The sequence below is a fragment of the Microchirus variegatus genome (genome assembly GCF_963457635.1).
Source record: "Microchirus variegatus genome assembly, chromosome: 5".
In the NCBI taxonomy this organism is placed as follows: domain Eukaryota; kingdom Metazoa; phylum Chordata; class Actinopteri; order Pleuronectiformes; family Soleidae; genus Microchirus; species Microchirus variegatus.
In genome coordinates this window covers 34,724,511-34,796,599 of record NC_139806.1, presented here as the reverse complement: position 1 = coordinate 34,796,599, position 72,089 = coordinate 34,724,511, and the positions used below count along the sequence as shown (strand labels likewise).

The window sequence follows — 72,089 nt, the reverse complement described above, 5'->3', positions numbered from 1 at the left end:
TGGCCGTTTCTCACTTTTCTGTGTGACGGAACGCAGTTTTTAAGATAATTTGAGGCGAGAAATTGGCCATTTAGAGTCTAAACGTGTGCTGTGTGTGTTAAGATATGACGTATTTATAGTTTGGCAGCGACGAAGACGGCGGTGTTCAGCTCCGCCCTCTGTGGACGCTCGGTGCTCACTGTGAGCCGGCACAGAGCAGCTTCGCTCGGCCTGTCCTGAGGACCAATCGCAGCTGTTGCCGTCTCCGTTGTCCCTTGACGGAGTGACGGACACTTAAATAATATTCCGTGCAGCCGAAGACGACGCAGAGGCTCTACGACAGGTTCTGCGTCGACGCAGAGGACTCTGCGTAGCCTACGCAGAGCACTTTACGCAGGAGTATAAATTGGGCTTAAGTGTTTCTCCTCTTTGCATCTTCTCTGAAGAGTGGCAACATGGGAGCTTCAAAGCAACTCTCAAATGACCTGAAGACAATGATTGTTCAACATCATGGTTTAAGGGAAGGACACAGAAAGCTATCTCAGAGATTCAAGCTCTCAGTTTCAACTGTGAGGAACTGGAAGATCACAGACACAGTTCTAGTTAAGGCCCGAAGTGGCAGAGGCAGACCAAGAAAAATCTCAGATAAGCAGAGGAGAAGGATGGTGAGAACAGTTTTAAGCTTGGCTTAAAAGCGACCAGACTTTTTTTCTTCTTCTTCTAAATTTTCCCCAGCTTCTATTGTTTGGGATCTCTTTCGCTCTGTGGATTTGTGTGAATGAGAACGGAGTGCTTTTGTCATTAAAGGGGATTGAAAACATTGCAAACAACCGCAAAACACTGGCTCTCGTGAGTCTCCCTGGTAGTGAAAACAGATTCTCCTGCACCGTGAACGCTGCCTTGAGCGACTTGTTTGCTTCCTTGGCTCAGTGTCGTTCCTCCTCTGGAGTTACTTCACTTGCAGCTTCTGAGGACATGGAGTGGTTTTACTTCAGATGATGAGCAGCAGTATCTGCTCTGATTGGATCCACCACACTCTGACCTCTGCCTGTATCTAGTGTGTTCTGTGTTAGAGGGAGATTATAAACACATCTAAGACACATATAAGATATTATTTTGACTGTGTCAGACTCACTGTTAAAAAAGCTCTGCGATCACTAAACTCACCATGTCCAACCTGTATGTCATCACAAGACTGCTTGTGTTTAACTTTGCTGCCATGTCTGACTTTTCATGTTTTCATAGTACAGGCGCTCTTCAAAAAGTCTTAAACAAGAAGAAAAATATACAATGTTACGTAAAAAAAAAAAGCTGAATACATTAAAATATTAGCTATCGAGAGTGAGATTCTGCTGTGATTTGGTCGATCATGTTATAGCCCAATTTATACTCCTGCGTAAAGTGCTCTGCGCAGGGTACGCAGAGTCCTCTGCGTCGACTTAGAGCCTGTCGAAGAGCCTCTGCGTCGTCTCCGACTGCACAAAATATTTTTTAAGTGTCCGTCACTCCGTCAAGGGACAACGGAGACGGCAAGAGCTGCGATTGGTCCTCAGGACAGGCCGAGCTAAGCTGCTCTGTGCCGGCTCACAGTGAGCACCGAGCGTCCACAGAGGCGGAGCTGATCCCCGCCGATAACGCCGCTGCCAAACTATAAATACGTCATATCTTAACACACACGGCACATGTTTAGACTCTAAATGGCCAATTTCTAGCCTCAAATTATCTTAAAACTGCGTTCCGTCACACAGAAAAGTGAGAAACGGCCACTGTTTCAACAACAACAGTCTTTCTCTCTCTTTCTCCCTCGGACGCCATTGCTCACTGTAGCCAGAAGCACAGCGTGTGTCCGTCACCACGACGCAGAAGTATAAAGGCTCGAGGCGTCTCCGTGGTGACGCAGACGGATAACGCATTACGCAGTCGGAGAAGTATAATGTGGCCTTACGTACAGCTGTCTTTTACTGTAATGTTACAGACTCTATCCGGGAAACTTGGAGCTGCGTGGTGCAGGAACAGCAGCAGCTGTGGTTGAACATGCGGGTATTTTGTCAGTTATTACTTTAGGGAGCACTTGTTTTGCGTTGGGTTGTTGTGATCGTGTTTATATGATCATGAAGTCCTGCTAAATCCAGGTTTTTTATTTCAGAAGTGAATCCTCTTCTGAAACGTTTCATGGGTGCTTCTTGCCATCTTCAGCCAAAGCCAAACGTTTGAATTAGTTGTTGAAAACATTATGATAATGTGTTAAGATATATTTAATTTTGAGTGTTATTTTCTGTTAACCTGCTTCATCAGTTATAGGGAAGTGCGTTGAGCTTTGATTTAAAAAATAATGCTTATAAAAATAATCGAGTGGCTGATTAAAACAACCAATTTGAAGACCAGTGCACATTGTGCAAGATGATGCAAATACTGTATCAGGGATGTCGATAAATGAAGTCACTTTAAAAGGAAGGATATTCCCTCTTCGACTCATTTCTTTGTATCTGTCATACTTGACAAAGGTCCTCAACGAAATTTATTTTATGTGTCGAACTTAACTTGCTGAAACAATTAACTGGTGCGGCATGTGTCAAATGTTATTATTACCAGTTTAAAGCTACATAAATAACACCCAAGCTGGAATAAATCTGTATTTCCAGTCCCAAACGCTCATTTTTCTTCTTCAACTCATTACAGTTTTCAAAAGTCTACACATGATCAGGTTCCAATTCAAAAAAAAGTCCTTTCAACAAGGACATTTTGAATCAACTCTCTGTCTTGTTGAGACGGGGAGACTCTGGGAGTTTTCTTAGGCCAAGTTTGAGGAGGAATTTTCATATTCACTTCACTTCTCGCAATTTAACCTAAAAAGAAAAAATGTGCTTCTTACATCTTCAATTTCACGCCGAACTCATTTATCTCTCACCACTGTTGTTTCTGGCTTTGATGGTCTTATTCTTCTGCCACCCTCTTCTTTCACTCCGTCAACCTGTCATTCGGTGAATATGGTGCCAGCGCGCGATGCAGGAACCAGCGTTGCTGCTGTTCCGCCAACCTTCCACCGTTTGACACGAAGACAAATCGATGAAGCCGCGCACCTGTTGAGCGTTATTTGCATCTCCTGTGAGGTCAAACGAGGACTGCTGTGTGCCCATATGTGCCGTACACTCCATCTCTCACATGTGAATTAACTCTGGTTCATATCCAGATCCAGAGTCTTCTAATGTACAATCCATACTTTTTTTTTGACAGATAAATGTAGGCGTTGCAAAAATAAATTCCCTTAAACTGTGGCTCTTGTATAGTGTGAAGATTTGTGCTGATGTGATTTAGAGGTGGGTCATTATTTTTCAAGTGCACTGGCATCCAGTTTACCTTGACCTACTTGTTTGAGCCTCACTAAATAGGGCCTTCCAGGGCCTGTCTTAGTTTAATTATTTGCTTTAAAGCTCACATAGAGTGGTCCTGTTGCACATAATATGGTAGACCTATATGGTAGATGTTAGTTATGGAGGTCTACTTACATACATTATCTTGTTTTTATGGTCAAAAACCTCCTAGTTGCTGTAAACGAGCCGATAGAAATCCTCTTTTCCTGACGCTGTTTCCCAGCCGCGAGATTTGAGACTCAACTCTCACACCCAGAAGACAGAGTGTCTTGTGATTGGCCAGTACCCGGAAGTGACATATTCAGCACGCCCCCGCTCTCAGAAGCGCAGCTCCCCCCTCTGGAACAGTGGATGCACTGCTCCTCATTATCAAAACATTGTTTTAACAGTGTTTAAAAATAGCTTCTTCACAACTCTCCGCCGCAGTCCCTTTGACGACCTTTGACCCGGAGTCAGACCCAGAGTCAGAAGACACTGTCGCTCGTGAAACACCTCCACAACGAACGTTATTCTTCTTCTGCGGTTCAATGTACGCAACCGGATGTGCCCGGACTAGTGCCCGGAGCAGGACGATCGGCTGTTCAGGAGAACTGTTGTTTATGTAACCGGACCGGGTTACCCGCAGAAACATTTCTGGCGGCCCCGCAATGAATTACAGTTGATGGTTTTAATCCAGGAGCTACTAAGCTTGTTAAATGTTTATTGGACATTACTGGATACAGACCAATAAGTGTAAACTGTACAACTGTATTTACTATGTCATCAAATTTTGGATGACATAGTGACACAGTATAGTATGACGTTTTTGTCAAATTTTGGTGTTGAAATTTTCCCCCAAAAAATTGTCACATTTTGGACGACATAGTATAGTATGACGTTTTTGTCAAATTTTGGACCAAATTATTATTATTATTTTTTTTTTTAATTGTCAAATTTTGGACAACATAGTTATTACGTTATACGGAACTTCCGATCTAGGTCCGCTTTAATCACCCAACGACGGCTTTAGTACAAAATTGGTGTTTGTGGCTTCTCCTCCTCTGTTCTTTCAGCCTTTGTGCCAGTTGCTCAAACTCTTTCTAAGGCCCTGTTCAATCCGCACTGATCCAATTGCATGTGGCTATAACGCTGTCACACCTGACATTAAAATGCATCCCGATGCATCTCCTGTGAGCAAAATGATTGTTTTTCATGCGTAACATATGTACAAATGTATCAGCGTGTTTGCGTGTGAGTCCAAAGAGAGAAAGAGAACAAACAAAAAAATAAAACAAAGAAGACAGGAGCTGGAGTAAATCAGAACTACTCACACTGCTGTGACATGAAATACATTTTATCCACTAGAAAAATAAGTCACATGATGATCAGTCTTGATATTGTGTGTCAGTGGCTGCACGCATGAATGCTGATTAGTGTAAAAAAAAAAACGTTCAGGATTGTGCATCATCAAAACATACTCCAAATGTGGTTTTTACAATTGCTGATGCATTCAGATATGTAGTTGATCATTCAGGATGGATGTGAATACTAGGTGTGAATGGGAATAGTGTGAACGTACACTAGCTTAGCATGGGGTGACATTTCACAGATTAAAAGAAGACATTTGCCACTACAAGAATTTCAGCAGTCTTTCAAAGATTTTTTTTCAGATACTGTAGGTGTTTACCGATGTCATCTCACAGTATTTGTCTTTTACGTTTTTGAGACAAAACCCAGAGTTAACTCTGACAATAACAGAAAATGATGAAGCGCAAGTAGGAAGGAATGAAGCTCGCAGATGTGTACGGTGTACAAACACTTCAAAACAATTTATCCGCTGGCCTCGAAAAGCTCTCCTGTGCTTTCTCCACTGTGCACACTGACCCGTTCTGATGGCTTGCCAGAGTTCCACCTTTCAAACACAAGTTCCGTCTTAACTTAACAACTAAATATAATGCCAGTTGTTTATTTTTCCTTTTTTACCGGCAAACGGCAGCACCGAGTGGTTTTCAGTGTCAGGGCCTGAAAATAACTTTAGCAAGATGTGATAATAGACACAATTGTGTCCCCTCCTCCATATTTGGTTAGTCTGTGTTTCGCAGTTGGATTGTCAGTCGCATGGTGTGTGGGGAGGCGGGACTCCTGGCGTAGCCTACCACAGCAGAGTGCAGCTAACCCATTTTATTTATTGCTTTTGCAATAATTTAAAGGGGAAGTAAGTAGTTTATAGTGCCATCTAGAGGAGAGGCTGAAATTTACAACAAAGAACTGCTCCTCTGCTCACCCCCTCCCTTCCCTGAGCGCTACGGTATCCTCAGCCGGTCAAATGTCGTCCTCGTCGTCTTTCTCCGTGTCAGCAGATGAGGTTCGTGAGGCGAGGGAGAGGGCGGAGCTACCAGAGAGAGTGGAGGCGGGACTTCCTGCTACAAGTAAAGCGACGCTTGATTTGTTCTCTCGCGTTTGTCCTTACAGGCTCCGGTAGAAACATGGCGTCTCTCTGCTAACAGTGGCTATGCAACCGCGGCCCGCGACCATGTTATTTTACATGACTTTTTGAAACACTACGAAAATGAAACAAAAACTATTATACAGCGACTAGACAATGCAGGAGCACATAATATGTATAAAAAAGTGGATTTTGGGTCATATAAACCCATAAATACTACACATTGTACCTTTAATTTATTGTGTTCTAGTGTTAAATATTCTTTAAAAATAAAAGTTTATTTCTCTTTGAAAAGGTGTACCTGCATTATTATACCATTATCATTGTATTAGATGAAAATTATCTCAGAACAACAATATTATCGATTATCGCAATCATTTCTGAGACAATTTGTCGTCCAGCAAAATGTGTTATCGTGACAGGCCTAGATGTGTGATATCATTACGACGGGAACGCAGTAGATAAATGCAGACTATTTCCCATTCCCCCTTGTCCACTTGTATTCAGTGCAAACAAACCAACAATACAATGCTGACATGATGTCATAGACTTCAAAGAGCATCTTCACAGCATTTGCACTGTGGGAGTTAAAACTGTGTGAGGCAGCACAGCAGCAGCACAGCAGTAGCAGAGAAGAAAGTGAGTAAAAACGTGCACCTTATATGATGCTGACATCTGTATGTTTTCTTCTTTTTTTTTTTTGTTGCCGTAAAAGAGCCAGATTTTGATCTCCTGTCAGCTCTAAGCTACAGACCTAATCCTCCCATGTAATATGGTTATTTATCTTTCAGGCGGAGGATTCATCCTGACAGCCTCACTCACACATGCTTGCACAGACACAGGCAGTGTGTGCACACAACACACACCAAGTCACACGAAATGAGAACCACATTGAGCATTTGGTCGCTATCTTCTGCCTGATGAGACACATTTAGAAAAGTGGATGAATTATATTTGTTTCTTCCGCTCTTCAAGGTCCCCGTCGCTGTTGTGCCCCATCGCTTTCCAGAAAAAGATTATTGATTGCCTTATGGCATTGGTTCTCAAAGTGCGGCCCGGGGGCCAATGGCGGCCCGCAGAAACATTTCTGGCGGCCCCGCAATGAATTACAGTTGATAGTTTTAATCCAGGAGCTACTAAGCTTGTTAAATGTTTATTGGACATTACTGGATACAGACCAATAAGTGTAAACAAAAATACTGGGTATTTACCTGGTTTCTATATGGTGAATTTTAGTGTATTATTGTGTTATAAGCTGGTAATAAGCAGGTAGCTACAGCCCCCAATTACTAGCTATTTACCCAGTAAATATATGGTAACAGAAATGTGTTACTTGGTATTAACCTGTAATTAGAAGGTAAGAACAATGGCCAAAATACTGGGTAATTACCCAGTAAATTATAAAGTGTTATTATATTAATGCTTAAATTACATTATATTAACGCTTATATTACTTAAAGGTGGAGTAAGTAGTTTATAGTGCCATCTAGAGGAGAGGCTGAAATTTACAACAAAGAACTACTCCTCTGCTCACCCCCTCCCTTCCCTGAGCGCTACGGTAGCTGGTCAAATGTCATCCGCGGCCCGCGACCATGTTATTTTACATGACTTTTTGAAACACTACGAAAATGAAACAAAAACTTTTACAGCGACTAGACAATGCAGGAGCACATAATATGTATAAAAAAATGGATTTTGGGTTATATAAACCCATAAATACTACACATTGTCCCTTTAACGCTAAACTGTAGAACTTTTTTTTCTTTTTTTTTCCTTTGGCGGCCCTCAGTCCAATGTTGGGTTCCTAAATTGGCCCTCAGGTATCAAAACTTTGAGAACCCCTGCTTTATGGCAATTGGCAATAACACTAACTTGTCCATCAAGCATCATCATAATATTGTGATAGTGGTCTAATCTTCACAAAGGACCCTGGCCTGTTGTTTAGTGAGCAGTTTGAGCGTGCCAAATAAAATTGCCCGTTATTTATTAAAAAGTCAAAAATCAACAGCCGTCACAGGGACAGGACATGCTGTTCACCTGTTTCTATGTGTGTGGGAGTACGTTTTAACATCGAGTACCTGATGAGCAGAAACCACGACTGTTACTGTAATCAACAATAACGTCATACTCAGGGAAGATCCAGATACTGCTGTGGCTCTGAAATTTATGACTTAATATTATTATCAGCAATATGATGGGAATCTGATCTACTCTACCTGTACAAACACGAGTGTGTGTGTGTGTGTGTGTGTGTGTGTGTGTGTGTGTTCTAGTGCAGGGGTTCTCAAAGTTTTGATACCTGAGGGCCAATTTAGGAACCCAACATTGGACTGAGGGCCGCCAAAGGAAAAAAAACAGAAATAAATCCCATTTGTTATAATTTTAATGACCAGATTGCAGTTCTACAGTTAAGCGTTAAGTAATATAAACGTTATTATAATGTAATTTAAGCATTAATATAATAACGCTTTATAATTTACTGGGTAATTACCCAGTATTTTGGCCATTTTTCTTACCTTCTAATTACAGGTTAATACCAAGTAACACATTTCTGTTACCATATATTTACTGGGTAAATAGCTAGTAATTGGGGGCTGTAGCTACCTGCTTATTACCAGCTTATAAGACAATAATACACTAAAATACACCATATAGAAACCAGGTAAATACCCAGTATTTTTGTTTACACTTATTGGTCTGTATCCAGTAATGTCCAATAAACATTTAAAGGTGAAGTAAGTAGTTTATAGTGCCATCTAGAGGAGAGGCTGAAATTTACAACAAAGAACTGCTCCTCTGCTCAGCCCCTCCCTTCCCTGAGCGCTACCGTATCCTCAGAGGGTCAAATGTCGTCCTTGTCGTCTTTCTCCGTGTCAGCAGATGAGGTTCGTGAGGCGAGGGAGAGGGCAGAGCTACCGCGGCCGTAGCAGACGAAGCGGAGAGAGTGGAGGCGGGACTTCCTGCTACAAGTAAAGAGACGCTTGATTTGTTCTCTCGCGTTTGTCCTTACAGGCTCCGGTAGAAACATGGCGTCTCTCTGCTAACAGTGGCTATGCAACCGCGGCCCGCGACCATGTTATTTTACATGACTTTTTGAAACACTACGAAAATGAAACAAAAACTATTATACAGCGACTAGACAATGCAGGAGCACATAATATGTATAAAAAAGTGGATTTGGGGTTATATAAACCCATAAATACTACACAGTGTCCCTTTAACAAGCTTAGTAGCTCCTGGATTAAAACTATCAACTGTAATTCATTGCGGGGCCGCCGGTAATGTTTCTGCGGGCCGCCATTGGCCCCCGGGCCGCACTTTGAGAACCAATGTTCTAGTGGAACTGAATGAGGGCTTGGACCTCTGAGAAATGGTTATGAATATTTGTACGAATCTTTCCATACATCACATTTTCCACTTTTTTCAAGACAGAATGCCGAGCAGAGCCCATTCACCTGGCAGGAAAAGCAGACTTACCGCACTTACCACACCACACACCCCGACAGGCACCAAGATGGAGAAAGAGGCATTCTTTCAATAAACATGCCGTTATATAGAAACACGATGAAACAGAAAGTCACGACTGTTTCTGTGTGATTTTCAGAAATTTGCAGAGGAGTGAAGTGGAATATACGAGGTATGAACTTTTGTCTGCAACATTTTCTGCACTGACCTGGTATATGGAACACTGTAACTCAATAAGGCACTTCATTCATGGCATGAGCAGATTGGAAAAAGTGGGTGAAAAAAAAAAAAAATCTAAATTATTGTCTTTTTCCATTCTCGAAATCACAACCAGTCCAAGTGAGGAAACTTGCACACTTGACTGAGCTGTGAAAGACCTTCTGCTCTTGGCCGCGGCTGCAAGTGTTTTCCAATCGCTTTGCTGCACCTCCTGGAACCAAGAAATGTTTTTTTCTTTTTTTAAAGACTCACGATCTTTTTAAGAGTTTTAACATGTCGGTTTCGTATCGGGAGGATTTCTGTGAGGCCTTTTGCTGAGTGATTTTCCACCTGAGTAAAGGTGATTCCTCCTCGGGGGAAGATAGCGGTGAATAGCTTGTGTGAAAAGGAGCACATTCTATCAGAATCTTAACCCTCGTGGAAACTGATGCACACTCGACGACTAATGTGTGTGGTTGTGTTTTCGGTAACGGTTTTCTAGCTTGGTGCGTGTTGGACGGATGCAGCCGGTGGTGTGCTGAAAAGCTATAAAAACGAAGAAAAGGGAATGACAAACCTCTGATGACAAAAGCAGAGTAAGGACGATGTGCCCAGCCTGTTCTCCTCCGACCTCTGCATCCTTCAACTAACCCCGAGGGAGGAAAATAAAGCCCGGAAAAATGGATCTAGCGACAAAAACAGAATAAACGAAAGCAGAGTACGAACAGAAAGATGACACTTTGATTAACGGCAAAGTGAAAGAGACTTTGATTTAAGGATTTCCAAAAAGACTTTGAATCTTGTGGGGAGAGTAAATCATTTTTTTTAAAGTGTTCACATGGACTGAAGAGTGTTCTGAAGAGTGTTGAAGCATTTAGTTGCTAAATTGTCAAATTATAAAAAAAATTGGATTGGGTTTAAAGACATAATAGCATCCACTCACAGGAAGCTGCAAAACAAGGCTGCAATTTGGTCAACAAGTATATGCAGTTCATTAAAGGGACACTGTGTAGTATTTATGGGTTTATATAACCCAAAATCCACTTTTTTATACATATTATGTGCTCCTGCATTGTCTAGTCGCTGTATAATAGTCTGTCTTTCATTTTCGTAGTGTTTCAAAAAGTCATGTTAAATAACATGGTCGCGGGCCGCGGTTGCATAGCCACTGTTAGCAGAGAGACGCCATGTTTCTACCGGAGCCTGTAAGGACAAACGCGAGAGAACAAATCAAGCGTCTCTTTACTTGTAGCGGAAGTCCCGCCTCCACTCTCTCCGCGAGGACGACATTTGACCGGCTGAGGATACCGTAGCGCTCAGGGAAGGGAGGGGGTGAGCAGAGGAGCAGTTCTTTGTTGTAAATTTCAGCCTCTCCTCTAGATGGTACTATAAACTACTTACTTCACCTTTAAGATAAAAGCATTCAGGAGCAATGTTTAGCTCAGATGGTATAGAGCACCTGACGTGCCCCATATGCCGAGGCTATAGTCCTCACTGCAGGTTCTGGTTCGAATCCCGCATCAAGCAGTCTTTCCTGCATGTCATTCCCCACTTCTCTGCCTCCTGTCTCTCTCCACTATGCTATCCATTAAAGGCAAAAAAGCCCAAAAAAATATATTTGAAAGAAAAAAAAGATAACACGAATCAGGGAAGTAATAACTTACCGTAAAATATCACTGCTTTATCTTCACACTGCGATCAAAACCTCGGAAAGGAGATACCTGGCAACTGTTAAAGGTGAAGTAAGTAGTTTATAGTGCCATCTAGAGGAGAGGCGGAAATTTACAACAAAGAACTGCTCCTCTGCTCACCCCCTCCCTTCCCTGAGCGCTACGGTATCCTCAGCCGGTCAAATGTCGTCCTCGTCGTCTTTCTCCGTGTCAGCAGATGAGGTTCGTGAGGCGAGGGAGAGGGCGGAGCTACCGCGGCCGTAGCAGACGAAGCGGAGAGAGTGGAGGCGGGACTTCCTGCTACAAGTAAAGAGACGCTTGATTTGTTCTCTCGCGTTTGTCCTTACAGGCTCCTGTAGAAACATGGCGTCTCTCTGCTAACAGTGGCTATGCAACCGCGGCCCGCGACCATGTTATTTTACATGACTTTTTGAAACACTACGAAAATGAAACAAAAACTATTATACAGCGACTAGACAATGCAGGAGCACATAATATGTATAAAAAAGTGGATTTTGGGTTATATAAACCCATAAATACTACATATTGTCCCTTTAAAGGAATTTAAATTCATTAAATCTAGTCAGTTTTGCGATCACTAAGACCGACAAACGCCGGCCCACTCACCTCGCCAGGATTCCCGCCCGTTACCCGTGGCCGGATATAAAAAAAAATCCATTGGCAGCAAACGTGCGAGCCACTACTTCCTGGTTTTATTAAGCCTAATCACAAGATTCAGTGCAGCTGTATGCTGCCGGCGCGTGCGTCTCCGGTATAGCTGCCATAGCAACATGTAAACAACGCAAACGCGGAAGTGCAATCCCAGACATGGCTCCCTGGTTAAAATGTCACAGATTTTTTTTTTTTTTTTTTTTTTTTATATTTTTTGGGCCTTTTTGCCTTTAATGATAGTATAGTATAGAGAGACAGGAAATGGGAGGCAGAGAGATGGGGAATGACACGCAGGAAAGACCGCTTGGTGCGGGATTCGAACCAGGGTCGCCTGCAGCGAGGACTACAGCCTCAGCATATGGGGCAGGTGCTCTACCAACTGAGCCACCACTGCCCCGTCACAGATTTTTTTATTGGGGACACAGCGTTTCAGTTATTACTTCTCTGCCAGTGCCCAGGGATTCAAGGTTTTTTCTTTTACAAACTGAAACGGTCAGAATGTTCAGACAGAGTGATGGATCAACGAAGAGAGCCAAAAGGCACGAGGCAGGAGAGACTGAAATACAGTTTCCATAAATCACTCAAGCTACACAAGAGTCAAAGAACATTCCTTATAAATATGTTTTTAATTATAGTTTGATTCTGAAACTGAAACACTGCAATAAAGACTCGTTCATTTAAGAGGGAATCAAAGTGGACTTTTGAGAGTTAAAATGTTAATGTTATAGCAGGGATGTGCCTCAAAAGAAAGTCATTCAAGACTGGGAGAGACAGAAATAGAAAGGCTTTCAGGGTTTCACACTGTCACACATTAACTCAGAGTTGAAGGTTTATTATGTTTATGTGTAGATTCTACTATTGATACAAGCCAGACTGCATTTTATTAGAAAAGGATGGAAGAGAAAAGAGGAGGGAAAGGACATGAGAAAACAAGTGAGGGAAAATTACATTAGAGGTTAGATCAGGGGTCTGCAACATTTAGAATGAAAAAGAGTAATTTTTGTCCCCTCTCCACCCAAATTAAATTATTCTGGAGCTGCAAAAAACCTGGTTTGATCCTTATAATGAAGATAAAATCACATGTAAAGTTGTTGTTTTTACACATGTACTATATTTTTAAGAACTACAGTTTGTCCCACGTTGATACCAAACCTCTAAAGTGTAGAAAAATGACTTTGAGATGAAATTTTATGTACAATTTTATGTAGTTTATGTATGAGAAAATATGCCTGGCCTAAGTATATGGACCTAAGCATGGACAGGACTCCAAATGTGAATTTCTTCATGTACGCATTACTTTAATGGCTTTCAGGGGAGGTTTTCCAATTGGATGTGATGGACAAAATATCCAAAACACTATTATTTACGCCTTTAACTTGACAAAAAAGTGTGAAAAACATGAAAAGTCTTTTTCTTCAAAGCGAGAAGGAGCCACTACAGAGGGGCTGAAGAGCCACATGAGGCTCTAGAGCAGGGGTCACCAACCTTTTTGAGATGAGAGCTACCTTAAGGGTAAAAAATAATATGGAGGGCTACCATATAATATTTTTTTGTTTGTTTACCATTTAAATGATTAATATTATGCATTCAACTGCATACACATTCCTTCCAGTGCTTACTCCTAACGATTACCAGTTTTTATAAACAATATCAAAGATATTTTACTGACAGATCATACGGATACATGCAAGTGAGGTGAAGTGAAGTGAGCCCGCGGGCACCGTATTGGCTGCCCGCGGGCTACCAGGTGCCCGCGGGCACCACGTTGGTGACCCCTGCTCTAGAGCCTCAGGTTGCAGACCCCTGGGTTAGATAAATAGCCAGTAATCAGTTCTTTAAAGGGGAAGTAAGTAGTTTATAGTGACATCTAGGGGAGAGGCTGAAATTTACAACAAAGACCTGCTGCTCTGCTCACCCCCTCCCTTCCCTGAGCGCTACGGTGTCCTCAGCCGGTCAAATGTCGTCCTCGTCGTCTTTCTCCGTGTCAGCAGATGAGGTTCGTGAGGCGAGGGAGAGGGCGGAGCTACCGCGGCTGTAGCAGACGAAGCGGAGAGAGTGGAGGCGGGACTTCAGCTACAAGTAAAGAGACGCTTGATTTGTTCTCTCGCGTTTGTCCTTACAGGCTCCGGTAGAAACATGGCGTCTCTCTGCTAACAGTGGCTATGCAACCGCGGCCCGCGACCATGTTATTTTACATGACTTTTTGAAACACTACGAAAATGAAACAAAAACTATTATTCAGCGACTAGACAATGCAGGAGCACATAATATGTATAAAAAAGTGGATTTTGGGTTATATAAACCCATAAATACTACATATTGTACCTTTAAGTACTGACTAAATATAAAATTAAATGTGGCTTGAAATGTTAGCTGATTTCTACATAGAGCATCTGGATGCATCATCATGAATGTCATATATGGGGAATACTTTAATGTATTCACGTCTCAACTAAGTAGCAAAAGGTAGTGGATGGTATGAGGTTGTCTTCATCTGCCATGTTTTGCCTTATTCTACACAAATCCCGTCAACGAAACAGTGAAAGTAAAAGCAGTTAATTCCCCGATGCTCTTTTATCATTTCCCCACGTGTGCAGTCAACCATTCATCTGTTTTTGATATGTTCTCGTGTGATGAAAGCTGGGTTTCCACCGCAGCGATCTGCCGAGGGACTTCCTCTGGAGACACTCCACCTTTTGCACACGTCACTTCCTGTCTCGTTTGATGACACGTGGGACATCGACAACTGCACCGGAGGCCGGAGGAGTTGCTGTGTGCTCCCACCAACACACACACACACATGCACATTCGAGCAGACGTGTGTGAGTCTTTGCACAAACACACACTCTTCTTCTCGTCTCCAGGCTCAAATCGGGTGGAGAGTCCTGGCTGACGGGGACTAAATCTGGCTCGGCGGAACGTACAAATGAACAGATGCAGATGAAGTGAGCTCACTTGCTCTAAACAATGATGCATTGTGAATTTGACTCCAAAGAATCCTGTTGGTGCCACACTGTCATTATGTGACAGTGTTGCAAATTGTGTGTTTTTGTCATCTGCTCTGTGGCACTAAGCGATGTTAAATGTATTTTCTGCACATGGCAGAAAACATATTTATAGATAGGATGATGGGAGTCATTGTTTCCATGGAATGTAATGCCTAATTCTCGGATAAACATGGCTTATGTGACTATACTCCAATTATCTTTCAAATGATCTGTACTGAAGCAGCCAGGACCAAAATGTTCTTAAAGCGGAACTAGACCGGAAGTTCCTATTTACGCTGTTTTTTTGGTGTGTATCTGCGTCATTACCTTGTTTATGAAGCCCTGACGGTTCTAAACAAACAGTTCAACCACTGCTGAGAACGTTGTGTTTCATAGTAATCTCGGGGCTCAACGAGATCACTGAAAATCCCGTAATAGTTACGTAAACAGCGGTTCTCCTGAACAACCGATCGTCCTGCTCCGGGCACTAGTCCGGGCACATCCGGTTGCGTACATTGAACCGCAGAAGAAGAATAACGTCCGTTGTGGAGGTGTTTCACGAGCAACAGTGTCTTCTGACTCTGGGTCTGACTCCGGGTCAAAGGTCGTCAAAGGGACTGCGGCGGGGAGTCGTGAAGAAGCTATTTTTAAACACTGTTAAAACAATGTTTTGATAATGAGGAGCAGTGCATCCACCGTTCCAGAGGGGGGCGCTGCGCTTCTGAGAACGGATGTGCTGGATAGTACTGGCCAATCACAAGACTCTGTCTTCTGGGGGTGAAAGTTCACTCTGAAATCTCGCAGCAGAAAAACACTGTCAGAAAAGAGGATTTCCATCGGCTCGTTTACAGCAACTAGGAGGTTTTTGACCATAAAAACAAGTTAATATATGTAAGTAGACCTCCATAACTAACATTTATGTGCAACAGGACCACTCTATGTCACCTTTAACTGTTGAGACAACCCATTTCAGAAAAGATGAGCTGAGAATAAGACACACCTGTACAGTAACCTGGGACTAATTGTCTGCAGTACATGCACAGTGTCAACGACAGGAAGTATGAACACACTGAAAAGATTGGGGGTAGTTTTAAAGTTTATCCACAAAAATGGGGTAGCATGTTAAGCAAATATTGTTGTTGACAACTTTGACTAAACCTCATTGTTGTAATGAGGAGACTAGTGGGAACTGGTGGTAACGTAACCCATAAGAATCCGAACTCCCGTTTTTGAAGCTACCAAAATCATGATTCGGGCCAGGGCCATGTTGATGTATTGCAACCAGTAGTTCAGAGGCTTTCCACTCACACTGGTGTCCACTCATATGTGCCACACTTGTTTGTGCCATTTAGTTTTTTCAATGGATCAGCATCTTTCAACCAGAATATTATGGGTTTGATCCCTGGCTCTGATATGTCTACATGCCGATGTCCCTGACACTTAGTCTTGATGGCTCTTTCGGCTTCATATGTCATTCTAAATGGGGCCATAATTTACAAAACTGGCATCATATAACATTTAAGAAGACTTAAAACTAGCGATTGAAAGCATTACATCCTTAAGAAAATGTTAACTGAGGTTAGAAATCAAGCCAGAATTAGGCTCATTTACACACAGGCTTCCATTCTAAGCTAGTTCTTTTTGCAACCAACTGCCCCCTAGTGGCTATTCGTCAGCTCTCGTTTCCTGGTTGGCTTCAGGCGGCAACTGGATGACTACATCAATGTTTTACAGTCTCTGTGTTGAAATAATGTAGAACAGTATTTCCCAAACTTTTTATATGGTACATCCTTTTTAAAGATTACAAACTATTGTGACCAAATTCACAATAGTGATACACAAATAGTGACACGTGTGCACACTATAATGTTTCTGACTATTGTTTATGCCATTTCTGTGATGCTAATTTTACTTTGAATAGGTAAACCAGTCATTTTAAAGAGATTGCTTTATGCAACTTTATGCATTTGTTGTTTAATACATAAACACAATGGTTGACAAAGGAAAGAAAGAAAATCTGCATATTAACATGGCCACCCAAAACAAAACTGTTCTGTAACCCTTCGCTGTGGGGTTCAGACTCATCAGTCTCTGGCAATGACTGGTGCAGTACATGAGAATTGTCAGTGTTGGCACTGTGGACGTAAACATTGGCAATGTTGCAGACTTGTAAGCATATAATTGTGAGGAAAACTAAGAAAGGGAAGGAGCAAAAAATGAACGTATAAATGCATCAAAAGACCTCTGCAGATGGAAAGCATGATTGGTGGAAGACAAACGAGAATGAGCAAGAAAACAAGAACAGTACAGAAAAAAAAAAAGTTCAGGCAAAGCTTTGACTCCTTTTCCAGCGAAAGAGCGAGTGTGAAATGGAGAGTGAAAAGAAAAGGACAGATGAGGGAGGGAAAGTAGAGTGGGTGTGTCTGATTCCCTTTTGTCTCCTCCTTCCATTACATCGGTATAGATGCTGCAGCAGGAGCAGCTCGCTGCATCCAGACCTTCAGTCCAGTGAGCTGCACTAGTCCTGAGAGCCGTCTCAGAGAAGTAGTCCGGCCACTCCACTAACATCCAGAGTCCTGCAGCTGCAGCGCACACTTCACTCTCAACTAAAGCCTGCCAGGGTTATACACTCATCTGTTCTGTAAGAAGACAACGATGATGACGAGGATGCAGCAGAACTCGAGGAGCTTTCTGGTCCTTCTACTCATGGTCTTCATCACTGGGATTGCTCTGTCCGGTCCCTCAACTCCACGCAGAAGCAGAGGTAGGTCATAACCTGCTTTCCTTTTGTTTGCCTTGCACCGGAATATCCACATTTGGACACATTACTGGTCACATGTGAGGTGATGCATCTGTTGCATGGACCGATGCTCGGTCGTCGCGCAACATCAGTGTTGTTCTGTGTTCGGTGCTCTGAAGCTCTTCCTTTTTTCTCCCATTATACTTTCTATGCCTTCTGCAAAAGGAACACAATGTGTTTGGTGCTAAAGAATATTCAGTGATGGGTGTGTGTGTGAATGTTTTAAGTACCTTGCTTGCAAAAATGAAAAAAATATTTTTGAGCAGTTACTGATTTGACGAAAAATGTATGTTATTATGCAGACTACAGATTTTGAGCAGAGGAGTTTCTTTCTTTCATATATGGCAACAGGTAGCAACCCTGTTACGGTGATGTTTTTCACTGTACAACTCAATAGACCTTTCAGACCCTCACAGCTCTGGAAAGTTTCTGCTCTCCAGAACCAAATAGTACCAAACTTACGTTATTGGTGCTGTCGACGCAAGTTGTAGACGAAAGCTAGAAGGATGGACAACATACTGGTAGGAAAATGGTAAAGAAATCTACGAACGCTCAGTGGAATCCGGAGGAGACGACACATTTCGTGAAGATTTTTGGTGTCCCCACCGAAATTGCAGCTCAGAAGCTCGTTGCGATCTGCCATTTTCTGCCACTGACTTGTTTACTTCTGGTCACGTTAAGCGACGCCCACAATGATGAGGTAGGGTGGTGGGACTTCAGTTGTGCTTAAAGCTCACATAGAGTGGTCCTGTTGCACATAAATGTTAGTTATGGAGGTCTACTTACATATATTAACTTGTTTTTATGCTCAAAAACCTCCTAGTTGCTGTAAACGAGCCGATAGAAATCCTCTTTCCTGACGGTGTTTTTCTGCTGCGAGATTTCAGAGTGAACTTTCACCCCCAGAAGACAGAGTCTTGTGATTGGCCAGTACTATCCAGCACATCCGTTCTCAGAAGCGCAGCGCCCCCCTCTGGAACGGTGGATGCACTGCTCCTCATTAATCAAAACATTGTTTTAACAGTGTTTAAAAATAGCTTCTTCACGACTCCCCGCCGCAGTCCCTTTATGACTTTAAACCGGAGTCAGACCCAGAGTCAGAAGACACTGTTGCTCGTGAAACACCTCCACAACGGACGTTATTCTTCTTCTGCGGTTCAATGTACGCAACCGGATGTGCCCGGACTAGTGCCCGGAGCAGGACGATCTGCTGTTCAGGAGAACCGCTGCTTACGTAACTATTACGGGATTTTCAGTGATCTCGTTGAGCCCCGAGATTACAATAAAACACAACGTTCTCAGCAGTGGCTGAACTGTTTGTTTAGAACCGTCAGGGCTTCATAAACAAGGTAATGACGCAGATTCACACCAAAAAAAACAGCGTTAATAGGAACTTCCGGTCTAGTTCCACTTTAAGATCTGTCATTTTAAGTCTTTGAATGCCTGAATTTGAATTCTAGTTTTTTAAATATTGTTCTTATGCTCAGATTCATACTTTCTTGATGAGAAACTAGTGCTTTACAATCCCCATGGTTTTGTTCCTTCGTTCTCTGAAATGAGCAGAGCAGGTGAACCCGGTCAGTTACCGCTCACATGTTTTAATACGCAGAGTGTTTCTCGGGTCACGACCTCTAAACAACTTAAAGGCCTGGTGTTCCTGGAACTGAGCCCGTTAAGCGGACAGCTTGATGAGTTTAGACTTTAAACTCACAGCTTCAGGCAAACGTGTTTTTTATTGTTTCTAACATATTTCAGCTCTTATTATTGGATGTTCATCAAGGCCTCCGAAGAGTCTTAAAAATATCCGCAGGCGGTTTAGTGGACCTGTGATTTTTGGCTACCGCAAAGGACATATGTCCTTTATATCAACACCAACGGAGGCTATCACATTATCTCCACATCATATAAAAAATTTAATAGACCATATCATTTTTTAAATTGAAAAAATGTCATCCCCCAAAGCACCTTACCTCCTGATGCTGTATTTTATTTTAATTTTCTTTTAAACAGGTCATAAAAAAGCCATAAAACAGGTTAATTTCACAGTCGCCTTTTAAAGCCTTTTGCACACCTATGTATACGGTGATGCAAGTACAGAAAAAATAGAATGCCCAGGTTCATCGTGGCCTACAAAGATGCAATGAGGTTGCCAGATGACATAGGGTCAGCTCTCCAAAGACGTCTGATGTACAACTTTATGTGTCGCTTAGATAATAGTTTAATTCTATGAACCTCCTGTGAGTCCTAAATATTTAATTGAATATGTTTTTGAAGATAGATTTGATTCAGTGTTTGTTTGATTAGGCTTTTAACAACATTCTGGGATTACGGGAAACATTCCACAAATGTTTGCACGTGCACAGCACAGCTATTCTAACCTCTTAATTTAATTTTTAACATTTAAAGATGCGATATCCCCACAAAACAGAACAAAAACGCGTGCACACGCAATCACACAGTATTATAGCATATTGTACTTAATGAGTTGACAGGTCTGTACAATGTTAGATAATACCCATAATTGCAGGAATTTGAATGTGTTAGCTGTATATATGTCAGCATTCAAAGGCATTTACATATTTGTACATGCACATCTGAATCTGAAGTGAACTAAATTAATACGAGAATGTATCTGCCACATGCAATTCAGGAAAATACACAAGAGCTCGACAGAACACGCTCCCATGTCAGGTACACCTTAAGGAGAAGGAAATATGTAAGGCATTGGTTCTCAAAGTGCGGCCCGGGGGCCAATGGCGGCCCGCAGAAACATTTCTGGCGGCCCCGCAGTGAATTACAGTTGATAGTTTTAATCCAGGAGCTACTAAGCTTGTTAAATGTTTATTGGACATTACTGGATACAGACCAATAAGTGTAAACAAAAATACTGGCTATTTACCTGGTTTCTATATGGTGAATTTTAGTGTATTATTGGGTTATAAGCTGGTAATAAGCAGGTAGCTACAGCCCCCAATTACTAGCTATTTACCCAGTAAATATCAGGTAACAGAAATGTGTTACTTGGTATTAACCTGTAATTAGAAGGTAAGAACAATGGCCAAAATACTGGGTAATTACCCAGTAAATTATAAAGTGTTATTAAATTAATGCTTAAATTACATTATATTAACTCTTATATTACTTAACGCTAAACTGTAGAACTGCAATATGGTCATTAAAATTATTAAAATGGGATTTTTTTCAGTTTTTTCTTCTTTTTTTTCCTTTGGTGGCCCTCAGTCCAATGTTGGGTTCCTAAATTGGCCCTCAGGTATCAAAACTTTGAGAACCCCTGCCTTAAAGGGACAATGTGTAGTATTTATGGGTTTATATAACCCAAAATCCACTTTTTTATACATATTATGTGCTCCTGCATTGTCTAGTCGCTGTATAATAGTTTTTGTTTCATTTTCGTAGTGTTTCAAAAAGTCATGTAAAATAACATGGTCGCGGGCCGCGGTTGCATAGCCACTGTTAGCAGCGAGACGCCATGTTTCTACCGGAGCCTGTAAGGACAAACGCGAGAGAACAAAACAAGCGTCTCTTTACTTGTAGCTGAAGTCCCGCCTCCACTCTCTAAAGAGGACATTTGACCGGCTGAGGATAACGTAGCGCTCAGGGAAGGGAGGGGGTGAGCAAAGTAGCAGTTCTTTGTTGTAAATTTCAGCCTCTCCTCTAGATGGCACTATAAACTACTTACTTCACCTTTAAGAAGAAGGAAATATGTAATGAAAAAAACATAGGAGATAGAGACAGAATAAATATATTCAAAGCACTTTAGGTAGCTGAACGAGGTCGATGGGAAGATGGCTGCTGACACATAGGACAGTGAGTGAAGTGAGAAAAGAATGGATGGAGCAGGGCCATAGTGGAAGAGAAGGCAGCTGTTGCTCTGACCTGTCAGGGAGGATATATGGTGTGAGACCTGCATGGAAGTAACTGAGGCATGGGGGTAAAACGAGGCAGTCGAGTCCCAGGCATGACTCTTTTTTTTTGATGGTCTGGGAGTTTTGTTGTCAGTCGATTGTTCCACAGAAGGAATCAAAGAGGCTCCTGGTGGTTTCACAGTTGATGTTTAGAGGGATGAGTTACTGCCGTCCCCAGATTCCTGCTGGAGCTAATAATACTGTTGTCTGGTCACTAGGTACATTTATAAACAATTGTTGCTGAGTCTTACATAACATGCTTGAAAGCCAGAGCTGCATAACTCTGCATCACTCCAGGAAAATGTGTGAGGTAGGAAGAGTAACACATCTACACAGTGAGCGTGTGATACATGGAGGCTGCAGAACTCTGGATTTGAAGAGTTTGGTTATTTACTGTCTGCAGGGCTCAGCTGTGATGTTCAAGATAAACGGACACAATTTCATGCACCAAAAACAACTGGATTTAATCTCAACAAAAACTAAACAAATAAATGCTCCTCCGCTGTGTTTTGTGAAGACAAACGAGCCTTGTTGTCTTGTGCCAAGTTTTTTTTTTTTTTTTTTTTTGCTCCAGATATTTATAGTTCATTAGGCAACGGCAAAGGCTCGAGATGATCTCGGTGCATTTATTCTGTAGCCTCCCTCCTCTGAAGACAGGAGATGAGAGAAAGCTGCTGATTGTGGAAGTCTGGTTTGATAAGATACAAGTATTTTTTTTTTTTTTTTTTTTTTTGTTGAACACCAAAAACTACAGAAAGCACTCAGAGTGAGAACATCTTTGCCAATTCTGCTCAGTTTCCCACAGTGTCAATACACACGAGAGGCGATCCGTTTCCACATCAAAACCAAAATCGAATCATTTCTTCCTTTGGCGCAAAAAAAACCTACATCCCCAAGACAATTGCATCAAAATCCCTTATTTTACTTTTTTAGTTATTTTGCTCACAGACAAACAACCACATGTAGCCCAAAAACAGGACTTCCTTGATGGTGACAAAGATCATGTTCCACTGCAGTTTAAAGCGGACCTAGACCAGAAGTTCCTATTATCGCTGTTTTTTTTGGTGTGTATCTGCGTCATTACCTTGTTTATGAAGCCCTGGCGGTTCGAAACAAACAGTTCAGCCATTGCTGAGAACTTCGTGTTATATTGTAATCTCGGGGCTCAACGAGATCACTGAAAATCCCCTAATAGTTACGTAAGCAGCGGTTCTCCTGAACAACCGATCGTCCTGCTCCGGGCACTAGTCCGGGCACATCCGGTTGCGTACATTGAACCGCAGAAGAAGAATAATGTCCGTTGTGGAGGTGTTTCACGAGCAACAGTGTCTTCTGACTCTGGGTCTGACTCCGGTTCAAAGTCATAAAAGGGACTGAGGCTGGGAGTCGTGAAGAAGCTATTTTTAAACACTGTTAAAACAATGTTTTGATAATGAGGAGCAGTGCATCCGCCGTTCCAGAGGGGGGCGCTGCGCTTCTGAGAACAGATGTGCTGGATAGTACTGGCCAATCACAAGACTCTGTCTTCTGGGGGTGAAAGTTCACTCTGAAATCTCGCAGCAGAAAAACAGCGTCAGAAACGAGGATTTCTATCGGCTCGTTTACAGCAACTAGGAGGTTTTTGACCATAAAAACAAGTTAATATATGTAAGTAGAGCTCCATAACTAACATTTATGTGCAACAGGACCACTCTATGTCACCTTTAAAGGGACACTGTGTAGTATTTATGGGTTTATATGACCCAAAATCCACTTTTTGCATTGTCTAGTCGCTGTATAATAGTTTTTGTTTCATTTTCGTAGCGTTTCAAAAAGTCATGTAAAATAACACGGTCGCGGGCCGCGGTTGCATAGCCACTGTTAGCAGCGAGACGCCATGTTTCTACCGGAGCCTGTAAGGACAAACGCGAGAGAACAAATCAAGCGTCTCTTTACTTGTAGCAGGAAGTCCCGCCTCCACTCTCTCCGCTTCGTCTGCTACGGCCGCGGTAGCTCCGCCCTCTCCCTCGCCTCACGAACCTCATCTGCTGACACGGAGAAAGACGACGAGGACGACATTTGACCGGCTGAGGACACCGTAGCGCCTTTAGGGAAGGGAGGGGGTGAGCAGAGGAGCAGTTCTTTGTTGTAAATTTCAGCCTCTCCTCTAGATGGCACTATAAACTACTTACTCCACCTTTACGGTGAAGAGACCCAGTTAGGCCGACAACCCCATTAACCTACTCCTTTTCTCTGAGCATCGTCCATCACCACTGCGTCACCGAGCCAAACTCCAGTTTCCACTGTCAGGGTGTTTCTCCTTTTCAGGGCCAGCAGTATTACATTGTCTGACTATTTGTTCCAATACGGGATAAATACAGTGGTGAAATGTTTATCGGTGAATGACATTGCTTATTGCATAATCTGAAGTGTTTATGGTTTGGCTGATTTCCAGCATTATGATACCACATGCACAGTAACTGTTGACGAATTGGTTGAGTTGTCTCCATGAAGGGGATAGACAGTTTATCTTATGATGTTTTAATTAAAGGGATTAGCCTTTGCAAGAGTTTTTGTCTTGTACACAGTAATTTATCGTATTCCCTATTATAGTGGTCACGCTTTTGTGAAATGGAAAAATAGATTGCTCGTGTATGGATGCACTGTGAGACGACGAGCACCTAGGCACAGAAAGAGCCCCGCATCCGTTCTATAAACATCCAAGACCTCGTATTGGAACATCCACTAAAAACAAACTCTGTTTCACTTTGTAGCTGTTTTTGCATCAATTACTATTTTAAGTCTCTTTGTGTCCATTTTAAGTCTTTGTCGCATCTCATTGTGGCTACTTTGATAGTTTTACTCTATTTTACTCTTTAAATCCTTGGTCCCGGGGGTCAATGGCGGCCCGCAGAAACATTTCTGGCGGCCCCGCAATGAATTACAGTTGATAGTTTTAATCCAGGAGCTACTAAGCTTGTTAAATGTTTATTGGACATTACTGGATACAGACCAATAAGTGTAAACTGTACAACTGTATTTACTATGTCATCAAATTTTGGATGACATAGTGACACAGTATGACGTTTTTGTCAAATTTTGGCATTTACATTTTTCCCCAAAAAATTGTCACATTTTGGACGACATAGTATAGTATGACGTTTTTGTAAAATTTTGGAAATTGTCAAATTTGGAACGGCATATGTAATTTTTGTCAAAATTTGGACCAAATTTTTTTTTGAAAAAAATTGTCAAATTTGGGACGCCATAGTATTGTACAACGTTTTTGACAAATTTTGGAGCAACATTTTTTTTCCCCAAAAATTTTACAATTTTGAACAACATAGTATAGTATGACGTTTTTTTCAAAATTTGGAACAAAATAAAATAAAAAATAAAAATTGTCACATTTTGGACGACATAGTATAGTATGACGTTTTTGTAAAATTTTGGACCAAATTTTTTTTTGAAAAAAATTGTCAAATTTGGAACGGCATATGTCATTTTTGTCAAAATTTGGACCAAATTTGGGACGCCATAGTATTGTACAATGTTTTTGTCAAATTTTGGACCAACATTTTTTTCCCCAAAATTTTTTACAATTTTGAACAACATAGTATTGTATGACATTTTTGTCAAATTTTGGACCAAAAATGTTTTCCCCAAATATTGTAACATTTTGGAACAACATAGTATAGTATGTCGGTTTTGTCAAATTTTGGACGCCATAGTTAAATGGGATTTCTTTCAGTTTGTTTCCCTTTGGCGGCCCTCAGTCCAATGTTGGGTTCCTAAATTGGCCCTCAGGTATCAACACTTTGAGAACCCCTGCTTTAAATAGATGTTTCCTCTCTGTTTCTACACACATTGTTCCTCGTTGTCTCTGTTGTTGTTTTGTGTCTCCATGTTACATTGCCTCTCCAACTAAGAAATTAAACCGATGATCTTTTAACTCATGTATCCTCGGCTATTAATGACACAATTGTGAGTTTGACCGCATAAAGTTATGGCCCCTTGATGAGGTGTTTAATCCCGAGTGATGTCATGTGTTTGACAGGCTCAGCGTCACCAGCAGAGCTGCAGAAATACGTACTTTATTATTTTAAATAGCCTTTAACACAGTTTTTTCTGACAACATGAATTTCCAACTAAGCAGTTTTTTTTTCCTGGCTAGATAAATGTCAGCCATTATCCTTTATTCTGAAGTTGATTGATTGCAACCACTGTCACATTGGTCTGCCCCTTAAAGCATTATTCATTTTACTCTGGAAATACTGATACAAAGTCCCTTACTTGTGTTTGGGCCAAATGGCTGCACTGTTGTGAGGGAGGGGGGGCGAGCCAGTGTTTGCATGTACTCCAGTTCAAAACATGATGCCAGAAGTTATATCCAAATATTTCACTCTGATCCCTTCTTACTCCAAACCAATCTCACTTGTGTTTTATTGGATATAATGACGGGAGAAACCAAAACAAATGCAGTTTTGATAGGAAACACATCGCTGGAAAAGCACAAGGGTACTTTTCAAATCCAGGGATTCCCCCTCTCTCTCCCTGTCAGTGTCTTTGCTGGAATCGGGGGCAGCTGCTGGAATCATTTCCTATGCAATGTTCCACTATTTCATATAGCGGTGTGAAGCATTCATTTCAGCCAAAGACAATGTGCTGGGGGAGGAATATAGAACATAATCCAGGCAGAGAGTCCATCGTTTTTTAAGCCTTGTAGACTACAACAGGTGGAGGTTTGAACCCCGACAGACTCTTTTCGTAATTTCCACTGTGGAATGAAAATCATGAAAACAGGACAGATGGAAATACCGTTTAATATATTGGTTTGCTCTTAATTCTGAAAAAAAAAAAAAAAATCCCCCAGAAAAGCAAGGTTTTATTTAACCTGTAATTCATCATTCGAGCCTGCAGTGGTATTATATATTGTTTTCCTAGTGCACCAGCCAACTGTCAGTCACACCTGTGGCCCAGTTTTCTTAAGCATGACTGTTTCAAACTGGCTAATTGTTAGCATCCCTGGTTCTTGGCAACTTTCAAAGGCCACATGACAGAAGGGGAGAAAAAAAAATCTCCCTTGCATTGTGCTCGTAGAGACTTTTAGGGATTGTTTGCTCTGTTCACCAGTTATCGTGTGCGTCACTGCCATGCAGAGTGTCTCCATGCGATCATAAAAAATACTTCAGCTCAGCAGTAAAATCACAGGCGATGTTTGTTTGGCAGCAACTTAAAGGGACAATTGTGTAGTATTTATGGGTTTATATGACCCAAAATCCACTTTTTTATACATATTATGTGCTCCTGCATTGTCTAGTCGCTTGTTTCATTTTCGTAGTGTTTCAAAAAGTCATGTAAAATAACACGGTCGCGGGCCGCGGTTGCATAGCCACTGTTAGCAGCGAGACGCCATGTTTCTACCGGAGCCTGTAAGGACAAACGCGAGAGAACAAATCAAGCGTCGCTTTACTTGTAGCAGGAAGTCCCACCTCCACTCTCTCTGGTAGCTCCGCCCTCTCCCTCGCCTCACGAACCTCATCTGCTGACACGGAGAAAGACGACGAGGACGACATTTGACCTGCTGAGGATACCGTAGCGCTCAGGGAAGGGAGGGGGTGAGCAGAGGAGCAGTTCTTTGTTGTAAATTTCAGCCTCTCCTCTAGATGGCACTATAAACTACTTACTTCACCTTTAAGTTAATTGAATAGCAAATAAAGGTGAACAATAAAGGCTGACTAATACTACAGAACCTGAGTAATAACAACATTACAAAAACCACCAAACATTTTAACATAGTATAATAATGCAGCCTTAATACCCAGTATTTCTAATGGAACTTACAGACACTAAACATTGCGTATGCCGTGCAACTCTCTATGTTCTCTACATGCTTTATGAACATTTCTTCCTCTTTCCTTCCAACATTTTCTGCTATTTTTGGCCCCGAGTGTTCTCATTGTGCTTCAGTGACCTCAGTGAGCTTGAACCCTCCAATAACAACAGCAGCAGCATATTCATTTTTAACTCACAATAATTTTAGAAGCAAAGAAAAACCACATCATTCACTCGACTTCTGTGATTCATTTTTTTTTTATTTTATTGAGTTAAAAATCAATGAAAACTATTTACAATTAGAAACCTTTTCACTGACCCAAACAATTATTCCTGATCAAGACCTCAGTCAAAGTTTTCATGGTGTTTTCATGGACCATTATCAACAAGTTCATCCGTCATCACTTGTGGCTTTAGTTTAACCAACACTTTGATGCCTTTCTTCAGCTGATGTGTTAACAGGCTCTGCTGAAAAGCTGCTGAATTCTGTGGAAGTCACATCTGGCAAAAAAAAAGTGTAGTTTACTGTAATGTGATGTGTGTGTAAGCAAGAGAAAGAAAGAGAGAGAGAAAAAAATATCTTGTTCGTGTATGTGGGTATTATCGTCTTTTCTCTGCCTCAACATTGCCTCACTGACCTCAACTTTTAACAACACGTGTTCACAGATTCTGATTTACAGTAAAGGGATATCCATTTCAGAAGCCACTTCTGGCAGCACACAAACACACACACACACACTGATAAACCACAGCATTAAATCCACCTGTCTAATATGTGTACAAAAACAGCTCTGACCTGTCAAGAAACTGACCTCTAAATGTGGCTTGTGGTAAAAAGGCATGAACACTGTTGCATGACAGTAGTTATTCCAGTCAGTTGTGAGGTGCGGCCTCTGTGGATCAGAGCTGTTTTTACAGCAAATCCCACAGATGTGATGTGTGATTGGATTGACTTATGCGGAACTTCGCCATGTCAACACCTCTAACTATTTGTTATGTTCCTCAAACCATTTGTGAGGGATTTTTGTTCTTTCTAAAAGAGGCCAACACTGCTTGAAAGCTTGGTTTATGTCTTTATTATCTTCACTTAAAGGTCCCATATTATACCCTATTAACCCAAGTTAAACTAGGTCCTGGTGCCCTAATGAACATGTCTGTGTCATGCTTTAGTCAAAATATCATAAGGATGAAGCACAATAGCAGTTCAATAACTCTGCCAAAACAGCCTTTTTCAGAACGCTCGGTTTTGTGCCTGATCATTTACATGTGAATGAGACCCAGGTAAACACACATCCACTGCTTCCAGGGGAGTGTCCATCTAACTTACTATCCACAGCCATACTGTCGCCACTTATCACCTATTGTCATGCACCGTCGTCCCAACCCCCGCTCCATATACCCCATAGTAATGTCCGTTTACCCTGTTGTTACTGCGTTTCACCGTAATGCATAGAGTGACCACGATTTTGGCTTCTCGCGATCATAAAAACATTTAAAATCGGAAAAAAAACGATTAATGCGCCGCACGGCGAGTATGTAAATTCCCATGCTAGAAAAAGACCCTGAACGCACCAGTGTTACATCGGCTGAAAGTGACGTGTGTGGATCAACAACACGAGGAGAGAACGTGGAAACACGACAGAAAGGCAGCCTTTGGTTGAGAAGAAATGTAGGACAACATCTACGTCTTTCTGCAGTGCTTTCAAACGCGTGCTCCTCATATCACTGATCCACACACGCCACTCGCTAACCACAGGCACGTAACTGGTGCGTTCAAGGTGTCCCTCCAGCATAGGAATTTACACACACGATCAACAACAAAGGGCTTGTGAAGCTTGTGAACATTTTTTTCATAAATAAAATATATCCTCTGGACACAAAAATTCTCTGAGGCTGGAAGTTTGTGTAAAACACTGTGCTCCGCTGTGCAGCCACTCTTCCTCCCTCGCCCGCACTCTCGTATTTCACAGGGACAAGGGGGAGCTACGGTGGAGCTGTGAAGTACTCTGCCTGGCGGGGTGCCAACATTCACGGTGAAATGTCCGCACTGTCGTCAATTGGTCTGGAGGTGTAAACATTGTGTGTTTTATCGCCTATACTTACACAAAGTGGAACCACTAAAACATGACTGAGTCTTGTTTTTTCACATTTTGGGTACTGGTATGGCCCACTGAGTCCCAAATATAAGTACTCAAAGATTAAAAAGTTGATTTTGCACAATAGGGGACCTTTAACTTGTGGGCAAAGTCGTCTTTTCTTAGTGTTTCTTCCAATTGACCATATTTTTGAGAAACCATTTGCCATTCCACATGTTCTCTCCTGTCTCCCCCTATAGTGCGACGTCAGAACATGAAGGTTCGCATCAATGCCACAGGAGACACAATCGTGATGAAGTTTTTGCGTCCCAGCCCTGACACCAAGCTTGAGGGTTACATCTTGGGCTACGGCAGCAGCATGTTCTCCAAACAGTTCATTCAGCTGCCTGAGAACGGGCAGCCGTACGAGACTGAGTTTGGTAAGAAATGCTTTTGATTTGTTGATGTTTTTGCACAGATAACAGATGAGGAGCAATAGACTCATATTTTGAACTACTGACTAAAGCATTGGTTCTCAAAGTGCGGCCCGGGGGCCAATGGCGGCCCGCATAAACATTTCTGGCGGCTAGCAATGAATTACAGTTGATAGTTTTAATCCAGGAGCTACTAAGCTTGTTAAATGTTTATTGGACATTACTGGATACAGACCAATAAGTGTAAACAAAAATACTGGGTATTTACCTGGTTTCTATATGGTAAATTTTAGTGTATTATTGGGTTATAAGCTGGTAATAAGCAGGTAGCTACAGCCCCCAATTACTAGCTATTTACCCAGTAAATATATGGTAACAGAAATGTGTTACTTGGTATAAACCTGTAATTAGAAGGTAAGAACAATGGCCAAAATACTAATACACTATTACTATATACAGCGTTATTATATTAATGCTTAAATTACATTATATTAACGCTTATATTACTTAACGATAAACTGTAGAACTGCAATCTGGTCATTAAAATTATTACAAATGGGATTTTTTTCAGTTTTTTTCCAGTTTTTTTCCCTTTGGCGGCCCTCAGTCCAATGTTGGGTTCCTAAATTGGCCCTCAGGTATCAAAACTTTGAGAACCAATGGACTAAAGGCTTTGCAGATCAACGATATATACAATGTAACTAACAACTAACTTCTAGTGTGTTTTTTTTAAGATGCTGAGCCCAAGTACCTTATTGCTGTCCAGCCCATCCCAGTCAATGAGGTGAAAAAGCAATGCACAGGTAATGCATGTAAAAGTACTTGACAGGAAATGACAGTCAAGGTGACGTGGGTGAACGGACATTCAGACATGCTTCAAAGTAGACAATGTTTAGTAAAGTAAGATATGTTAATGTGTTCTCAGGCAAGGTGGAAATACAGAAGCCTCTACACTTAGTGATTGGGTCAGTAACCCCTACTTCAGTGCTCTTGTCCTGGGGGACATTGCTAAAAACCCCTTATGACAGCAATATCATGGATGACTGTCTGGAGGATGGGTGAGATATGCACACGCACACACACACACATATATTTTTTTATTATTTTTTTTTTATTTTTGGTCCAAAATTTGACAAAAACGTCATACTATACTATGTCGTCCAAAATTTTACAAAAACTTCATCCTATACAATGTCGTCCAAAATTTGAAACAAAAATGTGAAACTACAATGTCGACCAAAATTTGAAAAAATCTGTAGCAAAAAATGTATGGTTCAAAATTTGACAGAAAACGTCATACTATACTGTCGTCCAAAATTTGAAAAAAAAAATTGACAAAAAAATGTTGGTCCAAAATTTGACAAAAACTTTAAACTATACTGTTGTCCAAAATGTAAAAAAAATGTTTACCCAAAATTTTTGGTCCAAAATTTTACAAAAACTTCATCCTATACAATGTCGTCCAAAATTTGAAACAAAAAATTTGACAAAAACGTAAAACTATACAATGTCGACCAAAATTGGAAAAAATCTTTGGCAAAAAATTTATGGTCCAAAATTTGACAAAAACGTCATACTATACTGTCGTCCAAAATTTGAAAAAAAATTGACCAAAAAATGTTGGTCCAAAATTTGACAAAAACGTTAAACTATACTATGTCGTCCAAAATGTAAAAAAAAAATTGACCCAAAATTGTTGGTCCAAAATTTGACAAAAACTTCTTCCTATACAATGTCGTCCAAAATTTGAAAAAATCTTTGGCAAAAAATGTATGGTCCAAATTTTGACAAAAACGTCATACTATACTGTCGTCCAAAATTTGGAAAAAAAATTGACCCAAAAATTTTGGTCCAAAATTTGAAAAAGAAATTTGAGCCAAAATTTGACAAGAACATCATGCTATACCATGTTATCCAAAAGTTTAATTTTTTTTTTTTTTTAAATGTTGGTCCAAAATTTGAAAAAAAAAAAGCCATACTATACTATGTTGTCCAAATTATTATTATTTTTTTTTTACAAATTGTGTATAGCATGTTATAGCGACCTAAGGAAGTGATTTCAATGAAAACAAAGTGAGGACCGGCCCTCACTGAGGACCAGTGAGGGTCAAAAACCCTCACTGGTCCTCAGTATGCCGCAAGTACAAGAACACACACACACACACACACACACACACACGCACGCACGCACGCACGCACACACACACACGCACACACACCTAACACTAAAATCAGTACATACTCTTCAAAAAGCCTATTAAAGTTGTGTGGATCACCCAAAATGTCTTCACAAGGTCAACATGTCCTCATAAAGTGGTTTGTTTGACAATTGGTCCACACTGCTTATTTAAGACACACACATTCTTGTACAGCGAACTTAGTGACGACACCTCTCAGTATAACACTGTGAGGAGGATTGTAATGTAATAGTATTGCAAACAATGGCTGGCGTTGTTGTTGCATCCATGTTTTTTCATGTTTTTTTTTTTAATCGGAGTCAACTCAAAGGCGACATTCTGACTTCCAACTTGTGATATACATGGAACACACACACATCTTACCACAGTCTAGAACTAGAGGCTGGAAAGGTTACAGGAGGTTTACTGTACAAAATGGATGCTAATATATATTAATGCAAGTGTTTAACGTGTTCAATTGGTTTCTTTCCCGCCATACTATGTTTTTATTTTCTTTTGCCTCATCTTCCCTCTCCATAGCCCCATCATTCACACTTTCTTCATTACAAATTGCAGACAATGGAAGTGATGCTGCCCCCAGCATGTCATGTAGTTACTAATGGGCATTTACATGGTTTTATTTATTTATATTATGATATATTGATACATATTGATATATATTGATACAAATATTCCACAACGGTCCATTTAAAAAAAAAAAAAAATCAACGCTGTGTGTTATCTCGACTAATTGCAGTCTTGTGTATTTAAGGTTTATCTACATCAGTATGCTCTGCTTTCCTTTTTTCTTTTATTTACACACATATATCCGCTTGTCCTTTGTCTTAGACACTATACAGTGCGTTATCGTGAAAGGAACAGGAAATGGAACTACCAAACCTGCCCTACTAGTGATACGGTCATTGACCATCTGAAGCCCCAAACGCTCTATGAGTTTGCCGTGCAGCCCAACTCCAAGGACACTAATGGGATTTGGAGCAAACCGGTCTTATACAACAACAGCAAGTCGAGCATTGAGGGTACGTTTGTTGTTTTTATTTACATTTTCCCCTCATCCTCGAGAGGCACAGGGCATCAGGGTCAGTGTTTTTTTAAAACAGCTGTGGAATCTTGGACATTTCGCCCAAAACATTTACAACCCCTCACACATGTAGCAGACAACAGTCTCCGACTGCACAAAATATTTGTATTTTCTTAGTATAACTGCGTATGCGTTATCCGTCTGCGTCGCCACGGAGACGCCTCGAGCCTTTATACTTCTGCATCGTGGTGACGAACACGCGCTGCAATTTCCCGCCCGATCATTAGGGGTCGCTGCGCAAGGTTGTTGTGCTTCTGGCTACAGCGAGCAATGGCGTCCAAGAGAGAAAGAGAGAGAGAAAGACTGTTGTTGTTGAAACAGTGGCCGTTTCTCACTTTTCTGTGTCACGGAACGCAGTTTTAAGATCATTTGAGGCGAGAAATTGGCCATTTAGAGTCTAAACATGTGCTGTGTGTGTTAAGAAATGACGCATTTATAGTTTGGCAGCGGCGTTATCGGCGGGGATCAGCTCCGCCTCTGTGGACGCTCGGTGCTCACTGTGAGCCGGCACAGAGCAGCTTAGCTCGGCCTGTCCTGAGGACCAATCGCAGCTCTTGCCGTCTCCGTTGTCCCTTGACGGAGTGACGGACACTTAAAAAATATTTTGTGCAGTCGGAGACGACGCAGAGGCTCTTCGACAGGCTCTGCATCGACGCAGAGTCTCTGCGTAACCTACGTAGAGCACTTTACGCAGGAGTATAAATTGGGCTTAAGTGTCCGTCACTCCGTCAAGGGACAACGGAGACGGCAAGAGCTGCGATTGGTCCTCAGGACAGGCCGAGCTAAGCTGCTCTGTGCCGGCTCACAGTGGCACCGAGCGTCCAGAGCTGATCCCCGCCGATAACGCCGCTGCCAAACTATAAATACGTCATATCTTAACACACACGGCACATGTTTAGACTCTAAATGGCCAATTTAAAGTTCGTTAATGCTTTAAAAAAAAAATTAATGCGTTAATTCCACAAATTAATCATCCTGCGTTAACGCGTTCATTTTGACAGCCCTATATATATATATATATATATATATATATATATATATATATATATATATATCCATATATATATATATCCATATATTTATTTATTTGTTTGTTAATTGGATTGTTTAGAACATTGCTGTTTCCAGTTTCCCTTTTCTATGTATAATGGCAGCTTATGACCAAGTGTTCACTCAGTAAGTACCAGTTGCCGTGGAGACATCATCACACAATCTTTATTGAGATATTGGACTGAATCAAAAACCATCGTGTGGTTTCACTTTTATTAAACCCCTGCTAAAGACCTCTCACATTCGATTAGTAAGGATTGAAGAAAGCATGTTTGAAATGTGGTTTTATTTATGTTCCTTTCACTGTCATTAGTTCCACTTTACTGACTCCTTCGCTGATCTTCCTCTTATATTTGCAGAGAGGGCCATCAGGAAAATCTTTCTACCGCCTGTGGTATGTATTGGACACACTCTCTTACCAAGGCACAGCCAAAGTATTACAACCACTTTTATTATATTTTTTTAGTATTAAAAAATGTGAGCATGTGGTAATAATTGGTGAATATGGTCAATTAATTAAGAGAATTGTGACTGCACAGGTAAAAAATACAAATACAGGTGTGTATTTGGAACAAAAAATATATTTTAAGAGTTTGCGGTGTGCACTTCACTGAGTTTATGTTCTTCTTAGGGTTGTTTGCCTCATTAATTTTCCATCCGACTGCTCGATGGAAACATCATCAGTGCAGCCAGGAGTGGCCAAGCCAAGAGGAACAAACTGTAGCTAGCAAAATTCTGGAGAAGAGGGAGAGAGGACAAGAGAGAGAAAAAAAGAGAGATTAGGTGCCCGCATTGGGGAGGACTGATAATGGCTCTAAAACTTTGGTTCTCAAAGTGCGGCCCGAGGGCCAATGGCGGCCCGCAGAAACATTTCTGGCGGCCCCGCAATGAATTACAGTTGCTAGTTTTAATCCAGGAGCTACTAAGCTTGTTAAATGTTTATTGGACATTACTGGATACAGACCAATAAGTGTAAACTGTACAACTGTATTTACTATGTCATCAAATTTTGGATGACATAGTGACACAGTATAGTATGATGTTTTTGTCCAATTTTGGTGTTGAAATTTTTTCCCAAACAAAAAATGGTCACATTTTGGACGACATAGTATAGTATGTCATTTTTGTCAAATTTTGGACCAAGCTTTTTTTTGAAAAAAATTAGTAAAATTTGGGACCAAAAACTTTTTCCCCAAAAATGTTTCAAATTAGGGACGACATAGTATATAGTATGACGTTTATGTCAAATTTTGGACCAAAAACTTTTTCCCCAAAAATTGTAACATTTTGGACGACATAGTATAGTATGACGTTTTTGTCAAATTTTGGACCAAGCTTTTTTTTGAAAAAAATTAGTCAAATTTGGGACCGAAAACTTTTTCCCCCAAAATTTTTCAAATTAGGGACGACATAGTATGGTATGACGTTTTTGTCAAATTTTGGCCCAAAAACGTTTTCCCCAAAAATTGTAACATTTTGAACGACATAGTATAGTATGACGTTTTTGTCAAATTTTGGACCAAGTTTTTTTTTGAAAAAAATTAGTAAAATTTGGGACCAAAAACTTTTTCCCCCAAAATTTTTCAAATTAGGGACGACATAGTGTAGTATGATGTTTTTGGCAAATTTTGGACCAAATTATTATTATTTTTTTTAAATTGTCAAATTTTGGACAACATAGTTATTACGTTTTTTTTTTTTCCTTTGGCGGCCCTCAGTCCAATGTTGGGTTCCTAAATTGGCCCTCCTGTATCAAAACTTGATGTGAACCCCTGCTCTAAAAGTTTACAGGGGAAAGATGGCATTGATTTCATTGATTTTCTGACAGAGGAGGTTCTGGCTGTGTCACATGCTCATACGCTCTGAACCCATAAAACACCGCAGCTGTTGAGAATCAACAGCAATGCTTGCTCTTTTAGACGGAAACTTTGAATAACACACTTCTAACTGTGGACTTAACCAATACGACGTGGCGTGAAGGACACGAGAGATAGGAAACAAAATGGCATTGAAGATAAATGCTAATACTTGTTATTGTTGTGGTCATTAAAAAATACAAGTCTTCCCTCTTATCATCTTGGTTTTTCCTCCCAACAGAAACCTTTAACACCTGGTGCACGATCCTTACCCATTGCTCCTCGCACTGGTAAGCCAACAAAGACATGCTGGTTTTTGGTCAAGTCTACTGAAGCCTTACAGGATTACAAGAGCATCATTTTTCCACTGTGAAACATAGTGTGATAATCACTCCTCAGAAATGTATATATTTCAGCTTTCCACGTTGCTCTCTGCTTTAAAAACTTTAACTAAAATATTGATTGTTTTACGGACAAATACTTTGATTTAATCTTGTCATTGTTAATAGTGCCCATCAAACAATGGCAACATGAAGATTAACACAAACACAATTTCAAACATAGACTTATTTTTGCTCCAATCCTGCTAGATGTGTAAATAACAGTTGTTATCAAATTGTTTTCACTAAACCATTTTTCTTTTATGTTATTTTTAATTTTCATTTTAATTTTCAAGACCAAAACAAAACAAGCCACAACAACAAGAAGTCGCGACAGTACACTCTTAGAAATAAAAGTGCCAAGTAGAACCATGTAAGGTTCTTTGGCTTGTCTTCATAGGAGAACCAGGTAGAACCTTTTAATAAAGGTTCCACCAGCTCAGACTCCACCACGGGTTTGAGGAGGGAGACGTGGAATGTGGAATGTGTTTTTAGGGACCTGGGAAGCTTGAGACGAACGGAGGTGGGGTTAATGATGCGGTGGATGGTGAATGTGAGATATATTTAAGAACATAATGTGCTAACTTTAGTACTAATGTCTCCAACCTACTGTCTCCTCTTTTGTCCTTATCAGCTCTCCATAACAGAACCATCGGCAGACTGCCCCCCACCCGGAACATGGCCATAAAGACCACTCTGGGTAATTCCTTTTATGACATAATTGTGAGTTCAGCAGTCAGAAACTTATGTCGGACCATTGTACTCGATTTTTCTATCACTATCCTGCTTATTTCTTATTGTACAAACGTATTTATTTGACATTCTATAGCACTTAATCCAAGGTCTACTAACATTCACTATATTTCTCAGCTCCAACCACAACTACTAGACAGGAATCTCTGTCGACCCCTGGACCTACACCACCTGTTGTCGCCAAACTGCCAATCGGTAAACTGTGAATCATGGTTCTTTTTTGAAAAAAGCTTCGAGGCTCTTGTTACGGCTGTGATCATAAACTTGGCGGACTGTGACTGAGAAGCTGTCGGTGCTTTTGCAGAGTTCTCTGTGATTACCTGCATGAGCTAGAGTAGCATGCTCCGGGTAGGTTGAACGGTAGCTGATTTCTTTTGGAAACTAGCTGATAGTGTCAGCTGTTTGGGTTGCAACAACATTGTGTAAGATAGGTGGCCTTGGCTGCATGGCATTTTTTTTAAAAAACAACACCGTTTGAAGGGATTTATAAGGATGGTTTTCAGGTCTTGTTGTGACTCCTCTATGAAAGTTCTCAAGCCATAAGTAATGTGTACTTTTCTCTGTCCTTAAAAGGGTTGACTGAAAATCTCATTATGCACAATGCCAATTTATATACATTATATTTCTTAACTTTCGTTCGTCTTCCTCCCATCTTCCTCTCATTGCTCTGCATTGTGTACTGGAGTACCTACGATGTAATTGTCGGTGATCTTTGCTGATTACAAGCCTGAGGCTTTTGCTTTTTTGATGCAACAAATGTGATGGTGTGAAGTCCGCATGACAAAACTGCATGCACCAGACGTTCATCTCTCTCCAATAGGAACCTTCTGGACAGAATTGTAACTGCCAAATCCATCGGTTGGTTAAGTGCATTGATTCAAGAAACAACTTTACAAACAGCCAGCAGTAGATGTTACACGTTTAAGTTGGTTAAAGGCATCACATCCATTGAATGCCATGTTATCTACTGTTGTATCACATTCTTTCTCTTACTTGCTCTCTTTCTCTGTCATTTCTTTGCCCGAGGTGAATATGTATATCAGATTGAGCAGTTACTTTAGAGTGGTCCAACAAAATCAATCAGCACTTATTGAACCCCCATGTGTCATAGTCTCTTAAAGGCACAGCATATGGATTTGGATGGCTCTCAGTCACACGGATGCTGGTCCCGGTAGCTGTCTGTCTATAGTAACATGGTTATTACATTGAAAAAAAATCCATATGGTCTCTCTGCCTTTGAAACTGGAGCTGACTCTTGCCAGTGGAGAGTCAAGTGTTGTTAAGTAACCTGTGGTATTAGTCCTAGATCAGCTCTCTTTGAGTTTGTGAGTGATTGTGCTAATTTAAATTTCTGACTGTTCATTGTATACATATATATGCAGGTAATACTATATATATATATATATATGTTCTAAAGGAATTGTTCCTCTAGAATATTTTATTTGAAATTATATTTTACAGCACAATATGTTTGGCTTCATGGCCATATTTTCTCTTTCTTAGACAACCCAAGAGAAGGAGACCTCCACAAATCTGTCTTGCCTCCTTTCCTGGAATTTCCACTAGCACCCAAGCTCAATACTCAGCTAGTTACACCAGCTGTGGTGAATAAACTTGGAGTGTATCATCAGAATCAGTCACATAAACAGCCCAACACACAGCCTTTAACACCCATATGGCTCCAACCCCATTATCAAACACGACCACTACCCAAACAACCACCACAAAAGCCCAGTGCAGACGTTCAGACTCAAACTAAATCCTATTCCAAAAAAGAACCACACACACAACACATAAAACATGTGAACCAGACCCAACTACAAACACAATCTACATCCCAGGTCACACTCCAGCTCCAATCACAACCCAAGCCTACATCACGGCTCATACCCCAGATCCAACAACAACCCAAACGTAAATCCCAACTCATACCACTCCCTCAACCCCAACCAACATTGCAGTTCATACCTCACACTCAACCTCAACCAAAACAACAGCTAACTTCCCAACCCATACCAAAAACTCAACCACAACCCCAAATGACATCTCCGCATATCGTTCAGGCCCAGTCTCAACCACCGCTAACTTCCCAACCCATACCCAAGGCTCAACCACAACCCCAAATGACATCTCACCAAATTGTTAAGGCCCAGTCTCAACAACAGCTAACTTCCCAACCCATACCAAAAACTCAACCACAACCCCAAATGACATCTCAGCAAATCGTTCAGGCCCAATCTCAACCACAGCTAACTTCCCAACCCATACGCAAGACTCAACCACAACCCCAATTGACATCTCAACATATCGTTCAGGCCCAATCTCAACCACAGCCAACATCCCAACCCATACGCAAGACTCAACCACAACCCCAATTGACATCTCAACATATCGTTCAGGCCCAATCTCAACCACAGCTAACATCCCAACCGATACGCAACACTCAACCACAACCCCAATTGACATCTCAACATATCCTTCAGGCCCAATCTCAACCACAGCCAACATCTCAGGTCATACCCACAACTCAACCACAATACCTTTCAACATCTCAGCATGTCTTCCAGACCCAATTTCAAAAACAACCCCAACCAACTTCTCAGCCCATACCCATGTCTCAACCACAACCCCAATCTACATCACAGCACTTCCCCCAGATGTGGCCACAACATCAACCAACACTCCAAGTCAAACCCCAGATTCAACCTCCAACATCTAAGGCCATACACCAAACCCCAAGTCAAACTCAATCCCAATCACCACTCCAACCCAATTTCCAAACCCAAGCTCCATCACAATCTCATCAAAAGCCAAATATTGCCTCATATAATCAAACTTCAACCACATTTAAGGCAGATTCCCCAGCTAAACCAACACCCCATCATAAACAAAAGACTCAGAATCAAACACAACCTCAACTTAGGACCTCAACCCAGCCTCAACCACTTGTTCAGCCATCTTCCCAGTCCACAATGATGGCACATTCTCACACTACACTAGCACCCAACAAAATACCACAAACCCAACCAGACCTACCAAAGAGTCACGTCCAAACTCAACCACAGTCTCGGTCTACAGCTCAGCCTCATGTCAAGAAGCAGCAAGCAAGAGTCAGAGGCTCTAAAACCAAGCCTAAGATATCTCAACCAAAGCGGCAGCGGAATCCTAAAAAGCAGCATCAACCAAAAAGCAAACTAAATCCCAAACCATCTGTGCCAAAAAAACAGCCAAAGCCTCAAACACAAACTCAACCAGAGAAGCAGCCAATTTCTCAAGTTAGGGACCAAGAGAAGTCTCATGCAAAACAGCCCCCGCCTCAGTCTCAGCCTCCAGTAAAGACCCAGACTCAGTCCCAACCGGAACCTCTGCCCAAGCCACGCCTTCCATCTATGCCCAAAACACGTCTTCAGCCTGGGCTTCCATTTCAGGCTCAGACCAGGAACTACTCTGATCCCACCAAGGTCACTCCGAGACAAACAGTCCCTACGGGTAAAGACCCTATTTTTTCCCATCAGTAACCCACAATTCAGCTTTAGAGACCTTGTTTCAGTTAAAGTATATATGTATTAAATTATCTTAAATAAAAGAGTTCTCTTTAATGCAGCTCCTAGTCCACCAGAAGAGGGCAAGCCTCTATCAAGACCTGCCCTGGCTACAGAGAAAGCCGGTAGTTATAATCATGGTAAACACCATGACATGTTTGTCACGTTACCATCTCTGCTTTTTCGTCAAGCCACGTGGAACCCAATGCTTGTAAATGTACTTCAAACCACTGGATGATGTCACTGCTTGCCCATCTCCATCACACCACCCTGCACACCCCACTTCATCGTTATTGTTTCCTCCATGTGTGACTCCATTTTCAGTCCAGCACAGTCACCTCACCCTCGCCCTCTCAAAGCCAGAGCAGTCTGGCTATCTTGTGATCTCATTTATACCCTTCTGTCATTTCATTGTTTGCATTCCCTTTCTCTGGTGTGTCCTATCATTTACTCAATTTCTGCAAACTATTAATTTCTGAAATAAACCCTCTCTAATCACAACTACTGCCCTTTTATACATTTAGGAACTGGCAGCCTCAGACCATCCATTGCCGGAGGCCCTCGGTCTCCCATTAGGTCAACATTCCCTGCAGCAGGAAGAAACTTCACTCGCATCCGGGGTTCTCATAGCCATACTCATGTTGGTGGTGTCAGACCAGTCCTTCCATCCAAGGAATCGATCTCTCGTAGCTCCAGCACATCCAGGGGTAAAGGACTACTCTTTTCCCTTCCTGTCATTCCCTCTTCCCAAGCAGCTACCACCGGTTATCCTCTCCCATCAGCACAGCTTTATTCTTTTGTTTGCAGCTGTGCATTTGTTGGAGAGGCCAAACCAATTCATGATTCTTGATTTAGCACATAGAGTACTAACAATAGATATTTCAATGGTCCTACCCTTTTGTCCTACCGCATGTTTTGCTACCCCAAGCAGTAGTCAGGGGGGCCAGAATCATCAAGATGATTAATGCTCCCTCATGCAGATCGAGTGGGTAGTTTGGCCAAAGCACTGGACACGATGCGCCTCATTTTTAACAACAAAAAAAAAGTGAGAAACACAAATAGAAAAAGTTAGTTCCATTTCTATATCCAGGGCATCCGTAAAAATCAGTCACAACCTCGATTGTCACTAACACAGGACAACAAAAAAGGTACAAGAAATACGGGGAGCACAAGAAGGACTTTCTTCTGATAACGAATTTTATAACAAATCTTTTTCTCCCTCCAGCTGCAGATGGGGGGCCCAATGCTCTTCCGAATCCTGTGGTGTGGCCCAAAGATAACACTGGTAAAGTCAAAGCCCTCAGGATTCCTCATTCACTAACCTATGAGGCTTTGTTATGTCCCATCCAACACAATCACCTTCATCTGTGCTTTTGACACAACCCTCTCACGCTTTGTGATTTTCAATTTGTCTGTCCATCTGACATTTTCTCTCTGTTGGTCCGTCTTCTTTGATACACTTAGTTGCTGTCACTGATACTTGACTGAGACTGAAGCCATATAAAGTATGGAAATAGTTTTTGTTTGTGTGTGTGTGTGCTGCGGGCTTATTTCGAAAGGGTCACATTGTTCCTATTCTGTCAGGCAGAGTTAGTTAATAAGAGCAAATCCATCTCAAGCAGTAATAGAAACCACTTCATGTATTTATTTGTGACACTACACAATGTGCCTTGTTGTTTGGTGTTAGGGAGATTGTGCTTCAGTCCCATGTCACATCTGGTGTGTGTTATTTCTGGAAAACGTCAAAAGTTCCAGAGGTCTTCAAGGAGTTGCAAAGCTCCCCGGAAGCAACAAATCAGAATGCTGCCCTTTGCAAACTCTGTTTATTCTTTTAAAAATGCAATTTCTACCTCGAGAGAATGACATTGACACTGTCTTGCACCAAAAATGAGGGTCCTTGTACCCAGAGGTGGAAACTAACGAAATACATTTACTCAAGTTGATTAGCACCATTAGCACTGGCGCGTGAACATAGAGGGCGTGGTCAAAAGTGACGTAATATCCTGCATGAGCTCCAAAATAGTTTTGGATTTCTGACCCCTTGTCATATTTCTACTACCCTCACACCCCAAGCAAAGTAACTAAGTAACTTTTACTTAAAGTACATTTCAAATGAACTACTTTTTTACTTCACCTTGAGTACATTTTCAGATGACTACTTTTACTTCTACTTGAGTAATATTTCATCAAAGTATTGGTACTTTTACTTGAGTACATTAATTTAGTACTTTTTCCACCTCTGCTTGTACCTGACCCTTGTCCTATTGCATTCCAATATATTGTCCCACCTTGAACATGCTAACACATGTCCAGGTTTTGGGGCTGCAGACATTGTATTTCATGATTACCACTGTGTAAATGGGTGGATGACAATGTTTTCCTAAACCTGAGCAGATCTCAAGACAAATATAGAGAGCTCTGTTTCACATTAGCATTTCAACTTGCGATTGTTTAAAGCGGAACTAGACCGGAAGTTCCTATTAACGCTGTTTTTTTTGGTGTGTATCTGCGTCATCACCTTGTTTATGAAGCCCTGACGGTTTGAAACAAACAGTTCAGCCACTGCTGAGAACGTTGTGTTTTATTGTAATCTCGGGGCTCAACGAGATCACTGAAAATCCCATAATAGTTACGTAAGCAGCGGTTCTCCTGAACAGCAGATCGTCCTGCTCCGGGCACTAGTCCGGGCACATCCGGTTGCGTACATTGAACCGCAGAAGAAGAATAACGTCCGTTGTGGAGGTGTTTCACGAGCAACAGTGTCTTCTGACTCTGGGTCTGACTCAGGTTTAAAGTCATCAAAGGGACTGCGGCGGGGAGTCGTGAAGAAGCTATTTTTAAACACTGTTAAAACAATGTTTTGATAATGAGGAGCAGTGCATCCACCGTTCCAGAGGGGGGCGCTGCGCTTCTGAGAACGTATGTGCTGGATAGTACTGGCCAATCACAAGACTCTGTCTTCTGGGGGTGAAAGTTCACTCTGAAATCTCGCAGCAGAAAAACACCGTCAGAAAAGAGGATTTCTATCGGCTCGTTTACAGCAACTAGGAGGTTTTTGACCATAAAAACAAGTTAATATATGTAAGTAGACCTCCATAACTAACATTTATGTGCAACAGGACCACTCTATGTCACCTTTAAGAACTCTGTTCATACTGGACCCATATTAGGTGGCATAATAGTACAGTGTTATCAAATATGAGAGCAACCATGGGTGTTAAGAGACACTGGTACGTATTTCACTCGGAATATTTTCTAAACTGAACTCAAGAATATCCTTCGATTGCATGACTTTTCAAGTGCTCTGAAGGTGAAGTGATTTGACAGAAAGCATCACTCTAACTGTCCACTGCTGCTGTTTTAAATCACACATCTGAGTCCGATGCCTTTGGTACGTCAGATACTTTCAAAGCTGGTTTAACTGTTGACGGAGCATACAGTGTAGATGTGTTATTGTTGACATTACATCACATTGGCTGGAACCCCCCTGCCAAGTTAACCATGAACTCACCCTGTCCAGATGTCATACCTTTATACTTCACATACCTGGGAACCTATTACATTCTTTTGACTGGCTGCACCAATTGTATGGATTTACATATAAGCATCTGTTAGTCATTATCTGTCAGTTGTGCCATGAGTGAGTCAGGGTCTCACTAATCAGTGCGACCTGACATTATTTCAGTTCGTCGTGTTAACCTCAACTCTGTTCTCTCATGGGTAGATGCCAAAGCGCACTGATTTATGCAGCTGTGGGGGTGGGTGGGGGTGGCCTTGATAATCAGACAATTGTTGAATCTTTTGCACTGGGAACTGATCCTTGGGAAATTAACCCTTGTCATAAAATCACCTCAGAAAGCTACAAAACCAAGAGCTTCCCGATCTCCTCCGAGATATCAAAACAAAGATTTAGGAAGATTTTGCTCAGCTAACAACATGAAGTCATGGCAGAACACTTACGCTGACAAATTGGAGTTTGACAATTCGTAGCAACGGACTATTCTTCCATGGGATCACATTTCTCGAAGCCAACTCATTTGTTGTCCTCGTTAAACCAGTGGTCTGGTCTCCATCACGTTGCTTGGCTTGAACTTTATGTCATTGTACTTTTTGAGATGAAAAGATTGAGTTAAACGTTTGGTGGTAAAACTGCATCAGAGCCAACAGAGTTTTGTAGAATGGAGCAAAAACAACAACAAAAACAGGTACTGAACTTTGTGCTTTGGTTTCATGTTTTTCTTTTTTTTATCGTTGGTATTTTAGGATGAGAGGCTGAAGCAATTATTTATTGATTCAAATATGTCAAACAACAAAGTGACTCAAGCGTCTCACATGCTAGCCATGGCTTTATGTGCTTTATTGTTGCTTGTTTCATGTGTTTGTATACTCTTTTTTTCAGCACAGTGTTTCTGCAGCCCTCCACCCTGGCTAAATGTCTCCCTCTTTCTTTAATCTATAACCTTGACATTCTTTCAACATCATTAAAATAACCAAACACACTTGTTTTTCAGTTTTGCATCTGTTCTTCGGTTTCAACTGCCGGCTGTTCTATCTCAGAGGGGGGTTCTAATCTTGTTGTTTCCCATAATTCTCTGCAGTTCGGCGTCCCTCTATTCCTGTCAACAAGAGACCCAACCAGGTTGGGAAACCCACTGACAATGGTAAGTGGCAACAGTGATGGATGTGCTGACTACTGAACACTGCCACACCTTTCTTTTAGTACTATTATGACACACATATTACATTACTTTATGCCTTCCACCACTCTATAAACCATTTTAATTTCCATGTAGGAAACAGCATTGTAGTTGAGTCACTAAACCCTCAGTCCACATCAAGTATTGAGTCCCCATCGTTTATATCCAAGTCAAATCACATTGTCACGATTTCTGGAGTTTGGTGTGTAATCTGTGTCCAAAAGTGTGTGAATGGAGCATCTAAACCAGGGGTTCTCAAAGTTTTGATACCTGAGGGCCAATTTAGGAACCCAACGTTGGACTGAGGGCTGCCAAAGGAAAAAAAAAAATATATAGAAATCCCATTTGTAATAATTTTATTTATTTTTTTTATTTATTTTTATTTAGTTGTACAGTTTACACTTATTGGTCTGTATCCAGTAATGTCCAATAAACATTTCACAAGCAAAACTGTTGTTATTTAATTAAATTAGTATCAAAAACATTAAATTGATTTTGGAATGGAATTTTCCACGTGTTGCACTTATAATGTGCAAATTATACATTTGTGAAATAGCTTAATTAATAAGTAATTATTAGAGTTAAGCCCAATTTATACTTCTGCGTAAAGTGCTCTGCGTAGGTTACGCAGAGTCCTCTGTGTCAACGCAGAGCCTGTAGAAGAGCCTCTGCGTCGTCTCCGACTGCACGAAATATTTTTTAAGTGTCCGTCACTCCGTCAAGGGACAACGGAGACGGCAAGAGCTGCGATTGGTCCTCAGGACAGGCCGAGCTAAGCTGCTTTGTGCCGGCTCACAGTGAGCACCGAGCGTCCACAGAGGCGGAGCTCATCCCCGCCGATAACGCCGCTGCCAAACTATAAATACGTCATATCTTAACACACACAGCACATGTTTAGACTCTAAATGGCCGATTTCTCGCCTCAAATTATCTTAAAACTGCGTTCCGTCACACAGAAAAGTGACAAACGGCCACTGTTTCAACAACAACAGTCTTTCTCTCTCTTTCTTTCTCGGACGCCATTGCTCACTGTAGCCTGAAGCACAACAACATTGCGCAGCCACCCCTACTGATCGGGCGGGAAATTGCAGCGCGTGTCCGTCACCACGACGCAGAAGTATAAAGGCTCGAGGCGTCTCCGTGGTGACGCAGTCGGATAACGCATACGCAGTCGGAGAAGTATAATGTGGCCTTTAGATTTAGCGTGAAGCTGCAACACATACCTGGTCAGCGTATTTTGACGCAGAGTAGAGACCCTATGAAACAGCGAGACCTTACTAAAACCATAACTGTTATGGTGTTAATCAGGATAGCTAGCAAAGATGTTATGGCGTGACATCTGTTTTTTTTATGTTTTGTTTTCGTTCTCATCAAACAAATGACAAGTAGCATGTATGTGGTAAGCTTTTTGAAGTGCTCAAAGCTGTGTTTTGTTCCCTTTAGCCGCTTATACCACGTGTGTCCTTTTTTTAATTGCAGTTCATCTGCAAATAAAAAAAAAAAAGGAAACTACAACTGTCAAAACAGATTGAATGGTATTTGCGGTGTATACTTAAGGCTAAAACAAAAACAGCTCACATCAGCAGGCCTTGATACCAAAGGGTTTTTTCTGGACTCGCTTACTGTTTTTGCAGCGAACACAGACTGTGTGCGTCGTCGAGCGTGTTGATAAGTTCATGGCTCTGAGCATCTGGGCATCCTATGACTCAGCAGATATATCCAGGCAGACCTTTTCCCCTTCAAAGAGCTCAGAGAGATATTGCTCAACAAGCAATCCCTGATCTTTCGGCAGCCAGGAAAAGGCCGCAGAGTTGATCGGTGAAGATGGCCAGAGCAGATGGACCACAACTGTGTGCGATTGTGAGTCAGAGGATGACGAGGGCGAAGAACTGATCTATTTTCCCTCCTCCTTCTCCCCCCTCTATCCTCAGATAAACCCATGGACCTGAAACAGGGAGACAAGGAGTCCATCTTGAAGCCATTCCCTCGAGTCACAGCCAAGCCCAAGCAAGAGCGTAGACAGCAGACAACCACCTCTGCCCCAGCAGTCAACAGTATGAGTAGCAGAAGTTTTAAATAAGTGTCAAGATGAACTGCTTTTTATGCCTGGATATAAATTGAGCACTAACATTTGGTGTTGCAGTATACACTGTATAACCGAATAAGTAGTTTATGGGTATGAGTCAATATATGCACGTTAATAATATTGGCTATGAGCAGGGGTTCTCAAAGTTTTGATACCTGAGGGCCAATTTAGGAACCCAACATTGGACTGAGGGCCGCCAAAGGAAAAAAACTGAAAGAAATCCCATTTAACTATGGCGTCCAAAATTTGACAAAACCGACATACTATACTATGTTGTTCCAAAATTTTACAATATTTGGGGAAAAAAGTTTTTGGTCTAAAATTTGACAAAAACGTCATACTATACTACGTTGTCCAAAATTTGACAATTTTTTTTTAATTTATTTTGTTCCAAAATTTGACAAAAACGTCATACTATACTATGTTGTTCGAAATTGTAAAATTTTTGGGGAAAAAAAATGTTGGTCCAAAATTTGACAAAAATGTTGTACAATACTATGGTGTCCCAAATTTGACAAATTTTTTCAAAAAAAAATTTGGTCCAAATTTTGACAAAAATTACATATGCCGTTCCAAATTTTAAAAAAAAAATTCCAAAAAAATTTCGGTCCAAAATTTTACAAAAACGTCATACTATACTATGTCGTCCAAAATGTGACAATTTTTTGGGAAAAAATGTAAATGCCAAAATTTGACGTTAAGTAATATAAGCGTTAATGTAATGTAATTTAAGCATTAATATAATAACGCTTTATAATTTACTGGGTAATTACCCAGTATTTTGGCCATTGTTCTTACCTTCTAATTACAGGTTAATACCAAGTAACACATTTCACTAAAATTCACCATATAGAAACCAGGTAAATACCCAGTATTTTTGTTTACACTTATTGGTCTGTATCCAGTAATGTCCAATAAACATTTAACAAGCTTAGTACATCAACTGTAATACACTGCGAGCTGCCAGAAATGTTTCAGCGTGCCGCCATTGGCCCCCGGGCCGCACTTTGAGAACCAATGGCTAAAAAAGTAAAAAATTAGTAAAAAAAAGAAAAAAGATGTTTCACGTTAAGAGTCGTGGAAAAGCCTCAGTGCAGGCTCACAGCTGGGGCTGTGTGGGCTGGTGGATGCCCAGAGCTGTAAAACTGAAGACAGACAGAGTTGTCAGGGACTGTTGGCACATCAAATATCATCATAACTCCTCACCACTGATTCCTTTTCAGGCAGTCATTTCGAAGTATACGAAAACTCGTCCATGTTTAGGCCCCTGCCTACGTCCGATGTCGACATCACTGGCAAGAAGCGCTTCATAGGTGAGATATCTCGGACTGTCAGTTTAAAGCTTTCATTGTGGAAATCATCATCATTCTCTCTCTAAGCCAAATGACTCACTACTTAATAAATAATAAAAAAAATACACACGTATAACTTATATTTTTATTGTACATGTCTACAGGTCCACATGTAACCTACCAAACAGGGAAAACAGCAGAAGAGCCATGCTCCATCACCTCCTCCATGGCTTATTTCCCTGATGAGGAGGGCAACGATCTGAACGTGACTAGCCCTCCCCGCATACCACCCACCAACCTCACCGTGGTGACCGTAGAGGGTTGCCCATACTTTGTCATTCTGAACTGGACAAAATCAGACAATGAGACCACAGGTATAGTATAAGAGGCTAATATCAGACTATATATATAGACTTTATTAGGTAGACAGGAGTCTGGTTTGCTCACACTGAGACACCGGGGATTAAATTGTGTCCATGTGCTTGGATCCTCCAAGTCTAGACTTGTTTTTTTAAAAATAAACATCTTGAACAGTCCTTGAAAAGAAATGGCCAATTATACTTGATAAGTAGTTGCAAGAATAGTAGAAGAGGAAATGAAGAAGAAGGCATTATGGCAAAATGAGCCATCTGATACATCATTTGATCACTTACCTTCCAGAAAAGAGGGGAAAAAAACGTTTTAATCAGCTTTTAACACCAGTCCTATCCGTCTATACATAGATCCAAACATACCCATTAACCCCAATCTTTGTCGTCTGATTGTAGGAGGAAGCTCGAGCACCTGGACCATACCACTTTTTACTAATAGACCCTAACCCCAGATCTCACTGGGCGAACCCAGCGTAGTCCTCCTGCAATTTGATTTTGCTACATCGCATCTTGACTCGTTCTCTGTTGTTATGTTGCAGGTCTGTCCAATTGCGTACAGAGTCATTTTCATTGGATGCATCCGTAGAACATACAAAAAAAGGTCATGGCTTTTGGATTTGCTGCCGAAGCTTATCGGGAAGTAAAAATATATTGAATAGTCACCAGGAGACAACTCCTGTATAGTATATATTATGGTAAAATTTTACCTGGGGAGTAAATGGTCTCAATTGCTAGTCTTTGGTGTTCTTCAATAGAACATGGGGTATTTTTTCTAAAACATGTTCCCATTAAAGGTCCCCTATTGTGCAAAATCAACTTTTTAATCTTTTGGTACTTATATTTGGGACTCAGTGGGCCATACCAGTCCCCAAAATGTAAAAAAAACAAGACTCAATCATGTTTTAGTGGTTCCACTTTGTCTAAGTATAGGCGATAAAACATGCGATGTTTACACCTCCTGACCAAGTGAAGACAGTGCGGACATTTGACCGTGAATGTTGGCACCCCGCCAGGCAGAGTACTTCACAGCTCCACCGTAGCTCCCCCTTGTCCCTGTGAAATACGAGAGTGCAGGCGAGGGAGGAAGAGTGGCTGCACAGCGGAGCACAGTGTTTTACACAAACTTCCAGCCTCAGAGAATTTTTGTGTCCAGTGGATATATTTTATTTATGAAAAAAATGTTCACAAGCTTCACAAGCACTTTGTTGTTGATCGTGTGTGTAAATTCCTATGCTGGAGGGACACCTTGAACGCACCAGTTACGTGCCTGCGGTTAGCGAGTGGCGTGTGTGGATCGGTGATATGAGGAGCACGCGTTTGAAAGCACTGCAGAAAGATGTAGATGTTGTCCTACATTTCTTCTCAACCAAAGGCTGCCTTTCTGTCGTGTTTCCACGTTCTGTCCTTGTGTTGTTGATCCACACACGTCACTTTCAGCCGCAGTAACACTGGTGCGTTCAGGGTCTTTTTCTAGCATGGGAATTTACATACTTAATACTTATTTACTTAATCGTTTTTTTTCGATTTTAATGTTTTTATGATCGCGAGAAGCCAAAATCGTGGTCACTCTATTCATCACGGTGAAACTCAGTAACAACAGGTAAACGGACATTACTATGGGGTATATGGAGCGGGGGTTGTGACGACGGTGCATGACAATAGGTGATAAGTGGCGACTAAGCATGACACAGACATGTTCATTAGGGCACCAGGACCTAGTTTAACTTGGGTTAATAGGGTATAATATGGGACCTTTAAGAGGAAACTAGATTATGAAGTACAGCACATTTGAGTGGACACCAGTATGACAGACTGCTGGTATTGTAAATATGAGCCTGCTGGCAGGTGACGTCTGTGAACTCCCATTTGCAAAACATCCACATGGCTCCAGCCAAATCATGAATCTTGAGATTCACATTTCAGATTTCTTATGGGCGACGTCATGATTGCTCGTCCACTTGGTTACACCCTAAAAGCTTTTTCTGCCTCCTTCTGTCAGAATATGAAGTTGAGTCTACAACTAAAGGACCAAATGGAGAGGAGGTGTCCATACAGACGACCAACCAGACACACACAGCCGTAGAGAATCTCCAGCCAGAAAGCAGGTATATATATGGCTGAGACTGAAAAAAACCTGCCATTGCCTTAACAGTTCCTTCTCTCGTTACTGGGAACAGCCGCCAGGTTAACGTGACTGTGAGGCTTTGATTCCGTTCCTTGTGCAAAAGTGTTAAATTGCACCAAAGGTTCATTGGTAGTCTCAGCAATGAGTCATGTTTGGATTTGCACTTACAAAATTGTCAAAGTGACACAAAAGCTAAGAGAATATGGGTGGAGTAACTTTTAGAGGTTTTTTTGTTTTTGTCTTTTTTAAAATCTAATTTCAACATCTGGTCTGGAGTCTCAAAAGTCTGACCAGAACCCACCCTTCTGTGGGCTAGGTTTAATTCAGCACGTGGGATAAGCATGAGTTCTCTTTTCTTTTCCTCTGTGTAAGTGTGTGTGTGTGTGTGTGTGTGTTCTGGTACTTGCGGCATACTGAGGACCAGTGAGGGTTTTTAACCAACAAAGTGAGGTCATTTTGGCCGGTCCTCACTTTGTTTTAATTCAAATCACTTTCTTAGGTTGTTATAACATGCTATACTCAATTTGTCAAAACAAAAATTAAAATTTTGGACGACATAGTATAGTATGACGTTTTTGTCAAATTTTGGACCAAATTTTTGTTTTCACATTTTGGACGACATAGTATAGTATGACGTTTTTGTCAAATTTTGGACCAGATTTTTTTTTTCAAATTTTGGACGACATAGTATATAGTATGACGTGTTTGTCAAATTTTGGAACAAATTTTTTTTTTCACATTTTACATAGTATAGTATGACGATTCTTTCAAATTTTGGACAATTTTTTTTTTTCACATTTTGGACGACATAGTATAGTATGACGTTTTTGTCAAATTTTGGACCAAATTTTTGTTTTCACATTTTGGACGACATAGTATAGTATGACGTTTTTGTCAAATTTAGGAACAAATTTTTTTTTTCAAATTTTGGACGACAGTATAGTATGACGTTTTTTTGTCAAATTTTGGACCAGATTTTTTTTTTCAAATTTTGGACAACATAGTATAGTATGACGTTTTTGTCAAATTTTGGAACAATTTTTTTTTTCACATTTTGGACGACATAGTATAGTATGACGAGTTTGTCAAATTTTGAACAATTTTTTTTTTTTCACATGACGTTTTTGTCAAATTTTGGACCAAATTTTTGTTTTCAAATTTTGGACAACATAGTATAGTATGACGTTTTTGTCAAATTTTGGACCAAACTTTTTTTTTTCACATTTTGGATGACATAGTATAGTATGACGTTTTTGTCAAATTTTGGACCAGATTTTTATTTTCAAATTTTGGACAACATAGTATAGTATGACGTTTTTGTCAAATTTTGGAACAAATTTTTTTTTTCACATTTTGGACGACATAGTATAGTATGACGATTTTGTCAAATTTTGGACAAATTTTTTTTTTTCACATTTTGGACGACATAGTATAGTATGACGTTTTTGTCAAATTTTGGACCAAATTTTTGTTTTCAAATTTTGGACAACATAGTATAGTATGACGTTTTTGTCAAATTTTGGACCAAACTTTTTTTTTTCACATTTTGGATGACATAGTATAGTATGACGTTTTTGTCAAATTTTGGACCAAATTTTTGTTTTCACATTTTGGACGACATAGTATAGTATGACGTTTTTGTCAAATTTAGGACCAGATTTTTTTTTTCAAATTTTGGACAACATAGTATAGTATGACGTTTTTGTCAAATTTTGGAACAAATTTTTTTTTTCACATTTTGGACGACATAGTATAGTATGACGATTTTCTCAAATTTTGGACAATTTTTTTTTTTCACATGACGTTTTTGTCAAATTTTGGACCAAATTTTTGTTTTCAAATTTTGGACAACATAGTATAGTATGACGTTTTTGTCAAATTTTGGACCAAACTTTTTTTTTTCACATTTTGGACGACATAGTATAGTATGACGTTTTTGTCAAATTTAGGACCAAATTTTTTTTTTCAAATTTTGGACGACAGTATAGTATGACGTTTTTGTCAAATTTTGGACCAGATTTTTATTTTCAAATTTTGGACAACATAGTATAGTATGACGTTTTTGTCAAATTTTGGACCAAACTTTTTTTTTTCACATTTTGGATGACATAGTATAGTATGACGTTTTTGTCAAATTTTGGACCAAATTTTTGTTTTCACATTTTGGACGACATAGTATAGTATGACGTTTTTGTCAAATTTAGGACCAGATTTTTTTTTTCAAATTTTGGACAACATAGTATAGTATGACGTTTTTGTCAAATTTTGGAACAAATTTTTTTTTTCACATTTTGGACGACATAGTATAGTATGACGATTTTGTCAAATTTTGAACAATTCTTTTTTTTTTCACATGACGTTTTTGTCAAATTTTGGACCAAATTTTTGTTTTCAAATTTTGGACAACATAGTATAGTATGACGTTTTTGTCAAATTTTGGAACAAATTTTTTTTTTCACATTTTGGACGACATAGTATAGTATGACGATTTTCTCAAATTTTGGACAATTTTTTTTTTTTCACATGACGTTTTTGTCAAATTTTGGACCAAATTTTTGTTTTCAAATTTTGGACAACATAGTATAGTATGACGTTTTTGTCAAATTTTGGACCAAATTTTTGTTTTCACATTTTGGACGACATAGTATAGTATGACGTTTTTGTCAAATTTAGGAACAAATTTTTTTTTTCAAATTTTGGACGACAGTATAGTATGACGTTTTTGTCAAATTTTGGACCAAACTTTTTTTTTTCAAATTTTGGACGACATAGTATAGTATGACGTTTTTGTCAAATTTTGGACCAAATTTTTTTTTTCAAATTTTGGACGACAGTATAGTATGACGTTTTTGTCAAATTTTGGACCAGATTTTTATTTTCAAATTTTGGACAACATAGTATAGTATGACGTTTTTGTCAAATTTTGGACCAAACTTTTTTTTTTCACATTTTGGATGACATAGTATAGTATGACGTTTTTGTCAAATTTTGGACCAAATTTTTGTTTTCACATTTTGGACGACATAGTATAGTATGATATGACGTTTTTGTCAAATTTAGGACCAGATTTTTTTTTTCAAATTTTGGACAACATAGTATAGTATGACGTTTTTGTCAAATTTTGGAACAAATTTTTTTTTTCACATTTTGGACGACATAGTATAGTATGACGATTTTGTCAAATTTTGGACAATTTTTTTTTTTTTCACATGACGTTTTTGTCAAATTTTGGACCAAATTTTTTTTTCAAATTTTGGACAACATAGTATAGTATGACGTTTTTGTCAAATTTTGGACCAAACTTTTTTTTTTCACATTTTGGACGACATAGTATAGTATGACGTTTTTGTCAAATTTAGGACCAAATTTTATTTTTCAAATTTTGGACGACAGTATAGTATGACGTTTTTGTCAAATTTTGGACCAGATTTTTATTTTCAAATTTTGGACAACATAGTATAGTATGACGTTTTTGTCAAATTTTGGAACAAATTTTTTTTTTCACATTTTGGACGACATAGTATAGTATGACGATTTTGTCAAATTTTGGACAAATTTTTTTTTTTCACATTTTGGACGACATAGTATAGTATGACGTTTTTGTCAAATTTTGGACCAAATTTTTTTTTTTAAATTTTGGACAACATAGTATAGTATGACGTTTTTGTCAAATTTTGGACCAAACTATTTTTTTCACATTTTGGATGACATAGTATAGTATGACGTTTTTGTCAAATTTAGGACCAGATTTTTTTTTCAAATTTTGGACGACAGTATAGTATGACGTTTTTGTCAAATTTAGGACCAAATTTCTTTTTTTCAAATTTTGGACGACAGTATAGTATGACGTTTTTGTCAAATTTTGGACCAGATTTTTATTTTCAAATTTTGGACAACATAGTATAGTATGACGTTTTTGTCAAATTTTGGAACAAATTTTTTTTTTCACATTTTGGACGACATAGTATATAGTATGACGATTTTGTCAAATTTTGGACCAAATTTTTTTTTTTCACATTTTGGACGACATAGTATAGTATGACGTTTTTGTCAAATTTTGGACCAAATTTTTTTTTTAAATTTTGGACAACATAGTATAGTATGACGTTTTTGTCAAATTTTGGACCAAACATTTTTTTCACATTTTGGATGACATAGTATAGTATGACGTTTTTGTCAAATTTAGGACCAAATTTTTTTTTTCAAATTTTGGACGACAGTATAGTATGACGTTTTTGTCAAATTTAGGACCAAATTTTTTTATTCAAATTTTGGACGACAGTATAGTATGACGTTTTTGTCAAATTTTGGACCAAAAATTAAAAAAAATAAATAAAATCTTTTTGCTCTGGGGCTCCACCTGCAGACATTTTATGGTACTGCAACCAGTAGTTCTTTGTAGATGTCATTCATGAAGCAGATATTTGTAATTGTGTTGATTTATAAAGTGGAAATGCTGGTCCTCACTTTGTCAGCAACCCAGTCCTCAGTATGCAGCACGTACAATAATGTGTGTGTGTGTGTGTGTGTGTGTGTGTGTGTGTGAGTGAGAGAGAGAGAGTGATATGGATAGAAGTGTGTAACCCATACATAAAATACACTCTGCATCACAGTTTTTGGGGATAATTCAGATTGAAAGGTTCAGCTTATTTCTTATTCCCTGTGTGTAACCTCTTAATAATTGTTCTATTTCAGTTATGAATTCAAAGTCACGCCAAAGAATGAGCTAGGAACTGGACCGTCCACTGATCCTGTGTCCTTCAACACAGAATCAGGCAAGTTTAACACATTACAGTCACATCAGCGGACTGAAGTGTTTACTCGATGTTAATGGTGGGCTGTTAAACACGTGTTTGTCTAATGATTTAAACCATTGGTTCTCAAAGTGCGGCCCGAGGGCCAATGGCGGCCCGCAGAAACATTTCTGGCGGCCCCGCAATGAATTACAGTTGATAGTTTTAATCCAGGAGCTACTAAGCTTGTTAAATGTTTATTGGACATTACTGGATACAGACCAATAAGTGTAAACTGTACAACTATATTTACTATGTCATCAAATTTTGGATGACATAGTTACACAGTATGACGTTTTTGTCAAATTTTGGCATTTACATTTTTTCCCAAAAAATTGTCACATTTTGGACGACATAGTATAGTATGACGTTTTTGTAAAATTTTGGACCGAAATTTTTTTTGAAAAAAATTGTCAAATTTGGAACGGCATATGTAATTTTTGTCAAAATTTGGACCAAATTTTTTCTTGAAAAAATTTGTCAAATTTGGGACGCCATAGTATTGTCATTTCTTTCAAATTTTGGACCAACATTTTTTTTCCCCAAAAATTGTCACATTTTGAACAACATAGTATAGTATGACGTTTTTGTCAAATTTTGGCATTTACATTTTTTCCCAAAAAAATGTCACATTTTGGACGACATAGTATAGTATGACGTTTTTGTCAAATTTTGAACCAAAATTTTTTTTATTTTTTTTTTGAAATTTGGAACGGCATATGTAATTTTTGTCAAAATTTGGACCAAATTTTTTTTTGAAAAAATTTGTCAAATATTTGGGACGCCATAGTATTGTACAACGTTTTTGTCAAATTTTGGACCAACATTTTTTTCCCCAAAAAATTGTACAATTTTGAACAACATAGTATAGTATGACGTTTTTGTCAAATTTTGGACCAAAAACTTTTTTCCCCAAATATTGTAAAATTTTGGAACAACATAGTATAGTATGTCGGTTTTGTCAAATTTTGGACGCCATAGTTAAATGGGATTTCTTTCACTTTTTTTCCCTTTGGCGGCCCTCAGTCCAATGTTGGGTTCCTAAATTGGCCCTGAGGTATCATAACTTTGAGAACCCCTGATTTAAACAAGACTTGAGGTGTACAGCTAGTTCTCCACCTAGTGATCCAAGGACTAAGGTTACATTTGCACCACTGATAGAATGTTTGATTTTGCATGGTGTGCACTGCATTTGTGGTCCACCCTGTGGTTTAAAAATGTGCTTTATAAATAAAAATGGACTGGAGTGGATTGGATAAAAGCAGCTGAGGTTATGGCCCTTAGTTGAGTAAATATTGTGATTTCTAAACTCCCATTGACACTTAGAAGGGAATGCATTGCTTAACTGGCCTCTTGCCCTTGTGCAATCAAAGCCCACCCTCTTGCATTGGAAGGCTGCCAAAGTAAAAAATTAGCCCTAATAGAAGTTTGGATTTTCTCTCCTGCAAAAGCTGCATTTCATTTTTCATTGTTTCCGATGATGTTATTCACTGTAACTTTCTCTCACACTTGTAGCGGATCCAAGAGTGAGTGAATACGTTCCAGGTATTGTATTGTTGTGTATTCTTATGCATTCCAGAAAAAGCTTAGGTGGCTAAAATGTGTTTTGCATCATGTAAATTAAGCCTATATGTTTGTAATGATTTCCTCGCAGGCAAAGACGCTATCTGGACTCAGTTCCCATTCAAATCCGACGCCTACTCCGAGTGCAACGGAAAGCAGTTTGTCAAGAGAACCTGGTACCGGAAGTTTGTCGGGATCCAGCTCTGCAACTCGCTGAGATACAAAATCTACCTGAGTGACTCGCTCAACGGTAAATTCACAGAGTGTGAACCCAGCAGCTGCTTAGGGTCCACGGGGTCACACACGTTATATTATAAAGCACTTAGGAAAAATGTTCTTGGATGTTCTTCTTTGTGCATCTTTGGCATAAATATCCAGGTGGTGTAATGTGACTGAAATGTTCACAGTGGGGAACACAGTAAAACAGATGGAGTTTCACACTTCGTCATATTGAAGCTGGATTACGCAGATGTCTGGACTCGAGTCACATGACTTGGAACTGGACCGAATTTGGATGATTTTAGATTCGACTCGACAAAGAGACTTGCAACTCGACTTGGATTTTCATATCAGTGACTTCAACTTGAGGCTTTTGACTTAAAAAGACTTGCAACTTTCCCCAAAACCCAAAGACTAAAAAGTATTTTATTAAGTATCCGTCCAATGAAATTGCAGGACGACCAATGAAAAAGAAACTGTCAAACAAACAAAAAAAATATACCAAAGACAGATTTGTTCAATTTATGAGATTAAAGTCGTAAACATACGAGAATAAAGTCATAATAATTGTAACCTGTTGTTTCAGAAGAAGAGAGTTTTATGGAATTGTACTTTAGAATAGGTTTCAAAAACAAGGAGATGCTTCACACCAGTGGGCGGATCTAGAAAATTCTACATGAATCCTACAAGAATCAACAAGTGTATGGTAAATAAATGGATTTGACACAACAAAAACATAAAAATATACGTTAAAACAAATGACTGTTGTTAAACTAGTGCTTTATAAATAAAGTGGATTGGATTGGACTCGAGGGCAAACACTTGAGACTTGCAAAACAATGACTTCTTCCTCCCGCCTCTGGGATTATGTGATACAATAATCATATTGAAGACACCTCCTCTTCCATCTGTGCAGGCAAGTTCTACAACATCGGCGATCAGACGGGTCATGGCGAGGACCATTGTCAGTTTGTAGACTCCTTCCTGGATGGACGGACTGGCACCCAGATGTTTGCTGACCAGCTACCAAGCAAGCTAGGTATTGTTATGATTGAATATCATGCAATTTTGATGGTTGCCATTGTTTCTAGACACAAACATTTTAGATCGTGACTCAACTTAGAACAAGCTCCCTTATGTATTGGAAATGTCAACTTTTATTTTTTTTTATTTTTTGTTTTTTTGGACAACATAGTATAGTATGTCGTTTTATTTTTATTTATTTTTTTGGACGACATAGTATAGTATGTCGTTTTGTTTTGTGTTTTTTTCGGACGACATAGTATAGTATGTCGTTTTATTTATTTATTTATTTTTGTACAACATAGTATAGTATGTGTTTTTTTTTGTTTTTGTTTTTTTTGGACAACATAGTATAGTATGTCGTTTTATTTATTTTATTTTTTTGGACGACATAGTATAGTATGGCGGTTTCTTTTGTTTTGTTTTTTTTTGGACGACATAGTATAGTATGTGTTTTTTTTTGTTTTTTTTGGACGACATAGTATAGTATGTCGTTTTATTTATTTATTTTTTTTGGACGACAAAGTATAGTATGTGTTTTTTTTGTTTTTGTTTTTTTTGGACGACATAGTATAGTATGTCGTATTTTTTGTTTGTTTTTTTTGGACCACATAGTATAGTATGTCGTATTTTTTTGTTTGTTTTTTGGGACGACATAGTATAGTATGTCGTTTTATTTTTTTATTTTTTTGGACGACATAGTATAGTATGTCTTTTTTTTTGTTTGTTTTTTTGGACGACATAGTATAGTATGTCGGTTTATTTATTTATTTTTTTTGGACGACAAAATATAGTATGTGTTTTTTTTTGTTTTTGTTTTTTTTGGACGACATAGTATAGTATGTCGTATTTTTTTTTGTTTTTTGGGACGACATAGTATAGTATGTCGTATTTTTTTGTTTGTTTTTTTTGGACGACATAGTATAGTATGTCGTTTTTTTTTGTTTGTTTTGTTGGACGACAGTATAGTATGTCGTTTTATTTATTTATTTTTTTTGGACGACATAGTATAGTATGTGTTTTTTTTGTTTTTGCTTTTTTTGGACGACATAGTATAGTATGTCGTTTTATTTATTTTTTATTTTTTGGACGACATAGTATAGTATGTCGTTTTTTTGTTGTTTTTTTTGGACGACAGTATAGTATGTCATTTTATTTATTTTTTATTTTTTGGACGACATAGTATAGTATGTCGTTTTTTTTTGTTTTTTTGGACGACAGTATAGTATGTCGTTTTATTTATTTTTTATTTTTTGGACGACAGTATAGTATGTCGTTTTTTTGTTGTTTTTTTTGGACGACAGTATAGCATGTCGTTTTATTTATTTATTTTTTTTGGACGACAAAGTATAGTATGTGTTTTTTTTTGTTTTTTTTTGTGGACGACAGGATAGTATGTCATATTTTTTTGTTTGTTTTTTTGGACGACATAGTATAGTATGTGTTTTTTTTTGTTTTTGTTTTTTTTGGACGACATAGTATAGTATGTGTTTTTTTTTGTCTGTTTTTTTGGACGACATAGTATAGTATGTCGTATTTTTTTGTTTGTTTTTTTGGACGACACAGTATAGTATGTGTTTTTTTTTGTTTTTGTTTTTTTTGGGCGACATAGTATAGTATGTCGTTTTTTTTGTTTGTTTTTCGGACGACATAGTATAGTATGTGTTTTTTTTTGTCTGTTTTTTTGGACGACATAGTATAGTATGTCGTATTTTTTTGTTTGTTTTTTTGGACAACATAGTATAGTATGTGTTTTTTTTGTTTTTGTTTTTTTTGGGCGACATAGTATAGTATGTCGTTTTTTTTGTTTGTTTTTTGGACGACAGTATAGTATGTAGATTTTTTGTTTTTTTGGACGAGAGTATAGTATGTCGTTTTATTTATTTTTTATTTTTTGGACGACATAGTATAGTATGTCGTTTTTTTTTGTTTTTTTTGGACGACAGTATAGTATGTGTTTTATTTATTTATTTATTTTGGACGACAAAGTATAGTATGTGTTTTTGTTTTTTTGGACGACATAGTATAGTATGTCGTTTTTTTTTGTTTTTTTTGGACGACAGTATAGTATGTCGTTTTATTTATTTATTTATTTTGGACGACAAAGTATAGTCTGTGTTTTTGTTTTTTTGGACGACATAGTATAGTATGTCTTTTTTTTTGTCTGTTTTTTTTGGACGACATAGTATAGTATGTGTTTTTTTTGTTTGTTTTTTTTGGACGACATAGTATAGTATGTGTTTTTTTTTGTCTGTTTTTTTTGGACGACATAGTATAGTATGTCATATTTTTTGTTTGTTTTTTTTGGACGACATAGTATAGTATGTCGTATTTTTTTGTTTGTTTTTTTGGACGACATAATATAGTAGGTCGTTTTTTTTTGTTTGTTTTGTTGGACGACAGTATAGTATGTTGGTTTTTTTGTTTGTTTTTTTTGGACGACATAGTATAGTAGGTCGTTTTTTTTTGTTTGTTTTGTTGGACGACATAGTATAGTATGTTGGTTTTTTTGTTTGTTTTTTTTGGACGACATAATATAGTAGGTCGTTTTTTTTTGTTTGTTTTGTTGGACGACATAGTATAGTATGTCGTATTTTTTTGTTTGTTTTGTTGGACGACATAGTATAGTATGTCGTATTTTTTTGTTTGTTTTTTTGGACGACATAATATAGTAGGTCGTTTTTTTTTGTTTGTTTTGTTGGACGACAGTATAGTATGTTGGTTTTTTTGTTTGTTTTTTTTGGACGACATAGTATAGTAGGTCGTTTTTTTTTGTTTGTTTTGTTGGACGACATAGTATAGTATGTCGTATTTTTTTGTTTGTTTTGTTGGACGACATAGTATAGTATGTTGGTTTTTTTGTTTGTTTTTTTTGGACGACATAATATAGTAGGTCGTTTTTTTTTGTTTGTTTTGTTGGACGACATAGTATAGTATGTCGTATTTTTTTGTTTGTTTTGTTGGACGACATAGTATAGTATGTCGTATTTTTTTGTTTGTTTTTTTGGACGACATAATATAGTAGGTCGTTTTTTTTTGTTTGTTTTGTTGGACGACATAGTATAGTATGTTGGTTTTTTTGTTTGTTTTTTTTGGACGACATAGTATAGTATGTCGTATTTTTTTGTTTGTTTTGTTGGACGACATAGTATAGTATGTCGTTTTATTTATTTATTTATTTTTGGACGACATAGTATAGTATGTCGTTTTATTTATTTATTTATTTTTGGACGACATAGTATAGTATGTCGTTTTTTTTTGTTTGTTTTGTTGGACGACATAGTATAGTATGTCGTTTTATTTATTTATTTATTTTTGGACGACATAGTATAGTATGTCGTATTTTTTTGTTTGTTTTTTTGGACGACATAATATAGTAGGTCGTTTTTTTTTGTTTGTTTTGTTGGACGACATAGTATAGTATGTTGGTTTTTTTGTTTGTTTTTTTTGGACGACATAGTATAGTATGTCGTATTTTTTTGTTTGTTTTGTTGGACGACATAGTATAGTATGTCGTTTTATTTATTTATTTATTTTTGGACGACATAGTATAGTATGTGTTTTTTTTGTTTGTTTTTTTTGGACGACATAGTATAGTATGTCGTATTTTTTTGTTTGTTTTGTTGGACGACATAGTATAGTATGTCGTTTTATTTATTTATTTATTTTTGGACGACAAAGTATAGTATGTGTTTTTTTTGTTTTTGTTTTTTTTGGACGACATAGTATAGTATGTCGTATTTTTTGTTTGTTTTTTTTGGACCACATAGTATAGTATGTCGTATTTTTTTGTTTGTTTTTTGGGACGACATAGTATAGTATGTCGTTTTATTTTTTTATTTTTTTGGACGACATAGTATAGTATGTCTTTTTTTTTGTTTGTTTTTTTGGACGACATAGTATAGTATGTCGGTTTATTTATTTATTTTTTTTGGACGACAAAATATAGTATGTGTTTTTTTTTGTTTTTGTTTTTTTTGGACGACATAGTATAGTATGTCGTATTTTTTTTTGTTTTTTGGGACGACATAGTATAGTATGTCGTATTTTTTTGTTTGTTTTTTTTGGACGACATAGTATAGTATGTCGTTTTTTTTTGTTTGTTTTGTTGGACGACAGTATAGTATGTCGTTTTATTTATTTATTTTTTTTGGACGACATAGTATAGTATGTGTTTTTTTTGTTTTTGCTTTTTTTGGACGACATAGTATAGTATGTCGTTTTATTTATTTTTTATTTTTTGGACGACATAGTATAGTATGTCGTTTTTTTGTTGTTTTTTTTGGACGACAGTATAGTATGTCATTTTATTTATTTTTTATTTTTTGGACGACATAGTATAGTATGTCGTTTTTTTTTGTTTTTTTGGACGACAGTATAGTATGTCGTTTTATTTATTTTTTATTTTTTGGACGACAGTATAGTATGTCGTTTTTTTGTTGTTTTTTTTGGACGACAGTATAGCATGTCGTTTTATTTATTTATTTTTTTTGGACGACAAAGTATAGTATGTGTTTTTTTTTGTTTTTTTTTGTGGACGACAGGATAGTATGTCATATTTTTTTGTTTGTTTTTTTGGACGACATAGTATAGTATGTGTTTTTTTTTGTTTTTGTTTTTTTTGGACGACATAGTATAGTATGTGTTTTTTTTTGTCTGTTTTTTTGGACGACATAGTATAGTATGTCGTATTTTTTTGTTTGTTTTTTTGGACGACACAGTATAGTATGTGTTTTTTTTTGTTTTTGTTTTTTTTGGGCGACATAGTATAGTATGTCGTTTTTTTTGTTTGTTTTTCGGACGACATAGTATAGTATGTGTTTTTTTTTGTCTGTTTTTTTGGACGACATAGTATAGTATGTCGTATTTTTTTGTTTGTTTTTTTGGACAACATAGTATAGTATGTGTTTTTTTTGTTTTTGTTTTTTTTGGGCGACATAGTATAGTATGTCGTTTTTTTTGTTTGTTTTTTGGACGACAGTATAGTATGTAGATTTTTTGTTTTTTTGGACGAGAGTATAGTATGTCGTTTTATTTATTTTTTATTTTTTGGACGACATAGTATAGTATGTCGTTTTTTTTTGTTTTTTTTGGACGACAGTATAGTATGTGTTTTATTTATTTATTTATTTTGGACGACAAAGTATAGTATGTGTTTTTGTTTTTTTGGACGACATAGTATAGTATGTCGTTTTTTTTTGTTTTTTTTGGACGACAGTATAGTATGTCGTTTTATTTATTTATTTATTTTGGACGACAAAGTATAGTCTGTGTTTTTGTTTTTTTGGACGACATAGTATAGTATGTCTTTTTTTTTGTCTGTTTTTTTTGGACGACATAGTATAGTATGTGTTTTTTTTGTTTGTTTTTTTTGGACGACATAGTATAGTATGTGTTTTTTTTTGTCTGTTTTTTTTGGACGACATAGTATAGTATGTCATATTTTTTGTTTGTTTTTTTTGGACGACATAGTATAGTATGTCGTATTTTTTTGTTTGTTTTTTTGGACGACATAATATAGTAGGTCGTTTTTTTTTGTTTGTTTTGTTGGACGACAGTATAGTATGTTGGTTTTTTTGTTTGTTTTTTTTGGACGACATAGTATAGTAGGTCGTTTTTTTTTGTTTGTTTTGTTGGACGACATAGTATAGTATGTTGGTTTTTTTGTTTGTTTTTTTTGGACGACATAATATAGTAGGTCGTTTTTTTTTGTTTGTTTTGTTGGACGACATAGTATAGTATGTGTTTTTTTTGTTTGTTTTTTTTGGACGACATAGTATAGTATGTGTTTTTTTTTGTCTGTTTTTTTTGGACGACATAGTATAGTATGTCATATTTTTTGTTTGTTTTTTTTGGACGACATAGTATAGTATGTCGTATTTTTTTGTTTGTTTTGTTGGACGACATAGTATAGTATGTCGTATTTTTTTGTTTGTTTTTTTGGACGACATAATATAGTAGGTCGTTTTTTTTTGTTTGTTTTGTTGGACGACAGTATAGTATGTTGGTTTTTTTGTTTGTTTTTTTTGGACGACATAGTATAGTAGGTCGTTTTTTTTTGTTTGTTTTGTTGGACGACATAGTATAGTATGTCGTATTTTTTTGTTTGTTTTGTTGGACGACATAGTATAGTATGTTGGTTTTTTTGTTTGTTTTTTTTGGACGACATAATATAGTAGGTCGTTTTTTTTTGTTTGTTTTGTTGGACGACATAGTATAGTATGTCGTATTTTTTTGTTTGTTTTGTTGGACGACATAGTATAGTATGTCGTATTTTTTTGTTTGTTTTTTTGGACGACATAATATAGTAGGTCGTTTTTTTTTGTTTGTTTTGTTGGACGACATAGTATAGTATGTTGGTTTTTTTGTTTGTTTTTTTTGGACGACATAGTATAGTATGTCGTATTTTTTTGTTTGTTTTGTTGGACGACATAGTATAGTATGTCGTTTTATTTATTTATTTATTTTTGGACGACATAGTATAGTATGTCGTTTTATTTATTTATTTATTTTTGGACGACATAGTATAGTATGTCGTTTTTTTTTGTTTGTTTTGTTGGACGACATAGTATAGTATGTCGTTTTATTTATTTATTTATTTTTGGACGACATAGTATAGTATGTCGTATTTTTTTGTTTGTTTTTTTGGACGACATAATATAGTAGGTCGTTTTTTTTTGTTTGTTTTGTTGGACGACATAGTATAGTATGTTGGTTTTTTTGTTTGTTTTTTTTGGACGACATAGTATAGTATGTCGTATTTTTTTGTTTGTTTTGTTGGACGACATAGTATAGTATGTCGTTTTATTTATTTATTTATTTTTGGACGACATAGTATAGTATGTCGTTTTATTTATTTATTTATTTTTGGACGACATAGTATAGTATGTCGGTTTTTTTTGTTTGTTTTTTTGTACGACATAGTATAGTATGTCGTTTTATTTTTTTAATTTTTCTTGGACGACAGTATAGTATGTGTTTTTTTTTGTTTTTGTTTTGTTTGGACAACATAGTATAGTATGTCGTTTTTTTGTTTTTTTTGGACGACATAGTATAGTATGTCGTTTTTTTTTGTTTTTGTTTTTTTTGGACGACATAGTATAGTATGTCGTTTTTTCTTTTCTTTTTTTGGACGACAGTATATTATGTCGTTTTTTTTGTTTGTTTTGTTGGACGACATAGTATAGTATGTCGTTTTACTTTTTTATTTTTTTTGGACGACATAGTATAGTATGTTGTTTTTTTTTGTTTTTTTTGGGACGACAGTATATTATGTCGTTTTTTTTGTTTGTGTTTTTGGACGACATAGTATAGTATGTCGTTTTATTTTTTTTTTTTTGGGCGACATAGTATAGTATGTCGTTTCATTTTTTTTATTTTTCTTGGACGACATAGTATAGTATGTCGTTTTTTTTGTTTGTTTTTTTCGACGACATAGTATAGTATGTCGTTTTATTTTTTTTATTTTTTTTCGACGACATAGTATAGTATGTCGTTTTATTTATTTTATTTTTTTCGACGACATAGTATAGTATGTTGTTTTATTTTTTTTATTTTTTTCGACGACATAGTATAGTATGTCTTTTTTTTGTTTGTTTTTTGGACAACATAGTATAGTATGTCATTTTATTTATCTATTTATTTTTGGACGACATAGTATAGTATGTGTTTTTTTTGTTTTTGTTTTTTTGGACGACATAGTACAGTATGTCCTTTTTTTTTCTTTTTTTTTTTTTTTCAATATCTTTTTATTCCTCAAAAGAAAATGATTCGGATAACATATGAAGATACTAATCCTCGGTCTTACAGTTCACAATTTTCTTTTTGGGTATTAAAAAAAAAAAGAAGAGAAAGAAATTATAATAATAATAATAACAATAATAATATTATTATTAATAAACAATAAAAAAATAATAAATAAATTAAAAAAAATAAACTTTAAAGACCTGGACACATCTGTTGTGTGCTGCATATTCTCTGTTCTCTACAAACATGAAAGTAGAAGCGGAAAATATTTTAATATACCGCAACTTTCTGAATGTAATACTTTTTTAAACTAGTGCCAGGATGGAACTAAGAATAATAATTTATATCATAATCTGGCAAATAGATTAGTCCTTAAAGGCCCATAAAGCATAAGACAGAGCGGATGAAAGATGATTTTCAAACCTGAAAATGTTGATGCCCTCAAATGTTCTCATACATATACATTTGTAGAGAAGAGAAAGAAATATTCACCTTTAAGAGGCTGAAACTCGATCTATGACCGATCCACCGTCACCTGAATTAGTAGATCCCAAAAACTAGTTGCTGACTTATCTAGCTGTTTCACCAATTAGTCGTTGCAACCCTAACCACATGCCCATGTGTGAAGCGATATTTTAATTTCGTATTTTATTCTTGATTCTCCAACTATCGCAAATTCTAAATTATTCTCTCTGTTTGTGTGTCGTTGAACCAGGATACTTCAGAGCAATGAGACAAGAACCCGTCCACTTTGGAGAGATCGGAGGAAAGTCACACGTTACCTACGTGGGCTGGTACGAGTGTGGCACACCCATACCTGGGAGGTGGTAAGATCTCACACAGCTGGTCAGCAGAATGACCTCCTCGCTGTTGAGGAAGAAGAAGAAGAAGAAGAAGAAGAAGAAGAAGAAGAAGAAGAAGACGTCCGTCTGTGTGTGTGTGGAGGAAGGTGGTCTTCTTTTATCATGTTACCATGGACATTGTCTGTTTGAAATCAGCCTCCTCTCCCAGGAACCTGAACCTTTTATAGGACTATTACACAAAACTCAATCGAGTGCTTTTGTAACATCGGTCTTAATTTTTCTCTATTTATCGAAAAAATGCGTCACGACGCACAAGACAAAAACAACGCGGCCAAAAAATGTTGAACATACAGTAATCACAGGAAAAAAAAAAAATTATAATTGGGAAGCTGGCTCCCAATGTGTAATAATGTGTATGATATTATTTATCAGTGGTTTCGTTATTGAATGTTTTTGTGTTGCTTGGGCTTTTGAGACGAGAAAGTAAAAAATTGTCGCTCGTAGTTGCATGTCAGTGAGCACACACTCAAGTAAGTTGTATACGGAAAAAGGTGCCGATCATACTTCCATTGTGCACTTGGTCTATGGAAACACAGTAGAGCTTAAACGATTAATCGACGAATCGATTATAAATCGATTACTAAATTAATCGTCAACTATTTTGATAATCGATAATCGGTTTGAAGCTTTTTTTCATGATTAAAACAAGATTCCTGATTGTTTTAAGCTTCTTAAATGTGAATATTTTCTTCAGAAATCATTAAAACTGAATAATTTTGGTTTGTGGACAAAACAAGACTTTAGAGAACATCGTCATTTCCAGCTTTGACAAACACTGATAAACGTTTTTTTTTTAATTTTCTGACATTTTATGAACTAAACCATTGGTTCTCAAAGTGCGGCCCGGGGGCCAATGGCGGCCCGCAGAAACATTTCTGGCGGCCCCGCAATGAATTACAGTTGATAGTTTTAATCCAGGAGCTACTAAGCTTGTTAAATGTTTATTGGACATTACTGGATACAGACCAATAAGTGTAAACTGTACAACTGTATTAACTATGTCATCAAATTTTGGATGACATACTGACACAGTATAGTATGACTTTTTTGTCAAATTTTGGCATTTACATTTTTTCCCAAAAAATTGTCACATTTTGGACGACATAGTATAGTATGCCGTTTTTGTAAAATTTTGGACCGAAATTTTTTTTGAAAAAACTTGGACAATTTTGAACACCATAGTATAGTACGACGTTTTTGTCAAATTTTGGAAAAAAATTAAAAATAATATTTTTTTTTTCACATTTTGGACGACATAGTTATAGTATGCCGTTTTTGTAAAATTTTGGAACGAAATTTCTTTTGAAAAAAATTGTACATTTTTGAACAACATAGTATAGTATGACGTTTTTGTCAAATTTTGGAACAAAATTAAAAAGAAAAAAAAATTGTCACATTTTGGACGACATAGTATAGTATGACGTTTTTGTAAAATGTTGGACTGAAATTTTTTTTGAATTTTTTTTTACAATTTTGAACACCATAGTATAGTATGACGTTTTTGTCAAATTTTGGAACAAAATTAAAAAGAAAAAAAAATTGTCACATTTTGGACGACATAGTATAGTATGCCGTTTTTGTAAAATTTTGGACCGAAATTTTTTTTGAAAAAAACTTGGACAATTTTGAACACCATAGTATAGTACGACGTTTTTGTCAAATTTTGGAAAAAAATTAAAAATAATATTTTTTTTTTTCACATTTTGGACGACATAGTTATAGTATGCCGTTTTTGTAAAATTTTGGAACGAAATTTCTTTTGAAAAAAATTGTACATTTTTGAACAACATAGTATAGTATGACGTTTTTGTCAAATTTTGGAACAAAATTAAAAAGAAAAAAAAATTGTCACATTTTGGACGACATAGTATAGTATGCCGTTTTTGTAAAATTTTGGACCGAAATTTTTTTTGAAAAAACTTGGACAATTTTGAACACCATAGTATAGTACGACGTTTTTGTCAAATTTTGGAAAAAAATTAAAAATAAATTTTTTTTTTTTCACATTTTGGACGACATAGTTATAGTATGCCGTTTTTGTAAAATTTTGGAACGAAATTTCTTTTGAAAAAAATTGTACATTTTTGAACAACATAGTATAGTATGACGTTTTTGTCAAATTTTGGAACAAAATTAAAAAGAAAAAAAAATTGTCACATTTTGGACGACATAGTATAGTATGACGTTTTTGTAAAATGTTGGACTGAAATTTTTTTTGAATTTTTTTTTACAATTTTGAACACCATAGTATAGTATGACGTTTTTGTCAAATTTTGGAACAAAATTAAAAAGAAAAAAAAATTGTCACATTTTGGACGACATAGTATAGTATGCCGTTTTTGTAAAATTTTGGACCGAAATTTTTTTTGAAAAAACTTTTACAATTTTGAACACCATAGTATAGTACGACGTTTTTGTCAAATTTTGGAAAAAAAATAAAAATAAAATTTTTTTTTTCACATTTTGGACGACATAGTTATAGTATGCCGTTTTTGTAAAATTTTGGAACGAAATTTATTTTGAAATTTTTTTTACATTTTTGAACAACATAGTATAGTATGACGTTTTTGTCAAATTTTGGAACAAAATTAAAAAGAAAATGAAATTGTCACATTTTAGACGACATAGTATAGTATGCCGTTTTTGTAAAATTTTGGACCGAATTTTTTTTTGAAAAAAATTGTACAATTTTGAACAACATAGTATAGTACGACGTTTTTGTCAAATTTTGGAACAAAATTAAAAAGAAAAAAAAATTGTCACGTTTTGGACGACATAGTATAGTATGGTCCAAAATTTTGTAAAACTTTGGACCGAATTTTTTTTGGAATTTTTTTTTACAATTTTGAACAACATAGTATAGTATGACGTTTTTGTCAAATTTTGGAACAAAATTAAAAAAAAAAAAAAATTGTCACATTTTGGACGACAGTATAGTATGTATTTTTGGAAAATTTTGGACCGAATTTTTTTTGGAAAAAAATTGTCAAATTTGGGACGCCATAGTATTGTCCAACGTTTTTGTCAAATTTTGGACCAACATTTTTTTCCCCAAATTTTTTTACAATTTTGAGCAACATAGTATAGTATGACGTTTTTGTCAAATTTTGGAAAAAAAAAAAAAAAAAAAAGAAATTGTCACATTTTGGACAACGTAGTATAGTATGTCGGTTTTGTCAAATTTTGGACGCCATAGTTAAATGGGATTTCGATCTGTTTTTTTCCCTTTGGCGGCCCTCAGTCCAATGTTGGGTTCCTAAATTGGCCCTCAGGTATCAAAACTTTGAGAACCCCTGAACTAAACGATTCATCGAGAAAATAATCGACAGATTAATCGATTACCAAAATAATCGTTAGTTGCAGCTCTAGAACACAGACATGCAGAATTGACCTTCTGCTGGCCCTACGGGTTTATTAGCAGTCGCAGTTTGCACAGTATTCAACATTTCATATATGTATATGATGTGAAATATAGAATGTATACCAGGCAGTGTCCACAGATGGTCTGATACATTTCAGGTAAAAGATAAAATAGTTTAAGGCCAAATTGTTCATCTATTGTAAAAAAAAAAAAATGGAGGTTTGAGCCCCAGAGGTTCTGTGGCATCACTTGAAAACAAAGGCATTGTGTTAATACCCATGCAGTCTGTGTCGTACAAGAAAAACTATACTAAAAATATATATGTAAAAAATAGAAATAAAGCTTCTGTGTAGAAATGGTAGACAAATGACATGTTTCTTTCTTTCAAACCTGTTACAGAATGTACATAAAGCTTTACGTAGATGGAGGAAACTTGCCAGTATTTACACCACAGTTTGGAAGTTGTTTTTGATCATTTATTTTTCCAGTAATAAATCTTGTTTTTATATTGACTGATATTCATTTACATCGACTTGAACGCCTTTTATTACGTTTTTTCTTAACCTTCTTCCTGAAACTGCCATTTAAAGGGACACTGTGTAGTATTTATGGGTTTATATGACCCAAAATCCACTTTTTTATACATATTATGTGCTCCTGCATTGTCTAGTCGCTGTATAATAGTTTTTGTTTCATTTTCGTAGTGTTTCAAAAAGTCATGTTAAATAACATGGTCGCGGGCCGCGGTTGCATAGCCACTGTTAGCAGAGAGACGCCATGTTTCTACCGGAGCCTGTAAGGACAAACGCGAGAGAACAAATCAAGCGTCTCTTTACTTGTAGCAGGAAGTCCCGCCTCCACTCTCTCCGCTTCGTCTGCTACGGCCGCGGTAGCTCCACCCTCTCCCTCGCCTCACGAACCTCATCTGCTGACACGGAGAAAGACGACGAGGACGACATTTGACCGGCTGAGGACACCGTAGCGCTCAGGGAAGGGAGGGGGTGAGCAGAGGAGCAGTTCTTTGTTGTAAATTTCAGCCTCTCCTCTAGATGGCACTATAAACTACTTACTTCACCTTTAAAGCGGAAGCTTTCTAAGCAAAGAAGGACTTCATTGACCCAGTGCTTAAAAGGAGGAAACTTCAGAGAGAGTGGAAAGAGTTGGTAATAGTGTTTGCATCCTTTCTGGTATGCAAAGGCCATGCAGCACAGATCTCTATGTCAGCCTCATCGTCAGATGTCACTAATTCTAACACACTGGACTCGGGCTGAACT

The 72,089-nt window shown here is 38.2% G+C and overlaps 1 protein-coding gene across 1 annotated transcript; it reads left to right on the top strand.

Moving 5' to 3' along the window:
* Window positions 1-17,422: 17,422 nt before the first annotated feature.
* On the top strand, window positions 17,423-70,228 carry abi3bpa (ABI family, member 3 (NESH) binding protein a; the record flags this gene model as incomplete). The annotated part of the gene is made up of 20 exons (XM_083889448.1): window positions 17,423-17,531; window positions 29,643-29,822; window positions 30,551-30,619; window positions 30,742-30,874; window positions 32,843-33,033; window positions 34,505-34,539; window positions 36,243-36,291; window positions 37,016-37,081; window positions 41,201-41,383; window positions 41,902-41,961; window positions 45,275-45,337; window positions 47,305-47,427; window positions 48,683-48,772; window positions 48,916-49,125; window positions 51,122-51,227; window positions 55,943-56,022; window positions 57,556-57,585; window positions 57,695-57,853; window positions 58,739-58,861; window positions 67,307-70,228. 20 exons carry the CDS (start codon window positions 17,423-17,425, stop codon window positions 67,420-67,422), a joined length of 2,175 nt encoding a protein of 724 aa, XP_083745574.1. The 3' UTR covers window positions 67,423-70,228.
* Between the last annotated feature and the right edge of the window lie 1,861 nt (window positions 70,229-72,089).